Source organism: Bidens hawaiensis, unplaced genomic scaffold, assembly GCF_021521415.1.
Source record: "Bidens hawaiensis isolate Kalapana, Puna unplaced genomic scaffold, B.hawaiensis_p1.1 tig00000237_1, whole genome shotgun sequence".
Classification (NCBI taxonomy): Eukaryota; Viridiplantae; Streptophyta; class Magnoliopsida; order Asterales; family Asteraceae; genus Bidens; species Bidens hawaiensis.
In genome coordinates this window covers 3,411,996-3,484,084 of record NW_027491021.1, presented here as the reverse complement: position 1 = coordinate 3,484,084, position 72,089 = coordinate 3,411,996, and the positions used below count along the sequence as shown (strand labels likewise).

The window sequence follows — 72,089 nt, the reverse complement described above, 5'->3', positions numbered from 1 at the left end:
CATGGTCTCCTCGACGAAGACCCTCTTTCTCACATATCTCGATTCCTACGAATCTGCGGAACCTTTAAAATCCAGAACTGTTCAGACGATCAGATTAAACTCAAATTGTTTCCTTTCTCTCTAAGGGGCCAAGCCCTAGAATGGAAGAATCTATTTCCTCTGGTTCCATCACCACTTGGGAACAGATGGTTGAACAGTTTCTCCTAAAATATTTTCCGCCCGATAAAACTGTCAAATACCGAGCCAGCATTACCGGATTTCGGACCGATGATGATGAATCGTTACACGCAGCATGGGAAAGATACAAAAGTCTTCTAAGAAGATGTCCACATCATGGACTGAGCGTATGGTTACAAGTACAAACTTTATTTGACGCACAATCCAGTCAAAACAAACAGGCCATCGACCAGATCGCTGGTGGAGACCTGGGATCCAAATCACCTAACGAAGCATTTGAAGTCCTGGAAAAGGCAGCAAAGAAGAGTTTCGCTTACAACCCACCAAGATCTACACCTACCCATAAAGGAATACACCATGTTGATTCCAACCCTCTAGTCACAGCACAGCTTGAAGCCCTTTCTAAAAAATTCGAACAATTTCAAGCCGAGCTATCAAAAACCAGACTCACCTGTGACACCTGTGGAGGGAATCATAAGACGAGTGACTGTAAACAAGTCATCATGTCCATGGACGAAGTCGATTTCATCGCTCGACAGAACAACGCTTTCAACAATAACTACAATCCAGGATTGAGAAATCACCCGAATTTCAGCTGGAAAGACGGAGGTAACACTCAACCTTTACCCGGATTCGAAAAGAGACCGATGAATCAACCCTTCCAGCCTAAACCTCAATTTCAAGATCAGAGTTCTAGTAGCCATCAAAACCCAAGCTACTCTAAGATCGAAGAAATGCTAATCTAACTGATGACCAAAACAAATGAAGCAGAAAAGAAAGCCGACTCAAGAGCTGTTGATATCAGCAGAGTATTATTAAAACATGAAGCCGATCTCAAAAGTCAACAAGCATCACTTCAGAACCTAGAAACTCAAATCGGACAAATTGCCCGACAATTACTCGAAAGACCACCTGGCACTCTTCCAAGCAACACAATCACTAACCCGAATGCAACAGCTAACGCCGTTACACTCAGAAGCGGTACGACCACTGTTGTCTCACCAATTTCAGAACCAGTTATGGAGAAAAAGTCTCCTGATGAAGCACGAGAGAGGCTGACCCCAATAAGCACAGTGCAGCCCAAGGAGCCAGTTCGAACTTATGTTCCACCTATTACATACCCCGGAAGACTGAAGCATGAGCGATTGGAAGCTCAGTATGGGAAGTTTCTAGAACTCTTTAAGCAACTCCATATGTTCAGCTGTCCTCCAAAGCAAGCTACCAACAAAGATGACCAATCCAGGGAGCTTTACTATCCCTTGTCTCATAGGAAATTTGTCTGTTAGCAATGCCTTGGCTGACCTAGGAGCTAGTATTAATTTAATGCCTTATGCGTTTTTTTGCAAAACTAGGGATAGGAGAACCAAAGACCACCCGCATGAGCATTCAATTAGCTGACCGATCTGTTAAATATCCTTGGGGAATTGTTGAAAACATGCTTGTCAAAATTGACAAGTTTGTTTTCCCAGTAGATTTTGTAATTCTAGACATGGAGGAAGACAAATGTACCTCTGATTTTTGGAAGACCCTTTTTAGCCACCGCAAAGGCTATTATTGATGTTTGCACCGGCAAACTCACTCTCAGGGTCAATGACGAGGCAATCACTTTAGACATAGGAAAATCTATGCAATATCCGCAACAGCACGATGACACATTATACTGTGTTGACATCATAGATTCCATCGTAAGTTGCTATATGCGAGATTTCTCAATCAATACTCCCCTAGAAACACAAGTCTTAGACAAAACACTCAACAAACCCATTTTAGAAAACGAAAATCTCAATAATGACTACCACGAAGAATCAGAAATGATATATGAAATCATTGAAAACAATGAAAAATCAAAACCATCAATCGAAGAACCACCAGCCTTAGAGTTAAAAGAACTACCAAAACATCTCGATTACGCCTTTCTAGAAAAAGATTCTCAACTCCCAGTAATTATTTCATTTCACCTTTCTAAAGAAGAGAAAGACGAACTTCTTAAGGTCCTCAAAAACCATTAGAATGCTATCGCATGGAAGATCATGGATATCAAGGGCATCAGTCCCTCCTTTTGTACTCACAAGATTCTCATGGAAGAAGAATACAAACCTGTGGTGCAACATCAGAGACGTCTCAATCCCAACATGCAAGATGTGGTGAAGAAGAAAGTAATCAAAATGCTTGATGCCGGATTAATCTACCAGATCTCGGATTCACCTTGGGTTAGTCCCGTTCAAGTAGTACCCAAGAAGGGAGGAATGACTGTTGTAATGAACGAGAAGGACAAGTTAATACCATTGAGAACCATCACAGGCTGGCGAGTTTGCATTGATTACCGGAAGCTTAATGACGCCACAAGAAAAGATCATTTTTCACTTCCTTTCATAGATCAAATGCTTGAGCGATTATTTGGAAAAATGTTCTACTGTTTTCTTGACGGATTCTCCGGATATTTCCAAATTCCCATTGTTCCTGAGGATCAGGAGAAAACCACTTTTACATGTCCATACGGAACCTTCGCCTACCGAAGAATGCCATTTGGACTATGTAATGCTCCGGACACCTTCCAACGTTGCATGGTGGCCATTTTTCATGAAATGATCGAGCACTCTATGGAAGTCTTCATGGACGACTTCTCAATTTTCGGAGACTCCTTCGATCATTGTCTGAAAAATCTAGACAAAATGTTGACTAGGTGTGAAGAAGTAAATCTAGTGCTCAACTAGGAAAATGCCACTTTATGGTAAAGGAAGGCATTGTTCTCGGTCACAAGATTTCTCAAGACGGACTAGAAGTTGATAGGGCCAAAATAGAAACCATATCCAAACTACCACCGCCAACTTCAGTCAAAGCCATTAGAAGTTTTTTAGGTCACGCAGGTTTCTACCGCCGCTTCATAAAAGACTTTTAAAAAATCTCAAGACCTATGACCAAACTTCTAGAGAAAGACACACCATTAGTCTTCTCTGAAGAATGTGTTAAATCATTCAACACATTAAAAGACAAACTTGTCAACGCACCAATCATGACTACACCCGATTGGACCCTTCCATTCACAATCACGTGCGATGCAAGTGACTTTGCAGTTGGAGACATACTCGGACAACGCAAAGAAAAACACTTTCACCCAATTTACTATGCAAGTAAAAGTCTGAATGATGCACAAGAAAATTACACCACAACAGAAAAAGAGTTACTAGCAGTAGTATTTGCCTTTGAAAAATTTAGATCCTATATAGTTCTTTCCAAAACCATAGTTTACACCGACCATGCCGCAATACGTTACCTCTTCAACAAACAAGATGCCAAACCCAGACTCATCTGATGGATCCTACTACTCCAAGAATTTGACATCGAGGTCAAGGACAAAAAGGGAGCAGTGAATGTCACCGCCGACCACCTTTCGCGCTTAGAATATCCAACTCCTGAAGAACTTCACAAAGAAATTATCAACGATAATTTCCCACATGAAATTCTCATGCGCATTCAAGAAGTCATAGAGGAAAACGACGAAAGTCCTTGGTATGCCGACTTCGAAAATTACCTAGCTTGTAGAATCCTAAGAAAAGGGCTTACCCATCAACAGCGGAAGAAATTCTTCTCCTATCTTAAGTTTTAATTCTGGGAAGATCCATACGTGTTTAGGATAGTGCGAATCAAGTTATTTGTAGGTGCGTAGCAGGCAAGGAGGCCTTAGACATTCTTAAACACTGTCATGAAGGACCAACAGGTGGACACCATGGTACCGCCACTACAGTCAGGAAAGTGTTTAATGCAGGATTTTTCTGGCCCACCATATATAAAGATACACATACTTTGATCCAAGCATGCGATGCTTGTCAAAGAGCCGGGAACATCTCATCAAAAACTGAGATGGCTCAAAAGGGCATTCAAATTTGTGAGATCTTTGATGTATGGGGAATAGATTTCATGGGCCCATTTCCTAACTCATTTGGAAATAAATACATCCTTGTAGCAGTCGATTACGTGTCTAAATGGGTAGAAGCACAAGCTCTTCCCACTAACGACTCTCGAGTAGTTGTAAGATTTATGAAAAGATTATTTTCACGATTCGGCACTCCGAAAGCCCTAATCAGCGACAGAGGTACCCACTTCTGTAACACTCTGATGGACAAAGTCTTACCACGATATGGGGTTCATCACCGACTGACAACACCATATCACCCTCAGACCAGTGGGCAAGTAGAGGTCTCAAATCGAGGAATTAAGAGAATTTTAAAAAGAACTGTAGGAATGAATCTCAAAAATTGGGTAGAAAAGTAAGATGACGCTTTGTTGGCCCTCAGGACGGCTTACAAAACCCCCATAGGAACAACACCCTTCAAACTCGTTTACGGGAAGGCATGTCATCTACTAGTAGAATTAAAACACAAAGCCTACTGGGCCCTCAGAGCAGTAAACTTTGATCTAACATCCACCGACATAAACCGGGAAGATCAAATTCGTGAGCTCGAGGAACAAAGAACATCGGCCTATGAAAATTCATGGTCCTACAAGGAAAAGACTAAACGCCTACACGACGCCCATTTGAAAGGAGACAAAAAATTTCAAACCGGCGACCGTGTACTATTATACAACGCTTGTCTACGTCTTTTTCCAGGAAAATTGAAATCTCGATGGACAGGTTCATACATAGTTGAATCAGTTTTTGACTATGGGACAATTGAAATTTAAAATACGAATGGCCAAAAGTTCAAAGTAAATGAACATCGATTAAAGCCATATATCTATGGTCCATTTGAAGAAATTCTGGAGGTATTAACCCTCCAAATCCCTGAATAGGAAATCAAAGAAAGCAAGGTCTGGCCAAGACCTTCACAAAACTAGGCCTTGTAAATAAGTTAAAAAAAAATTTAAAACCATGGGGGCGTGCTCTCAAAGCACGGTCCCGTGCCTAAAAAGCGGACTGGCATCTTCACTGCAAAAATCTCAGTCAGACTGGTTTGTAACAGAATTGTCAGAACAAAAACACGGGGTCGTGCTTCCAAAAGCATGGGGCCGTGCTCGGCTCACTGGTTGGTTATAAAAGGCACCTTGTGTCATTGCATTCTTTGCACAAACCAAAACCAAAACCAATAACCTCCGAAAATTCAACATGCCAACTGAGATGAGTGAAGCAATCCCCATTTCCCGACATCCGAGAAACGATGCCCGCCATGTTTCCAAAACCGAGCTTCTCTTGAAACTTCAAGAACTCATTAAAGAAATCACCGAAATGAATCTCCTTACTGAGATGCGTCTCGTTCAACTCACCGAATCAGTGGAAAACATGAAAATGGAACTCCGAGACATCAAAGAACAACTCCAGTTTCAAGTTCTCGGTTTCTCGTATTTTCCACCGCCAGGACCATTCGGAGGAAGAGAGCCTTTCGGGGAACTCTAGGAAACTTAAATTTCTGTTTTTATGTGTAAACAAGTGAAATAAGCACAATGTGTTAGGAGTTCGGGCTTAACCCGAATATTTTCTATTCTTAGGAAAACAGGGCTTATCCCGTAATTGTTCTAGGACTTTTATTTTAATGAAAAGTAATTTCTAGATGACCAAACTTCTAAAGTATCATAATAAACGTCATTCTAAGAATTCCAGATCTTGCATCTTGCTGAAAATTACAAAGAAATTCACCGTGACAAAAAGCACGGGCCGTGCTTTCCTAAGCACGAGGCCGTGGTCACCCCAGAATCTTCAGCATGATACGCGCTGACTCCGTACAATTCTCTGACTCAGAAACATTTATTCCTCTAGCAGCACGGGGCCGTGCTTTTGAAAGCATGGTGTCGTGTTCAGCTTTCCAGTCTCTATATAATGCATGCATAAACTCACTATTCCATTCACACCAAACACAACTTACCTAAATGGAAGGAAAAAGGGTTGAATGGAGGCCAGTAAGAAAGGGGAAACAACATGAATCCTCCTCATACCTTGAGGAGGAGGTCTTGAGACTCCAATGCATCATAAGAGATCAAGTTGAGAGCAACATGCAAACCGAAGCTCGAGTAGTCGAGTTAACTAACAAAGTTGACCTGCTTAGGTTCGAGAACTTTCATGTTGTGGATGGCCACCACAAAGATGTGTTCCAAACTTAACTTTTTCAACCGAGAAATCGTTACACTCAACAAAAAGCTTGACAAACTTTTGGAAGCCAAACGAGCACCACCACACATCTAGGACTTGTTCGGAACTGGTGGTCGTTGAAGTTCTGACTTTGTTTCGTGTTGAAGTTGTTCCCGCTAGTACTATGTGTTAGGATCGAGAGTTGTTGTTGTACTTTTCATTTTATCTATGTTTAATTATGTCTTTAGTTTTATGCTTCATGTTTTAATGAAGCTTAGGATTTTTACTTACTGTCTCAAACTAACCAGAAAATAAAACCAGTTAAAAACGAACCAGCTCGACAAATAAATAAAATTTAAACAAATACTGTCTGCACTATGCATCACGGTTCCGTGCCTCTAAAAGCACGGGGCCGTGCTTTTGGTCCCAGAGTTACGAGTTTTAAATTATTAAAATAACCTTTTCCAACCACCAACCCTAACATTCACTATGTTTCTGGATCGAAAACCGCCGACCATCCAATATTTCGCTAATTTCTTCATCAAATTTTCAATTCAAAACCTAAGGTATGTTAATTTAACAATTGCATTGTTCAAATTCACCGTTTTAGGTTTAGTTTAACCCTAAAATCGCTCAAATCGGGTCAAAACCCGAAAAGGATATGGGTTATTTTGCTAGTATAAGATGAATAAATTGTTGAATGTTTGATGGTTAGGGTTTAATTGAAAGGGATAATTCGGTTTTGGGTGTTAGCATAAATACCCGACACACCGTTAAACCTAATTGATACAACCGGTTAGAAACGAGGGTTCGAGTCTGAGTAGAAATTAGTATTAAAAACACGAGCCGTGCCAAAAAAAACACGAATCTTGGTAAACCAAAAGTCAAAAATCAAAGAAAACTGAACCAGAAGCAATAGCACGGGGCTGTGCTTTTGAAAGCACGCCGCCGTGCTTTGCCCTCTGTTCCAGCACATTGATAAAATTTTGTCGAGTTTTGACCAATTTGGGTTTAATTTGCAGATGGCCGAGTATGGGGAAGAGGTTCATGAATTTCTAGTCTTCCCAAACCGCAAAGCAAAGGACAGACGAGCTAATGCAAGATTAACCTATCTTAAAAACAGGTATCCAGAAGCTAACTTCTATGCTTGTGAAGACACTCTGAGACACGTCAACCAATGGAACCGTTATGAGAGCATTGTAAGAGGACCATGGAGATGGGTTATTGGCCAAACAGGGGAAGCGGTGACAGAACTAACAAAGGAATTCTTGGCCTCGTTCAATATAAAAAAGAAAAAATTTGACATGTGGGATGAAGAGGCAATCGAGTTCCGATGTGGGGGAATATGGCGTAAAACTTCTGTCACCCAATTAGGAATTGATCTGGGAATTTATACAACCGAGGAAACTGACTCAGACATCTGGTTCGAGGCTAAAACAGCGTTTACAGATGAAGGTGATGATGATGAAGCTGAAGCAGGTGACACAAGGGCAGAAGCTTGGGAACAGTTGAGTTATTGTACAACAGAGTATAATGCAAGCGTTTCAAAAAGTACAGCACTGCGTGACCCACTCATGAGGTACATCCACCATTTGCTCAGTCACACCGTCACAGCTCGAGGAAGAGTGAAGGGGTTGTCAACCTGAGGGATCTTTGGGCATTATACTGCATGAAAAACGACCTAGCATGCAATATCACGATGCTATTTTGCAAACTCTTCATGACAAATGCAAGTGCCCGAGGAAATACCCTGATTTTCAGTGGTCCGTGGATCCGCAACCTTTATGAGGCCTATGGTGCAGATATAGAAGAAACTCGAAGCCCAGACCCGATAGCTCTCAACCTTTATTACTGTGAAAGCGTGCAAATGATCCAGCAAATCAGCCTGAATGTGTGGAGGTTTTGTGATAAGAGCAACCAGGTTTGGGATCCGGAAGACCAGGAAGATATGATGATACAGGATGTGCACGAGAGAAGGACATCACCACCCAGACAGATCCGCCGCCGAACTTATCGTCAGAGAGGAGGCCCATCTTCATCAGGGGCCGACCCCAGCTTGTCACATGATAGCCGATACTCTTTGGAGGGTATATATGGACTTATCGATCAATTCTCAACTAACACTACCGCCTCATTTAATAGGATCAACGAGCAGATGGCTGCCTCCGATGCACAACGAGCAGCCGAGTATGAAGAAACGAGCTGGTAGATTGAACGATTGGGCTATCGCATGGACAGGCCGTGGGGACCATTTGATCCGGACACGAGTAACTGATGATTGGCAGCACAGGTAGGTTGAGCATGGGCATGGGGTTGGTAGTATCTTATGACATTATTCTGATGTGGGTGTTAAACAATTTACTTTCTGTCGTACTTGTTTGTTTGTTTATGCGTTGGTTTGAATATTTTTATGGTCGTAGGTGCCAAAGACATTATGGTAGGTACTAATTTAGCCCAATAGGGCAAGGGATGGATGATTCCATACCCAATTTTCAGCAGTTTATGCTTGGTTGTTTGTGGTTGTTTGCAGTTTTATATTATACAGGTACAAAAACAGGAAAACGGACGATAAACAGGGGACGCTATGTCGAAATTTCGTTAACCCGTAGGGAAGTAACTTTCCATTTTTACCCATAATACTCAATTAGAATTTTTATATTTTCATAAATCTTGTCACATTGAGGACAATGTGAGATTCAAGTGTGGGGAGGGGAATTACTTGACCAATTATTTGTTCAATTAATTATAAAAATTCTCTAAATCAACAAATATTTTTGGAGCAAACAAATATTATTTTAAACCTAAAGAGAAAACCAAGAAATTTTTTGCAAATAACCAATCATTACAAAAAAAGTGAAAAAGTAAAAAGAAGTTTTGTAATATTGAGAATAAATTTATGCAAAATATGGCGTCAATACCCAATTCCTCCGTTACAGTGAGATAAACTTCATGCCATATAAATATTTTTTCGGAAGCTTTGAGTGAGTCATATGTTTCGTGTGATTTAGAACTTGTCACAATTATTCCATTTCAAGACCGCACGAAGCGTTGTATAAGGAAGAAAGTAATATTGACACAATTCCATCAAACCCATTACCAAATTACAAAACCCAAAAACCTTAACCAAAAACCCTATCATTTTATCCCTCTCACCGGTAAAATACAACACTGTTCTTTTACAGGCAGACCCTAAAGAACTAGAAATGCATTCTTTCGATTTCAATTTCCTTTGCTGCATACACTTCACAAAACCTAGGTTGCCTCCAGAACTTAGGGAGAGAATCTTTCTCTTTAGCAATGAGGTGAGGAAAAAGTGACGCCAAGATGAACAAAGGCCACCATTCTGTGGAATTTTCAAAAATGCAATGAAGAAAAGAGCAAAAAGATATGAACGATGCTTAGGTTGCGAAAACTGGTCCCACGAAGGAAGATGTAGAAAAAGTCAAACTCAGTCTTAGCATGAATATACCGAACTAATGAGGGTGGGGGCTATTAGGCTCAAAGCCAAACGATCCATTAGAGTTGGAAGTTATATTCAGAACAGGATTGAGGAAGAATTGATCCACATCCTCGATAAAACTGGTCTTGACGATCTGACCTTAAAAGAGTCATGAGGTATATATATATATATATATATATATATATAAACTAGGAAAAAAGGAGCTAACCATTAAAGACATCTCAAGACTCCCGACAATCAGTAGAAGTTGTATTTCCCATCCTCATTAACTTAAACCCTTGAACCACCACAAAATACCAAATCTGGAAGCAAAAGCACGGGGCCGTGCCTACCAAACACGGGGCCGTGGACGAGAACACAGAAAAGACAAAGAAGAATTAGCACATGTCACTAAATACCACGGGGTCGTGCCTCTCAACCACGGGGCCGTGGCCACCTTTCAGAAAAGACAAAATAAATCTGGCACATGTCATAAAAATACACGGGGGCGTGCTCACCAACCACAAAGGCCGTGCCTCACACTCCAGATTGCCTATAAATAGTGTCTCATGTTGCACTCATTTGGTGTGCCTTGAAAAGAGTTCTATCCGGTTTTCATTTATAAAAACACACACTAATACTCACATTGAAGATCTAGTGAAGAGTTTGAAGGCTTGGAGGTCATCACCATCAACCATCATCATCAACCATCATTACCATCATTAAGAAGGAAGATTCATCTACAATTGGTTAGATTGTTCCAAGTTTAATCATGTATTTGTTATCATCATTCATCTTAATGTTTATCATCATACTCATAATGAGCTAAACTCCTTTTACCATCTAAAATCTATGAAGAAGCTTTGTTTTACTTGATAATTAATCAAGACATGTGATGTAGTCTAGTAAAGTACATGGTTATATTACAATTATCTTTTGATGAGAAATGTTTCACCATCTTAAATCACTAATTCAAAGTTGGTGGTTGTCAATTATATTGGCAATCGTTCATGATCTATTCATGTTCTTGAAAGATAGAAATACTTTGATACATTATCGAAACATGGATCCTTATATTGTACTTAGAAATTATGAGATATAAGTTATGATGTATTTCTCTAAACCTTGGTAATCCGAAAATGGCTTTGCTTAGAATATCAAATTAGTTAAAGAAATCATATGTTAACGGAATGTGTAATTATAACCTACATAAATCAACCAAGGGGAGGTTGTGTGGTGAACTACAACCACCCGAAGTTGTTAGAATTGGTGTTTGAGAAATCGAAGTCAATCATAATCTTTCTACTTTACAAAACTATTTGCCAACTTTAATTGACATCATTGAGATGGTATGACATTAGGAAAGGGTGAACTTTAAAATGCGCATGCTATCTCCTTAGTGCCAAAGATGCTCACTTAAGGTTTAAGGAGCTATCTATCATATATTGCAATGGCAAGTTTATCATATGTCTAAATATTAATTATCAATGTTAAAATGGAGTGGATTCTTGATCTTAGATGGTAACCTTCGCATAATTGAACAACTCGTTTAGAATTTCTTGTCTTGGTCACCTATATATTATATATAAGTATTTACATTTTATAAAAAGTTCAAAATTAACCCCAAAATGATTAAAACCTCCGATTAAAGCAAAACAACGATTTATTATTAGAAACCTTTGTGTCCACGGATCGATACTTGGTTCTTACCAATACTATTCTACATATACGATAGGTACACTTGCCTATTTTGTGTGTGTTTAGTCTTTGTAGAAATCACTTTTATAAATTTAAAACACTATCTTGAGCAAAAGCAACTCATTCCATCCATTTATATTTTATACCACACGCACGTAGCAACATCAGATCCGAAGAGGCTGGCATCTGAATATTTGTCGTGATGTTTGAAATACTTTGTTTTATGTTACGTTTTTAAAAGACAAGTTATGTATGTTTGTAATGAATGGTTGAATTTTATATTATTCCGTGAAAGTTTTAATTAACTCTGATATTTAGAACTGTGTTTATGAGTAAATCCAACGTCCAAAGTGGGGCACCGGGATCGGGGCCTTACACATCATCCTCTGAAATAGTTTCAAACGCAACAGTGAACCTTCGAGCAGGTGTCACATGCTCCTTAGCAATCGAGGCACTGGCTGGAGTTGCCTCAGTTTTAGCAAACTTCCCGAACTTGACCGGTTCGTGAAGGCCTTTGTAGACGACCTTCGATCTCTTTCTCGATTGTTTCATCAGCCCAAAAGTATTGGGACCCATGGCCTTCAGATCTAGTGTCTCTATAGATTTGACAAGATCAGGATAATGGGAGACAAAGATCATCTGTAGAAACCTTGGGTACATGAGAAACATCTTCTTCTTCTTTTCCCTTCAAGTTGCTCATAATCTCATTGAACACGAACTTAGAGTAATTATGGTTCCAGTTCATGATAGAGCAACCACAACCGCCATCTGAATGTGGCTAATCTCGTATGATCCCCATTTGCGTCCTGTCACACATGTAGAGAACGTGTGAATCAGGAACCTCCAGTATGGATGGAAAAGTTTCTTGATAGCTGGAGGATAGGATCCTTCATAACCCTTCTTGACTGTAACTTCAGTAACGACATCAGTTGAATATTCTATTGGGTAGTCTGGTTGATCGCTGAATAATAGAACTTCACGTATAATAGCCTCTGATATGACGACCGGCTTCTTTTGAACCGCGGAGTCAATAGTAATACCCCCCTGGCACCTCGTTGATTAATAGAGACATTATTCCAAAACTCCGTGATCATCTTCTTGCATATAACAGGAGTTTCTTGTATAGCATGAGAAATCCTGCAGGTGTTGAGCCCCACAATCATGGATTTGAATTCTTTATGCACCAGGGGTGGATCATATAAACATCCATCTATATTATGAGTATCCACAAACTTTAAGGGTGCTTGATCAGCCATTACTGCAACAAACGAGTCAAGTTAATAACACATTCACTTAATTTAACAATAACTTAATGTTGTGAGGACACATATTAAATTTACAAAACATCATGGACCAAAAATCAGATAATATTGGTCATGAATGTAAACTAATATTATTTTAATATTGGATTTCGGTCCCGATGAGAGTTCTGTGTCCACAGTTATCGGTCAAGTTTTGGGTTCTCTGTCTAGATCCACCGAGAACAAGAGTTCTCGGTCATTCAAGGGGAGTTCTCGGTCAAAAAATCAACCAAGAACTATTAGTTTTCTCACACGTTTTCGGTCAAACATTATGAGAAAAACCCTTTGAGTTCCCCATTGAAATCCGGGTCATCTTCTCCAAAATATCAAGATCCACCAAAGAATTAGACCCTGAAACTTCATCCACTTATCATCCATCAAACACATAACTCACAACCATTTCAACTTCTATCCTAATCAACAATCATCATAGGAGTGACATTCAACCCTCAAAATCATTCATAAACAGTTAATGATAGACCGAAAGATGATTTTCGTTTTATCATTGATTTACCTTATGATTAAGAAAGAAGATCACGAGGTTATCTTGCACAATAATATCCGAATAGCTTGAAGCGCAAAGGTTTCCAGCTTAGAGAATATTTGAAATTAGCATTTTGAAAAGTGTAAACCAATAATGCAGAAAAGATCATATATATATTATATATATATATATATATATTTATATATCAAATTATTTGAAACGGTCCGAAAACCCTGATGGGCCGAGAACCCAGATGTAAGCCAGGCCCATGTAATCAAATCCAAGCCAATTGTTTAAGAATCACATGGGTTGAAAACATATCAAAGCCCAATTTGGACTTGATCTATGGTTTAAAAAAACGATTCCTTATAGCATACGTTTCGAATAGAGTAATTACAAGGTAAAAATAAAATAAAACAAAATTTAGTCACACAGTCTTCTTATAATTTTGACAAGCTTTTCGGGATCAGTTTTTCAGTTTCGATAAAAATGCAGCCTACAAGATCCGAATATGGAATGATATTTCTTAAGATGCTTTCACAAAGATTCATGTTCAGCGTTATTATGACATAAAGAAACAGGTTGATAGCAGGTATAATAGACTTAACATGATTTTCATTGCATCCGTGATACGCGTTAGGTTCAGTTTTGACATAAATTTAAGATGTATATCACTCATGGACCTATGATGTCTCCTATCTCTTCTCAAAGCGTATTTGGCTTTCCCCAGATCACCCTAATTTGACTCCAACCCCCTGGTGCTTGATCAAAATTTTTTTATAGCTAAAAAATAAAAGTTTAAGCTTTAAGGTTGAAAATTGAACTTACAAGCCGTCGAGACTTACACTCCTTACATTCAGAGTGTTTAGGACTTATTTGAATGCCCAACCCTTGTAGTTTTAGTTTGACCCTTTAAGCTTTAAAAACGAGATTTTAGCAATGTGTGTGTGTTTGTGTGTGTATATGTATGTATATATGAAACTCAAAACCTTTTTTTTAACATTATATTAATTCACAATATTTTTGGTGATCAAGACATTAACGGGCTCGTGTATGACTGGGTAATTACTTTTCTGTATGTCATTCGGAGAGATGTATATGGAGGCATGCGCATTTCTTCTAAATGACTCCCCACAGTAAGTTTAACATATTTAGTTTATATCACTTCATTTTTTACGCATCATGGAAAGTTACCATGCAAATCAATGACTGTTCTAGAGCCTTTTAAGCTTAATAACTTCACCCGTTAGGCACACAAAATCAATTTTCCTATTATTTTTCAAACGTTGGATCAATTTTCATTTGAAAATATTTTGAAGCTTCTAAAAAGCAGTTAACTGAATAATCATATCACTTCCCAGAGAATTACAAAAGACAATTTAAAACTCAGTCACCCCAATCATTCTCAGTTTTCAGGTAAATGGCTATCCTGTATATCCACAAGTGGGTAACATGACCAAAAACATATATAAATACATGTCCCTCAAACTTTGAACAACCGACATAATTTTAAGCAAAAGAATTTAAAACAAAAACACATCACAATCGCCCCATATGCTTTCAGTCTTTAGGTGAATGGCTATCCTGTATGTCTACACGTAGATGACAGGACCAAACATATATAAGTATATGTCCTTTAAACTTGAGTAACCGACATAACTTTAAGCGAAAGTGACAAATTAATTAAAACTTTTATATTTTTTTAGTAAAACACACACCCACACACTCTTTTATATATTTTTTTAATAAAACACACATACACTCTTTTTTATTTTTATAATTTTTCTCCCCCTAAATTTGTGCAAATTTAGAAATATGTATAAATTAACCTAAAAAAGACTCAATCGTCGAAACGAAGCATTTTAAGAAACCCCACTAGCACATTAAATTTGGTTGTTCCGACCGGTTTTATGAATAAGTTCACCACATTATTATCAGTGTGAACTTGCTCAAAATGAATCAGTTTTCGGTCGTAACAGTCACGAATAAAATGAATTTTAATGTCTATGTGCTTGGTTTTTAATTGTTGAACCAAATTTTTAGCAATGGCAATAGCAGCATCATTATCATAAAAGATTGGAGTGTCAAGAAATTTCAAACTGTAATCCAGCAATTGATGTTGCATCCAAATAACCTGTGAGCAGCAAGCTGACACAACAATATATACAGCCTCGGCAGTGGACGTGGACACCGTTTGTTATTTCTTGCACTGCCATGAAATGAGTCGATCGCCCAAGAATTGACAACTGACAAATGTGGATTTCCTGTCAGTGTCATCTCCACCATAATTTCTATCAGCAAAAGCATACAAATCAAAATCTGAGTTTTTGGGATACCAAAGACCAAGCTTCGGTTGCCCTTTTAGATATCTAAAAATACATTTAAAAACAACTAAATGAGAGAGTTTAGGGTTAGCCTGGGAGCGGGCACATTGGCAGACAGCAAACATGATGTCAGGACGACTGGCGGTATTGATCGATAGAATGTTTGATCTACAAGATTCCCTTCAAGATCAAACGACTGAAGAGGTCTTTCCGCCATAGGAGTTGATGCGCTCTTGGAATCTTGAAATTCGAACTTTGCTAACATGTCTTCAACATAATTTCCTTGATGCAACAAAATTCCCATCGAACTTTGACGCACCTGTAACCCCAGAAACGTTGTCATCTCCACTAGTGAACTCATTTCAAATCTCTTCTTCATTACCTCTTCAAATTCAGAACACAGAGAAGCACTTGTAGATCCGAAGATGATATCATCCACATATATCTGAACTAGATTTAAGTCTTTCCCCATAGTTTTAAGAAACATAGTCTGATCGATGGTTCTTATCTTGTAACCGTGTCCTAGAAGATGAGCAGTCAATGTAGCATACCAAGCCCGAGGCGCTTGATGAAGACCATATAGTGCTTTATCTAACTTGTAGACATGCATTGGATTCTTTGAGTCAACAAACCCCGGTGACTGATCCACATAAATCTCCTCCTTAACTTCTCCATACATAAACGCGGTTTTGACATCCATCTGATAGACCGTGAAACCCATGTAGGAAGCGTATGCCAGAAAAATCAGAATGGCTTCAAGTCTAGCCACGGGAGCATACACTTCAGTATAGTCTAAGCCTACAACCTGACGAAAACCACGAACAACGAGCCGTGCCTTGTTTCGAACGATAACCCCATATCATCTTGCTTGTTGCGGAATACCCATCTTGTGTCTAACGCTTTCTTTCCAACTGGTAGCTCGACCGATCTTCAAACTTTGAGTTTGTCAAACTGATTTAGTTCCTCAAGCATAACATCCACCCAACTTGGTTCTTGAAGTGTCATTTCCACTGTCTTAAGCTCAATCTGAGAGATAAAACAGGAGAACAAACAATTGTTGATGTGTCCGGTCTGACTTCTGGTGAACATGCCTGTTTCAAGAGGACCTATGACGTTGTCAATTAGATGATCTCGCTGAATTCTTGACGGAATTGATTTCCCGGGAACAGAACATGTGGAAGGTAAGTTTGATAGTTCTTCAAGGATTTCAGGGAGAGGATTCTTCCATCCAGATGTCGCTGTATTGTGTGAGTATGAGGTACTGGAAATGTATTCATTAGGAATGACATCTAGAAATAAGGTACTTCCGAAAATTTGACAAATTAGACTCTCCCCCTCAACAATTGGAGTGTTAACTGCAGTTATTGGTGAAGACACAGTTTCCCTAACCTTTTCTTGTTGAATGTCTGACACTAGCTGAGTGGCATCCAATGATTCTGAGGGATCAATACCCAGAATTGGAGATACGTGCGAATCAAAATGTAAGTCTTCTTCCTCATCAATAGAATTTGAAACATCGGTGCCCGAAATCTCTGTATCGACAGCTGGAAACACATTAAAGGGCTAAAAGAGTTCATTATAATCGAACAACCAGTCGGGACCAACACGAGCATTAGTCTAGTTCTCTTCCAACCAACGCACATCATATGATTCTACTATCTGCTTAGTTGACTTGTTGTAGACTCTGTTGGCAGTATGACCAGCATACCCAAAAAAATAACAATCATCAGCTTTGGCCCCAAACTTTGGAGTTGATTCAAGATTCAGCAGAGTACACGGACAACCAAACGCCCGAAAATGTGCAACCGTGGGCTTGTGACCGTAGATAATCTCATATGGAGTATTTATTTGTGACTTGTTGATCAGCACTTGATTTTGATCATAACATGCCGTATTAACAGCCTCAGCCTAGAAGAACAATTATAGCTTTGAATCACACAACATGGTTCTTGCCGCCTCAATAAGAATTTTGTTCCTTCGTTCAACAACACCATTTTGTTGTGATGTCGGAGCTGAACTGTACTGTCGAAGCACCCCCTTTCAACATAGAAATAATTCAATGTAGAATTCTTGAATTCTGTGTCATTGTCACATCGAATACCCTTCAACTTTAAGTTGAGCTGATTCTCCATAAGTAACACAAAGCGTTTAATCAGTTCTGCAGTTTCACTCTTATTTGACAAGAAAAACACCCAAGTAAAACGTGAGTAATCATCATTATAACAAGACAATAAAAGATACGAGAAAGACTCAAAACATGAACGGGACCAAATATGACCATATGCAGCAACTGAAAGACTGATGAAATGGTATTAACCAGTTTTGGCTTATGAGATTTACGATTGTGTTTACCCAAAGCACAAGCCACACATTTTTCAATTGTAACAAAATCTTTGACGTGTAAACCACTCACCAAGTCGTTCTTAGCAAGACGATTTAGATTTTTAATATTTGCATGACCAAGACGATGATGCCACATCATGGCATTATGTTCTGACACTTTTGAAAACAAGCATGTTATTTCATTAGGAACATTTTTGTTCATGTAGTTCACATAAGCATTATCTTTTCTTTGTGATCTAACTAGAAACCAATCTTCTGGTATGATGATACCAGGTTTTAAAATCAGACTCTCTTTATTAGTGAAATGGGTTGAAAAACCTTTATCACAAATCTGCGAGACACTCAGCAGACTGTGCTTCAACTCAGGAACAAAATTAACATTCTCAAATTTTATAACACCATTACTTACAGAACCCATCTGCATAATCTTCCCTTTCTCTCCTCCCGCAAAGGAAACATACCCACCATTAAAGATTTGAATGTCTTGTAGTTGGGAAATGTGTCCTGTCATGTGCCTAGAACAACCACTATCAACATACCAAGGTCTGATGATATTCCTCCATAACTGTTCCTGCACGATGTGCGAGATTAGTTGGACTTTGGTACCCAGTCCATGGTAACACTGGGTAGACCTGATTCATCTACACTTGTCACGGGTTGCCATGACATATCTTCCCGGTTATCTAATATGGGATTCGATGCCTTGTTCACCAGAGACTTAGGCAACCATTCATGTCTACCATTATAATATTTACTGTTATTTGTACGAATGGATGGCTTAGTCTCTGGTTTGCGAGTGGGAAACACAAATGAATTTGTCTTCCTAACTTGTTTTGGTTCAGAAACCGAGTTGGTTTTTGAGACCGAAGCATAGTTTCTACCACTCTTACGAAACATGTTAGGCTTGGTCTGATGAGGACTAAACCTACAAGATTTGTTTTTGTTCCAATCACCGTCGAAGGGATTTTCCTGGTGATACCCGAAGTCTCATCGATAGGTATTACGAGGCATATTCCTTTAATAGAATCCATAATATGGGACATATGGACGGTGTTGACAGTTTCTAGCGATATGACCAGGAGTGCCACAATTAAAACACGTTTGACGTTTTATATGAAATTTATTGTGGTCGACTCCTTGTCTGGACCTGTTGTGTGAGCCAATTCGCTTTGCCTGGTGTTTACCACTCGAAACATTGTTTGGTTTATCACATTTTTTATCATTAAAGCATCCCTCTTTAGCAAACTTGGGCGATGAGTATTTATTAGAATTTTTCGTATTATTAGACTAATTAAAATCACATCACCAGAACTCAAAGTTTTAACGGAATCAACCACACAATTGTCTTTGCTCTTAAAACCAGAGCCCACACAAACATTCGAAATAACATAATTCAAAACATGTAATTTTAAAGAAACATCAAAATTAATGTCTTTATTATTAGAAACACATGAAACATCATCCTTATCAGTCCAATCCTTAACAATTACTTTATCTGCACATAAGGCAAACACATTAGAATCGTTCACTCCTGAAGTGGACACAGTAGCATTTACTGAATCGGAAGCAGCTTTGTCATTTTTAGCTGGTTTACCATACTGCATGCCTTTTACCTCTTTTTCCTGCTCTTTGGTAAAAGGAAGACCTGTATAATTGTCATTGTATGGTGGGGGTACGAGACTGTATCCTATACCCTCACCCTCGTTTTCTTTCCACCATAATTGATTTTCAATCATGGAATTGACCACTGTGCTAGAACCCTCGAATTTTCTAAAATCTAGCTCAGCCCTTTCAAATTTATGAGTTAGATTTGAGATTTCTAACTTAGTGGCTTCCAGTTCAGCAGTTAATTCAGCAATTTTCTGTTTCGCATCAAGGTGGTGACAACATTTTACACTAAAATCTGATTGGAGTTTAAAGGAATCCTTTTTCTATGCTTCTATTTTATCTTTGAAAGCTCTCTCAATTTTCTTGAGATTATAATTTTCGGATTTTACTACTCCCATTTCCCTAAGTAAGTTACTATTATGGGACTTATATAGATCTACTTTATCAATACATGCTTGGGAACATAGTTGAGAACTTACCTCAGATGAGCTGAAATGAGTGAAAGCTATGAAGGCAAATTGAAGCTCCTTAACTTGTTCCTCAGTAGCATTTTCTTCTTCAGCATCTTCAACATGAGCAAAATTTACAGTCTGATTACTTATGTTGAGGCAGCCATCTGATCAGTCCAGGAGAATTGTTGAGCTACCAAACCCCGTTCACCTTCACCCGAACTTGCCCCATTTTCTCCTCTAGCATTCCCCACTGGACCAGTGCTCTTTCTCTGTTTCATGCTTTCGCTGGGTTAGTACATTCACGAGCAAAGTGACCCGACTCATGACAATTGTAGCACCTCAGAGTATCCTTGTTAAATCCCACATTCTGATTTGCTGGCACGGCCATGGCGATTTGCCAAGATATTTCCATTTCTTCTACATCATTAGGATGAATTTGATCTAGCTCAACGGCTACCACTGGTTGAACCAGATCTCCAACAAGAAAAGCATTGTAGCAATTCATGAATCTAGCTAATAAGGCGATGTTTTCCCGAGTCTCCTTTAGAATAAATGGAGTCTGACTAAGAGACTGACTTGAAGATTGTTGGTGCATTTTGTGACCGTCGCTATGCAATTCTGATTAGCAGAAACAAAGTACGAAGTTAGAACAACTTCGCCATAGGCGAAGTTATAACAACTTCGCCGTAGGCGAAGTTGTAACAACTTCTGCCGTAGGCGAAGTTGTAACAACTTCTACCATAGGCGAAGTTAGAACAACTTCGCCTACTGGCCCAAGCCCAAGCCCGCGAAGTTGTTTCGATATATATATACGTGTCTTGTTTAGGTTTGAGGATTCAGAAAATTAGAGTATTGTGTGTCCAGTTTAAGTAGCTAGACAGAAACCGAGAGGGAGAGTCGTGTGGGACGGCCGAGGTAGAGCTCACCTCGGGTCGGCCGTCATTTGTTTTCATGTTTGGTATGTAATGTGTTTCGGTTATTATATAAATGATCTGCATATGTGTTTATCCCATTCGTGTGTTTGTTCGTGTATGTGTTTGTGTGTAATTGTGTTCTTCGTCTTCTACACCATTAAACGAGTCTAGGAGGATTCCGCACTCCTAGACCTCGTGCGGATCTCGTATCAATCGGCGACGCCCCGGGGGGACTTACAAGGGGTATCAGAGCCTTAGGCTCTTATGCTATGGTTCGAGATCTGCGTTTTGGTGTTTCTGGCACGTTTCTGATGCGTTTCTGGCCGAACAGCCGCCGCAGGCGAAGTTATGGGGTTCAGGCGAAGTTGTCGCTTAAATTTTAGGGTTTAGGCGAAGATATAAGGTTAAGCGAAGTTATTCACAACTTCGTCTACCTCACAAGTTCGCTTATCTCAGGCGAAGTTATCTGTCAGGCGAAGTTTTGGACAGGCGAAGTTAAGGAGGAGCGAAGTTGACTTTAGGCGAAGTTAAAAAAAAAAAAAAGAGTGTTTGGAGTTTTCGTCTGTATGGCCAGGTGTACACGATTATTGTGAGACCGAAGACGTTGTTCCGTCAACGAGTGAAACTTGTTATCTCTTGGTCTTACGTGTGAACAAATATGTGTCAACTCTGGATATGGAGTTGAGTTTGTGAATGGGATATTGATTGAAACTGGATATTGACACATATTTGGGTGTTTGTGGGCAATGAAATTGTTGTTGTTCGAGGTTGACCAACTGAAGAAAGTCAAATTGAACTGAAGGTTTTTGTCATTACTGGATTGCGGTCAGAGCATATTATTTATGTTATTTTCAAGGCGTTCGAGAATTGGATCCTGAAACGTGATGCTTATTTATTAAAGTGAAAATTCTGGAACAAGTTGGATTTAATCGGGAATTAAAGTGCTTATGTTCTTGATCGTTATCCCTGGTGATTGAAGATGCTTCGGATTAATTAATGGTCATGTGTGTTAGATTCTGTCAAGGTGGTTTTGTGATGAAATTGATCACTTGATGTTGAGTAGTTGAAGATTAAACCTTATCGTATGCCGACGTGTTGGTGAAGTTGTGGAGGGAGCCCAACTTCACGTGTTGGTGAAGTCAGAAGGACTCACGTGATTGGTTGAGATGATCAATTAGGCACGGGGATGCATGCATTTCAAAGACCTCAATCTATATAGTCGGAGAAGCTTACACTGAAGGGGAGATCGGATATGGAAGACGCTGGGTGATTGGTAGATTTGTGAAGCTACACGACAGTTTCAGACACGGCTGGTTGAAGTGCAAACAGAAGATCATCAGTTAAGAGGGAGTCTGTTGGTACATGTTTTGTAACAGATGATCTTTTGTGTTTGTTAGAATTGAGAGCAACGGTCAAAGGGGAGTCTGTTGGTGCATTTTATGACCGTCGCTATGCAATTCTGATTAGCGGAAACAAAGTACGAAGTTAGAACAACTTCGCCATAGGCGAAGTTATAACAACTTCGCCGTAGGTGAAGTTGTAACAACTTCTGCCGTAGGACGGTCAAAGGGGAGTCTGTTGGTGCATTTTATGACCGTCGCTATGCAATTCTGATTAGCGGAAACAAAGTACGAAGTTAGAACAACTTCGCCATAGGCGAAGTTGTAACAACTTCGCCGTAGGCGAAGTTGTAACAACTTCTGCCGTAGGCGAAGTTGTAACAACTTCTGCCGTAGGCGAAGTTGTAACAACTTCTGCCATAGGCGAAGTTAGAACAACTTCGCCTACTGGCCCAAGCCCAAGCCCGCGAAGTTGTTTCGATATATATATACGTGTCTTGTTTAAGTTTTAGGATTCAGAAAATTAGAGTATTGTGTGTCCAGTTCAAGTAGCTAGAGAGAAACCGAGAGGGAGAGTCGTGTGGGACGGCCCGAGGTAGAGCTCACCTCGGGTCGGCCGTCATTTGTTTTCGTGTTTGGTATGTAATGTGTTTCGGTTATTATATAAATGATCTGCAGATGTGTTTATCCCATTCGTGTGTTTGTTCGTGTATGTGTTTGTGTGTAATTGTGTTCTTCGTCTTCTACACCATTAAACGAGTCTAGGAGGATTCCGCACTCCTAGACCTCGTGCGGATCTCGTATCGATCGGTGATGCCCTGGGGGACTTACAAAGATGCAGCTGGGGGCTGGGACTTAGCAGATGAAGCAGTTGGTTGAGCGGGATGAGAAAAGAACACAGGAGATGGTTGTGGTGGTACTGGTGAGAATTGACCCTGAGAAGACTTGAACATTGAGAAGTTATTTTGAGGCTGATACTGCTGAGTATATTGTCCTTGAGATGCCTTAAACATCGAGAAACTGTCTTGTGAGATAGGTGCATTGTTAGAAGCAGCACTGTAGCCAGCTGCACTATAAGAGTTTGTATGGTTTATAGCACGCTTCTTGTCATCCATGTCACATGCCTTGATGATTGCCATAACTTCTGATAGAGTTAACTTGTTGAGATCGTTCGTCTTCTTCTTGATCAAAACAACATTCATATCCCAGCTTTGAGGCAGGGAATTTATCAGCTTATTGTTTGTTTCAACAGCTGTAAGACTGATATTAGCCGATCTCATCTCGGTCACGAGAGATATGAATCTCTGCAACTGAGTTTCCAATGACTCTCCCAGAATGTGATTAAACATGTTGAACTTCTGTCGTAGGAGATCTTGACGACTAATTTTCATGTCCTCATTTCCTTCATATACTTCAATTAGGGCTTCCCATAGAGCTTTAGCATATTGTAATTCTCTGAATCCTAAAGCAATCTCGGGTGAGAGTGCCATGGTTAGAATGGAAAGCGCCTTGTCGTCCTCTTCGACCTTCTCAAAATCAGTATCATCATATAGTGTAATGGGTTTCACAGCAACCTCTTGAGAGTTTTCACGTTGGTATGTGATAATTTGAGGACCCCTAATAATAGTTCTCCAGATCTTGGCATCCTTCATTTTCACATACTTCTCAAATATGAACTTCCGCTCACTAAACCCCTTATGAGACAACAAACGAGCTATACGAGTAGCAATTCCCATTATGGAGCCCAGTTCTTGATGTAGTGTAGTATTTGTTAATCCAGTAGTTATTTGGTCCATTCTAATGATACAGGTCCAGCAAACAGAATCCAAAAGATGTAATAATTAACCTAAGGCCCAAAACTAATAAGGCCCAAGTAAATCCTGTTGGGTTTCTATGAATATTTTATATTAAGTTAACCATTTAACTAGTCACAATTAAGGCGGAAGCGTGATATTTACAAACTAAACATATCTATCCATATATATATATATATTACAAGTTTATATGATATGTGTTCATGAATAACCTAGTTTATTCATGTCATAAGATTACCAATAATCTATATGATAGAAACCCGAGGCAAGGATCAAGTAATACGGAAAAACTAAACTATCAAAGCTTGTAAAACTTACATTCTTAAACCTTTAAGAGATGTAGTTGATGGTTGAAGAAGATGATGATGTTGATGCTAGACTTTCAAAGGAAAAATCCTCAAACGGAATATACCCCGAGCCTCCAACACACACCGAGCTATGTTAGGGAGCTTGAACACCAAAAACCCGAGACCCGAGCCTCTTCCTTTCTTTGGCCGATTACAAGAAAAAGAAAAGAAAGAGTGGAGTGGTTTTTGTTTACTTGGAAGTGTTTTCCTTATGATCTTGATCTTTTCCTTTTATCATTACTACATCACATCTCCACATGATGTTAGGTATTTTGGAAACTTAATCCTTACCAAAAGCATGACAAGATATTGACCACAAGCATGGGGTGTGGGGCCCACCCAAAACCGGCCCCAAATATATTTAATTTTTTTTTTTTTATTTTTATTTTATAATTTATAAAATATATAAACACCCCATCTTTTATAAACCATTTTATAAAAGAACACTTAGTTAAATAATCATTCCAACAATAATTATTTGAATAAATAAATTAACCAATTAATTTATTTAACACTTTCAAGTAAGAATTCAGAAACCCGATTTTCTGAATGTATCGTGTTCTGTATTTGTCTCATAGATCTTATCTTAACAAATACATAATTGGTGTGTGTCTAACTCGTTATTGGGTATGACCCGACTTGGATCAAACACAACTAGCCACATTAATCTAATTATGTGTCTCGGGCATATGGTTTTCCAACAATCTCCCACTTGCACGTGACTCATAAGAAGTTAATGCTAATGGTGAATACCGCCTAACAACAGGTCACCACCCCTAGTGTGTTTGACTAAGTGCCATTCAATAACATCATCCCCTTCAAGTCCATACTTGATATGATATAGGTAAGTCTTATCATTATATCCCTTTGTTACTAGATGTCCTGTCAAATCGAAGAGACACAGAGTGATCATTCTCTTAATGATTTAACTTAACAGGCCTTAGACATCTAAACTCTCAACACATAAGAGGAACAAATTCCATCTTGACTGCATACATCCTCGTTGACATCTCATATGATATCTGAGCTCTTTCTTACACGTCATCGTGTTACTGAAATAACAAAGAAGAGAGTCAAGATATCAGACTTGATGAAAAACCAGATCCGATATACATCTCAGGTCAAAGGACACAATGATACTCGCCTTTACTCAAGGATTACTTATGATCAGTTGCACTAACTCCATGCAGTGATCCTTGAGAGCGGATCATGTCCAATATTTGTATCCCACAAATATCTATGAACCTTGGTGGCAAACCTATGCCCTATATTCATCACATGAATATCAACCAATCCGGGTTCATAATAGTCTTAACTTCATACTTGCTCCCACAAGTATGATCGACTACGGACGTTTAGAACAACATAAGTCATTCATGGATTAAACATGCAAATATAGAACATAACTCATTGAATAATTAAAACATAATTAATTTTTCATGAGATACCCATTTCATTCGTTCTTATACAAACACTAAATACAGATTAAATCCACTCACTAGAATACCGAAGTCCTAATGCACAAACATGACCCTCATGCTTTGGCCTATGGAGGAGCTTCGTGAGTGGGTCCGCAATATTTTGATCGGTATGAACTTTATGAATACATATCTTTCTCTTTTCAACTTCATCCCTTATGTAGTTGAATCTGCGCTCAATGTGCCTCATTTTCTGATGAGCACGAGGCTCCTTGATCTGTGCAATAGCACCTTCATTGTCACAGAATATCTCTAGGGGCTCCTGAATGGTAGAGATAATCCCTAGATCCATGATGAACTTTTTCATCCATGCAGCCTCTTGGGCTGCCATTGAAGCGGCGATGTACTCAGATTCTGTAGTGGATAACGCGACAACATCCTGCTTCGAACTCTTCCAAGAAACAGCGCCTCCATTCAAAATGAAGACATATCCCGACTGTGACCGAGAATCATCTCGGTCAGTTTGGAAACTCGCATCCACGTAACCCTTTACGACGAGTTCCTCCTCACCAGACCCATATATTAAAAACATATCCTTAGTCCTTCTAAGGTATTTTAATATATTCTTGACAGCCATCCAATGACTGTCACCTGGGTTGTGCTGGTATCTACTCGTTATGCTTAAAGCATACGAGACGTCCGGTCTAGTGCACATCATTGCATACATAATAGATCCTATTGCAGAAGCATAAGGAACATGCTTCATCCTATCCTGCTCTTCCTTAGAGCTAGGACTTTGGGATGAGCTTAACACGGTTCCTCTAGGAATAGGTACCAAACCTTTCTTAGAGTTTTCCATCCTGAACCTTTTCAGGATTTTATCAATGTATGCACTTTGATTGAGTCCGATCAATTTCCTTTGTCTATCCCTGTAGACCTTTATTCCCAAGATATATGTCGCTTCTCCAAGATCCTTAATTGAGAAACGACTACTTAACCACGCTTTAACGCTTTCCATACTTGGTATATCATTTCCAAATAAAAGTATATCATCGACATACAAAATAAGGAACATGACTATACTCCCACTAGCCCATTTATACACACATGCCTCATCACCGTTTTGGACGAAACCAAACGCTTTGATTTCTTCATTGAAACGATGATTCCACATCCGTGATGCTTGTTTCAACCCGTAGATTGATTTCCTTAACTTACATACTTTGTCAGGATTAGATGGATCGACAAAACCTTCAGGCTGAACCATATGGACATCTTCCTCAAGATATCCATTAAGAAAAGCGGTCTTGACATCCATCTGCCATATCTCATAATCAAAATGAGCTGCAATGGCAAATAATATCCTGATCGACTTAAGCATCGCGACCGGCGAGAAGGTTTCATCATAATCAATTCCTTGAGTTTGCGTGAAACCTTTTGCTACAAGTCGTGCTTTGTAAGTATCTAAATTTCCATGCATATCGGTCTTCTTCTTGAAGACCCACTTACATCCAACCAGTTTGGAGTTAAGTGGATGATCAACCAATTCCCAAACTTGGTTATCGTGCATGGATTGCATCTCGGCGCTCATGGCTTCAAGCCACTTGTCACAATCAGGTTGTGACATAGCATCTTTGTAGGAGATCGGTTCATCCGAATCGACCAAGTAGCAATCATCCACGAGAAATCCATATCTCTCGGGAGGTTGACTAATCCTACTAGATCTGCGAGTAACGTGTGTATGATCAACCATTTGACCACTTTCAACATCCTCGTGTTGAAAACTAGTATCGACCAATTGTGTATCATCCAGTGATTCTTGAACCTCTTCAAGTTCCACTCTCTTTTCACTAGGTCCTTCCATAAGGAACTTAGTTTCTAAGAAGTATCCTTTGCGTGAAACAAACACCTTTTGTTCACTGGGATCATAGAATATATATCCTATATCATCCTTTGGGTATCCTATGAAGATACACCTGATGGATCGAGCCTCAAGCTTATTTGGGGTGTCACGTTTAACATAAACTATGCATCCCCATACCCTTAAATATGAAAAGGATTGAACCTTTCCATGCCACACTTCATAGGGTATTCGATCCACCTTTTTGGTCGGGGCCATATTCAAAATACGAGCCGCTGTAAGTAGCGCATATCCCCAAAATGACGGTGGTAGTGAGCTTCGTGCCATCATTGATCGAACCATGTCCAACAGTGTTCGATTTCTCCTCTCGGATACTCCGTTATGCTGAGGAGTACCAGGAGGAGTGAGCTGTGAAATAATTCCACAATCTCTAAGATGACTTTGAAAAGCATCACTTAGGTATTCGCCTCCTCTATCGGAGCGGAGTACCTTGATTGTTCGGTCGAGCTGATTTTGTACTTCATTTTGAAATTCCTTGAACATTTCAAAGGCTTCATGTTTGTGTTTCATTAGATACACATACCCATATCGACTAAAATCGTCGGTAAAGGTAATGAAGTACCTTTCACTATTCCTACTAGTGGGCTTGAGAGGTCCGCATACATCCGTATGTATGATACCTAACAAGTCCTTAGCCCTTTCATTTGTACCTTTAAAAGGTTCTTTGGTCATCTTGCCTTGAATACAAGATTCACACTCATCAAACGAACCTAACTCATTTGTTTTCAAAAGACCATTCTTTTGGAGAGTATTTACACGATTCTTGTTTATGTGTCCAAGACGACAATGCCAAATGTAGGAATCACTCAAATCCTTTTTGAGTCTTTTAGTGGAAGTTTGATATAATGAGCTATTTAAGGTATTGTCATGAACCAATTCATAAATACCGTTGTTTGGTACAGCTTTAAAATAAAAGATACCATTAGATGATACATGCATTTCTGATTTTACAAATTTAAAGTCAAAGTTACATTGTCTAAGAAGGTGCACAGAAATAATGTTCCTAGTCAAACTAGGAGCATACAAAACATTTCTCAAAACAACTTCCAAACCACTTGGAAGCGATAAAGTGAAGTCTCCTCTAGCGACCACGTGCACCCTTGCACCGTTGCCCATGAAAAGACTCACTTCGCCCTTCTTTAAGTCTTCATTCCTTTTGAACCCCTGCAACCAATTGCAAATATGAGTTCCACATCCGGTATCCAATACCCATGTGTTAGAAGAAATAAGATTTAGCTCAATATTAATCATAAAGACATTACCCGAGGTATGCCCCGCATTCCTCTTGTCTCTTAGCTCTTTTAGGTAGACCGGGCAATTGCGTTTCCAATGTCCGGTCTCCCCACAACCAAAACAAGGATCATCCTTATGACCCCCTCGGTTCCACAACCTTTTGTTTCTTTGCCATAACCGGTGATTTGCCCTTACCCTTAAGATGCATAGGAGGACCCTTTCTTTTTGCTACCTTAGCCTTAGGATTGGGTTGAGATCGATTCTTGGATCTACCTTCATTGATCGCAAACACGGGTAAAACCCTTTTACCCATGCTCGCCTCGGCTGTTTTAAGCATTGAGTGAAGTTCTCCAATGTTTTTGTCCCACCCGTTCATGTTATAATTTAACACGAAAGTGTCGAACCTTTTCGACAAAGAGTTAAGGATCAAATCCGTTGCTAACTCTTTTGAGATGGGACAATTGAGCTTGGCGAGGCGATCAATGTAACTTTTCATCTTAAGTACATAAGTTGAAACTGGTTGATTATCATCCATTCTACATGCATGCAAGGCTCGAACCGTTTCGAACCTTTCAACCCTCGATTGCTTAAGGAACATTTCCTTAAGTTGAGTAATCATGTCGTACGCATTATGGTTTTCGAAATCCTTTTGGATTTCGGGAACCATAGTCGCCAACATGAGGCATGACACTTGAATGGAATCTTCCGTGTGTTGGACCCAATTCATATATTCGACCTCACTTCCCTCTTCCGGTTCATTGGGGATAGGTGTTTCCAAAACATGATATAATTTTTCTTGTTTTAGAACAATCCTTAAATTTCGGAACCAATCCGAAAAGTTATTGTGGTTAAGACTGTCTTTAGCGAGAATAGATCGGAGAGATACGTTTTGGACGTTAGGGATTATGTTGTCGTCGACGTGTGCGGCCATCTGCAGAATTTTAATTAAGTTCATTTTAGTGTTTTACATATTTTAATTATTAATACCCTTTTATATATATACCAAATATAATTAATAATTAAAATCTAGAATCCAACGATAAACCCGACTCCGGTTAGGTGACCTTTTTCCCATTGTCGGTTTATCAAGGTAGTTATTCATAACAATTGCAAACCCTTTTGCAACTTCTAGAGTTTATGGGACCGGTTCGAAATCATATTTCGTGTCGGCATGTTTATCCCATCAACACCTATTAGACCCCATGCTTGGGTGACCCTCTTCACATGGTTCTAATTTAAGTCGTCCTACTTGTATCAACTTGTAATATTAACATATAAACGGTTAGGTGACCTTTTTCCCATTTATATGCCAATATTACCTCAACACATTAATTTACTCTACGCGGTTAGGTAACCTTTTTCCCACTAAGAGCTTACTAATATGTTAAGCGTTAATACAAAAGGATGGTGTTTAACTTGTTATCCTTAATTTCAAAAAGGGATTTTTAGTTTTAATAATTCTAGTTATAAAACTTTAAATCATGTTCTAACATGCATTTAGTAACATGATTATTTTGAAACCATTTTCAAAATTCTAATTTATAATAAAACCATTTTATTATGGGCGTGAGACGGCTAGTTTATAAATCCATTTTATTAAACTATGTGTCACGTAATTACCGATAATTATTAGAACCCGTTTTATGCTTTGTTAATTAATTCTAAGTGACGAAGTTGATATCCTAATATCTAACAACCACACAATCAAACAATCAATTAACAAGCATACATAATTATACTAGACACGAGCCACTAATTTAGACCACACTTGTTAGCCGAAACAAGTGTGTGTCTTAGGTCCAATCCTAAGGGACACATGACACATGGATGTTGTAGCTCCCACTCGATCCCGCATCCAAATGCTTCGAGCATCTTCTTCAACCCCGTTGTGATCCATTGGGCTTGAACTTGGGCCTTAGCTTCCATAAGCTTCCATTTGGGCTCATTGGGTGGGCTTAGGTCCATTTGGGCTTGAATCCCTTTAATGGGCTTGTGAGACCCATTATCACCATACCCGGCCCAATAAGGCCCAAACTTCCAATTTTGCAATCTTCTTTAAATTTACATAACAAATGTCCTAATACATTTTTTTCTATAAAATAAAGATATTACAAATAAACTATTTATTACATACCCATATGAATAAATAATTACAAAATTGCCCCTAATTAATTATTACAAACCGAAACTTTGAATAATTAATAACAATCACAACAAAACATCCATTTGGTCTACGGCTCGGTCTAGTTTTAACAAACATAACCCGTTATGTCTTAGGAACCTGTTCCAAAACCCCTTGACCTTATCGGGCCTAGCCCAACCCATTTGGGCTTGACCCAATAACTTGATTATGGGCTTCGGCCCACACGTGCAAAACACATGGGCTTCGGCCCAATGAAAATTCTAATGGGCTTCGGCCCATTTAACCAAAATGGGCTTCGGCCCATTTAACTTTCTTCCCTCCTTTATTTTTCTTCTCGGTTAACCCATTAACCTAAAAAGGTGGACTTCGGCCCAATCACATCCGAATTGGGCTTCGGCCCATGAACTCGGTTTTATATTTTTTTTTTTTTTTTTTTTTGAACAAAGCCAAAAATAATAACAAGATTAAATACAAAAAATCATGCATGTTTATTTTTGTATAAAATCTTTCAAGGGGAAAAATATAAAACCGAAAACCCGAAGCTTAGTTTCCCGTATCCCGGCTCTTGATGCCATTTGTTGGGTTTCTATGAATATTTTATACTAAGTTAACCATTTAACTAGTCACAATTAAGGCGGAAGCGTGATATTTACAAACTAAACATATCTATCCATATATATATATATATTACAAGTTTATATGATATGTGTTCATGAATAACCTAGTTTATTCATGTCATAAGATTACCAATAATCTATATGATAGAAACCCGAGGCAAGGATCAAGTAATACGGAAAAACTAAACTATCAAAGCTTGTAAAACTTACATTCTTAAACCTTTAAGAGATGTAGTTGATGGTTGAAGAAGATGATGATGTTGATGCTAGACTTTCAAAGGAAAAATCCTCAAACGGAATATACCCCGAGCCTCCAACACACACCGAGCTATGTTAGGGAGCTTGAACACCAAAAACCCGAGACCCGAGCCTCTTCCTTTCTTTGGCCGATTACAAGAAAAAGAAAAGAAAGAGTGGAGTGGTTTTTGTTTACTTGGAAGTGTTTTCCTTATGATCTTGATCTTTTCCTTTTATCATTACTACATCACATCTCCACATGATGTTAGGTATTTTGGAAACTTAATCCTTACCAAAAGCATGACAAGATATTGACCACAAGCATGGGGTGTGGGGCCCACCCAAAACCGGCCCCAAATATATTTAATTTTTTTTTTTTTTTTTTTTTTTTTTTATACTTTATAAAATATATAAACACCCCATCTTTTATAAACCATTTTATAAAAGAACACTTAGTTAAATAATCATTCCAACAATAATTATTTGAATAAATAAATTAACCAATTAATTTATTTAACACTTTCAAGTAAGAATTCAGAAACCCGATTTTCTGAATGTATCGTGTTCTGTATTTGTCTCATAGATCTTATCTTAACAAATACATAATTGATGTGTGTCTAACTCGTTATTGGGTATGACCCGACTTGGATCAAACACAACTAGCCACATTAATCTAATTATGTGTCTCGGGCATATGGTTTTCCAACAAATCCAGCCGAGAACTATGATTATTAGCCGAGAACACTGGTTGATCGAGAACAAGTGTTGACCGAGAACAATCATATATAACAGAGAACACCCAATTCTGACCGAGAACTCTTAAAATAACCGAGAACTCTTAAAAATGACCGAGAACAGCCAAATTTTACCAAGAAATCTAGAGTTTAACCGACAACACACAAATCAAGCCGAAAACGATGAAGAATTGTCTAAGAACCCTGAGTCTTTGGCCGAGATCCCTTAAATAACCCCGAAAACAATCTAAAATGCTCGAGAACAAGTTTAACTTATTAAAACTGGCAATCAACTAAATCTCGTGATTTGTGGGATTTAAACTGTTTCCAAACTAACTCAATATTTGACCAAAAATAATACCCTTTTCTTCTCTGATGCATTGTTCATCGGAAAATTTAATACCAAAACCACCAAGATGTTCAATACACCAAAAACCTTGAATCTATGATATCACAACCTAGCCTAGAATAGGTCAATAGGCTCTGATACCAATTGTTAGTCCAAAGAACGGATATTTCAATGTGATATCAACAATCTTGATGTTATTGCGAAATATAACACAAGATGATTCAAGACAAATGATTAAGCAAGTAAAGAACACACGAAATGCTTCAAAACACACGTATATTAACGTCGGGTGCTTAAGCACTTTGTTACACAAACACACGTTCAACAACTCTATTTATGAACGACCAACCCAACCCTAGATACAAAACTTGTATATATAGGGACTATACCTAAGCCCAACAAAAGCCCAAAGCCCACCGAGATCATAGAGATCTCGGTTTACATATTGACCCAAAACCAAATACGAAACATAACTAAAACCAAAGTACAAACAAACTAATATAGACCCAACACTTTCTTTTAAGTAAAAGTATTCTAATATAATTAACATTTTCACATTTTCCTTGTACCATGCCTTTTTGGTAAATGGAGATCAACATAAAGACGATTCAACACATTAAAAAAATTCTACCACTCAACCTAGTAATAATACAAACAAAACAATTCTAACCCAAGTGAAAAAAAAGAAAGAAAGAAACATTTGGGTCTTTCGCTTCCAATTTCATCAAACAACGATAATAAAACCATCAAATCAGTGATGTTATGTTTACCGAAGCAAAATAACTAACATCACAATGATGAGCATCATCTACTCTCATAACCATCGTAAAATCACAAACTGTTGAATCGATGGTAAGACATCAATAGTCAATAGCAATGGTAAGTGCCTTCATACACTACTAGTAAAAAGGCTTTTAATGACACACGTACTATGACACATGATGATTTATGACGTACAAATGTGTGTCATTAGAAAAAGTCATAATTTAGAAGATTAATGACGCCATTTTTTGCATGTCATCGATCCAATGTCATAACTCAAAAAAATAACCAAAAAAGAAGATGGTTGTCATGTATGTATGTCATCATACAATCCTCAAAAAAAAATTAACACCCCGGCCGTCCAATTCCTGTCTCAAAATAGCGCCCAAATTAAAACCACGATGCTAGGTTCATTCTCCACAATTCAGCCGGCCATCTCTTCTTCATCAGTCCCATCTTCACAAGTTAAACACCACGATGCTAGGGTTCAGTGGCTAGGTTTGTTTTCAGCACACTCATTCATAATCGGCTAAGTTTTGCTTATTTGGAGTTGATTGAAGTAAAAAATTTCATTCGATTGAAGGATTATTTGCAGTATTTCATCTATTGTGAGGTATATGCCTTCAATTTTACATCGCTCTACTGCTAATTGTTGGTTTCATAATCGACTATGGTTTCATGGGCTTTTAATATATTATTTGCTTTGTTTTTTTGTTTTCTAAATGCTAGAATCTGAATGCCAATCTCGATTATATGGATTTCTTCTTTTTTTTTAAATTTTCTTGATGATTATTAAAGGACAATAGACTGCTTTGACTAGATTATGGTGTAGGTATGACTTCTAAAAGCGGGTTCGGTGTTATTATGATAGCATTAGATCATTTAATTACAATAGGGCCCTCTTTGTTAAAGCGGTGATTTAATCGGTCAAGAAACTGAAAGCGGGTTTGTTAGAGGTGTTGCAGTTTGCACCATTTCTGGTGTTGTGTTTTTAATTGAAGTTTTTGTATCTTCTATTTTATGGCAATCTGATGAAACTGGGATAATGTCTTCTGTACTTGGTAAGCATTTCTATATTCCAATTCATACAAATTGATAAAAGTGAATGAATGATAATTATATTAAATTATTTAATATTGCTTTTACAACAGATCGATGTTATTGTAAGTTTGTAAGTGAAAGGCTTGTTTGTGAACGGACGGGGCCCGCTATGTTGAGTGCAATACAAAGCCAGGTAAAGTTTGAAATCTTTTATTAAGTGTAGTTTGTTTGTGGGGTCGAATACTCTTAAGCTCGTGGTTTGGGGTTGTTTCATTTGTTTTTAGGTGTCGGGTTTGCGCTTTCTTTGTAGTATTCAAACTAGTTTCTTGATGGTAGAGGGGGGGGGGGGGGGATTTAGCCGTTCAAAAGGAAAGTTTAATTTGTTTGTTGTTTATTATATAGTTGTTATAAATATTTATGGGTTTAGTCAGCACGCTATATGGGTATGTCTAAATTTTTAGTCAGCGCGCGGGGTAAGCTGCTGGATAGCACTCAGGTCAGAACTTGGGCATGTTAGAATGTTTAGATTAAGTTGCAGGTCTGTGTAAAATTTGAAGCAAAAGCAACATCTATATAACCTGTGGAACGGTTACGGGGCTTCGGGTTGGGTGGATTTTGGATTAGAACAGGTACAGGTCGGGCGGGTTACAAGTCTCTTATTTGATAAGTTTCATCCTCAATTTTTTGTTTTTTTTTACTTAGTAATGAAAGCTTAGAATGAATTTGTTACCAAATTAAGGTTACGAGACAGAATAGGTTCGGGTCAGGCGGGATGCGTGTCTTCTATTCGCGTAAGTTTCAGCTTTAATTTTTTGTTTTTCAGTTTAGTAATGAAAATTTAGAATGAATTTCTTACCAAAATACCATTGGGTATTTAAAAATCATTTTTTTGGATTACGGGACAGAACGGTTTTTGGGTCGGGCGGGATACAACTCTCATCCATCTAAGTTTCAATTTTATTCTCTGTAATTACCAAATTACCCTTAGCTATTTAAAATTAATTACAGGATATGGCATACTACCTATCCGCAGTTTGTAAATTCTATGTTTTATTATTTAGTGGATAATATGTGAGACCTAATACCTCACAGTTTGTGATGTTTTTTCAGCAACAAATCAATCGTGGTGACACTCTGTCAGTCTGTCCTGAGATAACCAAAAGTTCCAACCAGGAATCCAAGGGAGGATCCCCCAATCGTTATTGCAGTGGCGTTAATCAAAGTTACACTATTTGGACGTAAGTATACGAATGAAACATATTTAGCCATTGCAATCACTTAGCAATCCTTACCATGTTGTGGTTTCCCACTGCCTTTGTTTAACCTTGATGCGTAATTACATTTGTTTCTATACACATACATAAAATGATTTATAAACAGTCAACCCAAACTATAAGTAAACAACTTAAATGACATGTTATTGCCATGGTCAGATAAGGAAAACGTATTGGAATTGTAGTTGAGATGTAGTTTTAGTTGGGAAAGAGCCATCCAACTAGCTTACTTGCATTGTAGGCTATTAAAGTTTATATATTATTTGGTATCTTGTAGAATGATTTTACATGTTTAGTTGCATTTCTTTTTTATATGCCATAAAACAACCACTTTAATACACTTTAGGTTGTCACTCCTAATCAATTTGAGTTGCATGCTGAAACTGAAAATAAGAGGCCACCTGAGCACATTTAGCTGGATAATGATTCACGAATTGAAAGAAGCCATTTTAAAGACAATAAGTTTTTTCATTTATCAAGATGCCTACATATTAATTTTAATGCAAGGGTGAGTTGTGTATTTTATACATAGTGTTGAACCTGCATGCTATATTGAGTAATATAGAGTATATTTGTAATACATGGCTTTATTTTCGGATCATCCCGTGTATTTGGATCAAATTTTGTAACTCTTTTTTTTAATTTTCTTCTTAGGTTGGGGGTGGCAAAGAGAAATACATTGAGGCGGATTTTGATGCGTTAGGAGAAGAATGGTCGAGTTATGCGGCACAATTTATTTTCCAGTAGTGATGTATAGTATTGAATATTAACCAATATTTTTGTTAACGAGAATATTTGTAATATTTTGACATGAGATGTTTAATTAAGGAATGAAATGAATAGTTTTGCTCTATAATTGTGTCATTAATATAAACATTAGTAATTATAAATATATATATATATATATATATAATTTTTTTAAAAAACTACACGATGACACGCTTAAGTGTTGGTCGTAAAATGGTGTCGTAAATGCGTGTAATATAACGTGTCATGAATGCGTGTCACAAATGTCTGTCATTAACGCGTGTCATTAAACATGACACGCGAGTGCATATCATTTTCTGATTATGACTGGGCTATCAACTACACGCATTTGTGTGTCATCTGTATCACTTAATGAAATGCAATGTGTGTCGTTAAAAGCATTTTTTCTAGTAGTGATATTTCTATGCTACCATTATCAAGCTCCTTCCAAGAACCCGGTGTATGAGTGAATAGCTTCCTCCTCAAGGTGCACACTGACTCGATGAACCAGTTTAGGGGAAGAAAGATACGTGATAACATGCACTTTGAAGGAGACACCTTTGACTCCAAAAACAAGGCTTGTTTGTACCATTTTGCTGAGAAACCTCCATGAAAGTCATTAGGTGCATTCTCGGAATTCAAAATCTAATCTAACCTAATCTAGAAACAAAGTATGAAACTAAGTAACTATTTACAAACTAGCTTACTAAAACAACACATATCATGAAATACAATTGGTTTAAAATTAGTAATTTCAGACTTGCTTATTTTTCTTTAACTACTTGACCTAACTGATATTATGTGTCAAATGAAAACTTGTACTAATTGCAATACTCACCATGAATACTATAACTAATACTCTAAAACACACGGTCTTTTGAAAGTTACATTTACACTCACCTAGAGCATTCACGTCTAATTTTTTAAAATAATAATACACAAAACAAAAGAAGATTTAAAAGGTTACTTTGTATAATCTTTTTCTTAAAACCCTTTAGTTTATAAACAAGTCATTTTAAGGGGAAAAAAACTTTAAATGATATCAATTCTTTTAATATCATAGAAACATCCAAACGATTTACAATAAAGTGGCAGGTAAGCGGGCAACAAGCTGCGTCGCAACCCCATTTTGGATAGCAAACCGAATCCTACTAAAAACAAAGTTTCGATTCTTATGGGCCGATATGTTACCATGCACAACTTTCTGAACCCTATTCGAAAGGTCCATGGCATCCGGAGCTAAGGCCACCAAACGTGTCAAAGGCAAAGGGGATAAACACATGTTGATTCTTCAAACAAGCTCTCTCGTGTTTAGCAACCTTACCTGATGCCGCCTTCAATGCTGACTGGCCTGCTACAAACCCATTGTCCCTAATCCCAACAAGAGGAGACACTCCTGTGAGGTCGACACAAGCATGTTTTCCCCTACCCACCCAAAAATAAGAATATCGGTCGATCGTAATGTCGATTTTCCTTCTTGAGGATCCGTAAGAAAATTTACAGGGGCTTCCTTTTTAGCCGAAATTCCGGCTCATTTAAGAACATCGCATAGAACATCCCTCATCAAATCATGCATGTACTTAAAACCAGACAACTCTTTGCAGTGAATCGCATGCTCACCAAAAGAATCCAAACAAACCTTACGGCAAACCATGCCTGTATTTAAATTAAAAATGATTCATTTTAAAGGGAAATATTTTATATTTTTATTTATCATTTTTTAGCTAATTTCATTTGAATACTACTAGTAAAAATGTTTATTTAATATTTTAATGTTTATTTATTTTTCAAATCAAAGTTTTTAATTACATAAGTTAATTAAGTTTAGATTAAGTTTAGATAAGGCATTGTAACGAACCTAACAGATATGATACAACATGAATGCTTAGTGGTTGACTAATTTATTTTTTGTATACCGTTAATGTAATTTTTGGTATTTGAGCATTTATGTGAGTATTTATTTAGTTTTAGTTGCAGTCCAATCATAAACTTATCTTATAACGAACGGATTTATCAGTCGGAGACGAACTTACATTTTGGATTTAGCACTCACTAAGACTATCCGCTATGGGGCTTGGTGGGGGCGTTTTTTTAGGCGCCGAGGGCGGCAAACACCGTAGTGGGGCGCGGTTGGAGGGTGGGCGCCAACAATCCGATCGTTGCGTTGGCCGACGCAGATGAAAGAATTTGGTAGGCCCCCTCTCAGCAGCTCTCTCCATTTCTCTCATACATACATACATATAACACAGGCGCCCTTAGGGCATTAACCATAGCGAGACATCTTTGGGGTGGGGCTTCGATGCCCTTGATACTTACGTGACGCTGACGTGGCACGGTGGAGGGTTTCGAAGCACCCACCATAGGATGGTCTAATGTCATTCCAATTTGTTATTATTATTATTATTATTATTATTATTATTATCAGGTGCTTCAATTCCGATCAGATGGAACCCCTGATGTCAACACCAGCATCTACTGGTAATCTATTATCATCGAGATTCTTCTTCTTCACTTAATTATATTGGCCAAATATACATTTCATTCACAAAGTTTCCCTCACTATTCCCCCATTGCTTAATAACTCTTGTTATATACCTCTCATGGTTTGATATGTTTGCTCTATGATGGTCACCCCACAACCAGTCCTATCACTTGCTGTTTATGAACCCAACTTAAATATCATCAATGAGATTATGCACCATGGTTTTGTCTATCCCTATGCTTTAACGTCTTTTGGAAAAGGAAACGGTCACATACAAGCAAGGTATACCTTTTTCTTATTTCATATTTGCAAATTGAACTGTTTGTATTTTTGTTATATTAGGTGAAAAGTTTTAGTTCATCTATACGTTTAGATTTATAAATAACTGGTATAGAAACCGATATATATCTTTATGAACATGTCCGGTTTAGTTTTAATCTTAGAAACAAAGGTTATGTAAGATAATAGACATATCATTCCAATGATTATCTTCATTATGAAATGCCAACTGCACATGAAATGAAGTATGATGAATCATGTCATTTCCTTTGTCAAGTCTATTATACAGTCTATTTCTTATTCTTCCCAAAGGCGAGACCGAGTCAAGTTTGACAAAAATGTGTCCTGAATATTGATACAAAATAATCATAGAAAAACCTTCATATTAATGTTTTAATTTGTATTTAAATAAGGTTTAGTATTTTGGCTCATCATGATTCATGACTTATATGTGATCTATGTTGATGGGAGTACCTGATTCTTGATCTAATTGGTAGGAGTCTTGTCTACTTTTGCTTTAAGCTGATAGATTCAAGAGTAGGGGCAAACATTTTAAAGTCTATTTAAAGGTTGTTTGGTTCAGGTCAGATTGATGATAACAGAAATCAAGATACATGTTTTTTAGTCAAGATAATATGTAAAATAGAGCATGGACGTGAACCAAGAGGGATGGCCCCCATTAGCCATATCTATGTTCTGTTGACCTTAACCATTTAAGGATGATACGAAATGTTTAACCGTCCCATCTCGAGCGGTAGATGTCTTAAGGGGTGTGTTGTGTTGATGCTTCCTAAGTGGACCTCTTTGTTCTGACCACTCTATATTATTTTATTTGAGATTTTTTATATTAACACATTTTTCCGTAATGTAGTTAAGAGGGGAACATAACTCAAGTTTAGCGATGCAGTTGAGGACAATGATACAAGGCATAGTTACTTGCCACTCTTCTACCGGGTTGTGGAGGACATGATACGAGGCATAGTTGCTATGTATTATCTCATAATTTCGTTTAGTAGGTTTTATTTAGATTATGTTCTGATTTCAAGATAATGTTTTAGTTTTCCGCCGGTTCATCATCATGTTTAGTTTGTAGGGGGTTTTAAATGAACCTCTTTATGCCCTGTCTATACTTTTTTTAAATGAGTTTATTTGATAATAACCTACTTGTTATATAATGTGGTCAAAGAAGACCATAACTCAAGTTGATATGTTTTGTTTTGCTTAAGAACATGGTTTTAATTTAACTGTATAGATAAATTATCACCAGCGTTATGTTTCTCTCTTTCTGGTTCCCGCCAATTCACAACACACCATCATTTCCCTTCTGTCTGTTGGCAGCAGTTAGTTGTACTCCACGCCGGGTCTGTTTCTCAATCCGCAACCGATATTTAATTCCTGTGATTAATTGATGGGAAAGTCTGTTCATAAGGTTAAACACACCACGTGTTTGATGAAAAGCCTCAAAAGGTATACTTTTTTGCGTTGGTTTACAATATTATATTAGTTGTGTTTGGTATTGACCCTGCATAATAATGGGCTTCAGAGTAAGCTAGTCTTTGGGAGATATAAAGAAAAAGACAAAAGTTATCATTTTTCTATGTGTATATGTGGGTGTGTGTCATTGTACACATATTTGTTTAGACATTGACCCAAGACTTCAAGAAAAGACAAATGAAGTGGGTGTGTTTGGACATTGACCAACCACTATTTCATCCAACAAAGCTGGTCACTTTATGAACTAAAGCATGGAAGATGTTGAACCATCATTCATAAGTATGCCACTGACTTTGTCTCACCTTTCACTTGTAACCATGAATCAAAACTTTCTTCTCTTTAATAAGTTTTCTGCATTGGCACACCTCGGTTTCTTGGTTCTTGTATTCATCACTTATCTCTGCAAACAAGTCAGTTCCAAAGGTCCTAAACAGATGCCCAATAATGGGGTATTGTTTTACAAACAGACCCTGTTGTCTTGTGTGGTCCTTGTGGTTCTTAACCTTGTTATGTGTTTCTTGAACCTTTTTTATTGGTATAGAAATGGTTGGGTTAAAGAAAACATTATTAGCTTTTCGGGTACCGTTCTTAGAACTCTTGTTTGGTTATTTATTTCGGTTTACTTGCACAACCAGGTGTCTAAATCAACAGAATCTAAGTATCCGTTTACATTAAGGATTTGGTGGTTTTTTTCTTTCTTAGTCTTTTGTTTTCGTCTAGTGTTAGCTCCTCAATTCTTGGTGTTAGATGCTTCATCTGCTATAGTCGGTTTATTCCTTTGTTATATGGGGTTCGTAGTTAAGAATGAAGGTGGTACCATAAGTCATTCTTATCATAAATCGTTGCTGGATGGCGGTGATTCCATACGTGGGAACGAAACTATAACCATGTAAACCAACAATATCTTTTGTCTTCTTACTTTCTCTTGGATTCATCCGTTGATTTCTTTAGGATATAAGAAACAGTTCGATCTTGAGGATGCCCCACAACTTGACAGTTCAAATAATGCTAAAACATCCTTTTCGGTTTTGAGAAATAAACTAGAATTGGATAAGAGTAAAGGCAGCCACATAAATACTTTTAGTCTTGTCAAGGCTATGGTATCGATAACATTGAAAGACATAATAATTACGGGTCTCCTTTCTTTTGTGTTCACTTTAGCTTCATATGTGGGGCCATTCCTCATAGACACATTCGTTAAGTATCTAAATGGACATCGAGAGTCGAATGAAGGCTTGCTTCTAGTTTCTGCATTCTTTGTTGCTAAGATTGCAGAGTGCTTGGCGCAACGACACTGTGATTTTAAGCTGCAACAGGCTGGAATTAAAGTCGTAGCTGCTCTTGTCTCAATGATCTACCGAAAAGGTTTGACCCTTTCATCTCAGTCAAAACAGGGACACTCCAACGGTGAGATTATTAATTTCATGGCTGTTGATGCTGAAAGAGTCGGTGATTTCAGCAAGTACATGCACAGAACTTGGCTGGTTATTGTGCAAGTTGGTCTGGCACTAACAATATTGCATAAAAATCTCGGTATTTCTTCATTATCTACCTTTGTAGCAACAATTGTCGTCATGCTATCCAATCTACCATTAGGACGTTTACAGGAAAAATATCAAGAAAAACTGATGAAATGTAAAGATAAAAGAATGAAATCAACTTCTGAAATTTTGAAGAATATGAGGATTCTCAAGCTTTACGGATGGGAGATGAAGTTCTTGTCTAGGATTGATGATATCAGGAACAATGAGGCACACTGGTTGTATAAATATGCATTTAATGTGGCCATGACTAGTTGTGCATTCTGGGTTGCACCCACATGTGTGGCTATAGCCACATTTGGTACGTGTATGCTTGCTGGCATCCCACTTGACTAAGGGAAGGTATTGTCTTCGCTTGCTACAATTATGAATCTACAAGACACAGTGTATAATCTTCCGGATACAATATCTATGATAGTACAGGCTAAGGTCTCACTTGATCGTATTGCATCATTTCTTAGTTTATCTGAATTAGATCCTGGTCTGGTAGAAATAGTCCCGAGAGGTAGTTGTGACACGTCAGTTGAGATTGTTGATGGAAATTTTTCATGGGATGTGGCATCTTGTAATCCGAAATTGGTTGACGTAAATTTCAGAGTTTTTGATGGCATGAAGGTTGCGGTTTGTGGTCCTGTTGGCTCAGGAAAGTCAAGCTTACTGTCTTGTATACTCGGAGAAGTGCCTAAATAATCAGGAAAAGTCAAAGTTGCCGGAACGAAGGCTTATGTTGGTCAATCACCATGGATACAGAGTGGGACGATAGAACAGAATATCTTGTTTGGTAAGGAGATGGACATAGGACGTTACGAGAAGGTTATAGAAGCATGTGATTTGAAGAACGATCTTGAAGTTCTATCTTTTGGTGACCAAACAGTTATAGGGGAGAGGGGAATCAATTTGAGTGGTGGTCAGAAACAGAGAATACAGATAGCACGTGCTTTGTATCAAGATGCCGATATTTATCTGTTTGATGATCCGTTTAGTGCTGTTGATGCTATTACAGGAAACCATCTTTTCAATGTGAGTTGACCACTAATAAATTCTCAAATTTTCATTTATAAAGTTTAACTTGTTAAAGTAATTTATGAACAGGAATGTATGATGGATTTCTTGGAATCTAAAACAGTGATTTATGTCACGCATCAGGTAGAGTTTTATATGCAGCAGATCTCATCCCGGTAAGCTTTTTAAAGTATTCTTCATAGGCTTGTAAACGAACGGTTGATGTTCGTGTTTGTTCGTTTAACTTTAACTGAACAAACGGTCGAACACGAACAACCAAACGAACAGGCTTTTCTTGTTTGTTCGTTCGTTAAGAAAATGAACTTGTTCATGTTCGTTTATGTTGTCCGTTAACATTATAAATGAACAGGTCTCGAACGTAAACGAACGAACATAACTAACTACGTTGGGCCTAAAAGGTTATTAAATCTAGCTACGGTGTAATGGGCCGAAAAAATTTTTAAATGAATATATTAACGAACAAATGAAATTAAACAAACGTAAACAAATGAACTATACGAACGGACAGAAACAAATATAACTGAACAAAACTTGTGTTCATGTTTTTCCGTTTAAATAAAGATACATAATCGAACTTCCTGCTGAACATTTCACACACTGTTCACTGAACGTTCGGTTTGTTTACATGTCTTGAAGGATGGAAGAGTAACACGGACTGGAAAATATGATGATATTATGAATAACGGAAGTGACTTTTTAGAACTTGTTGGTGCACACAAAGAAGCTTTGTTAGAAATCGATTCTGTAGTACATGGTTTAGGAACTTTTGAAAAAGAATATCCAAGACGAGACTGTTGAGGGTCAAAAGAGTAATTTAGTTCACGTGGAGGGGAAGAAAAAGGCAGCTTGTAGTAGAAGAAGAAAGAGAAAGCGGTAAAGTTGGCTCTTCAGCCTACTGGAAATACCTTACAACTGCTTATGGATGGAGACTTACTCCTTTGGTATTATTATCACTAATTATGTTTGAGTTATCTCAAATCTCGAGCGATTACTGGTTAGCTTGGGCATCGCCTACTGCATCTGAAAGTAATGAGGCATGTGTTGATGGCTTTGACTTCATTATTATTTATGTGGCTTTTGGAATTGGATGCTCTATTTGTATTCTTGCAAGAACAATGTTAATCATGAAAGCTGGCTATGAAACAGCCAACCGGCTTTTCTACAAAATGAATTTTTGCATTTTTCGTGCCTTTCTTTGATGCCAACCCATCTGGTCGAATTCTAAACAGAGTAAGTGAATACATCCTTTCATTGTATTTTTGCTTGATTAAACAACCTTATTTTAAGAATCTGTTTGCAGGTATCTACAGACCAAACTGCACTTGACTTGAAAGTACCGTATGCTATTGGCTCATTTGCCTATGTGGTTATACAACTTTTAGGCAGTATTTTAGTTATGTCACTAGGTGCATGGCCCATGTTCCTCGTTTTCCTTCCCGTGGTTGGAATTTGCATCTGGTTACAAGTAATAGTACTTACAGTAAAAACCATTCGGTTTAATAAAAGTATTAGTATTTTGATTCTTAATATCTGTTTAACACATGTTTATTCTAATTGAAGCAATATTACATACCTTCAGCACGAGAACTAGCACGACTGGTTGGAGTATGCAAAGCACCAGTCATTCAGCACTTTTCTGAAACAATATCTGGATCAACAACTATTAGAAGCTTTGATCAGAAACACAGGTTCCAAGATACATGCTTGAAACTGATTGACGATTATTCCAGACCAAGGTTTCATGTTGCTGGTGCATTGGTTTGGTTCGGGTTACGCTTGGATATGCTATCCTCTTTTCTTTTTTCCTTCCTTCTGATATATCTAGTCTTTGTTCGTGATGGAATCATTGATCCAAGTAAGTCAGTTTTACCACTCATAACCTGTTGGTTTTCTATTTCCTGTATTGTGTAGAACTTACTATCAGATTAACGTATTCTTAATCGTATAATTCAGAAAGTTCAACAACAACAGGCCATAAACTAATGAACCATTAATGGTACTAACACCCGCCATCCTGTTGCAGGTATTGCAGGCTTAGCGGTAACGTATGGACTGACCTTGAACATCCGTCTGTTTTGGGCTATACTAAAACTTTGCAAACTGGAAATACAATTTATCTCGGTTGAAAGAATATTTCAATATAGTTGTATCCCTAGTGAGCCTCCTCTTGTTCTAGACTCGAATAGACCTCATCACTTCTGGCCTTCACAAGGAAAAGTCGATATTCACCGTCTACAGGTAATATATTACTCTTCTTTTTCTTTTTAAAACAAAGTTTTTGTGCAAGTGAAATTAGACTCTTCAAAAAGTTTTGAATAACGGTGAATAGGTTCGATATGCACCGCACATGCCATTTGTGTTGAGAGGTATCACATGCACTTTCCATGGAGGTACAAAGACTGGGATTGTGGGAAGAACCGGAAGTGGTAAATCTACTCTTATTCAAACACTCTTTCGTCTCGTAGAACCGACTAGTGGGGAAATATTGATGGATGGGGTCAACATTTCATCAATTGGACTCCATGATTTACGCTCTAGATTAAGCATAATTCCCCAAGATCCCACTATGTTTAATGGAACCGTTAGAAGCAACATGGACCCACTAGAAGACTATACAGATGATCAGATTTGGGAGGTGCATCAGATAAGTTTTAATCTGCTTATTCATATGTATGGCATTAGTAACATTTAGTTTGTGACTTCAGGCTCTTGATAAATGCCAGATTGGAGATGAGGTTAGAAATAAGGAAGGCCAGCTTGATGCATCAGGTTCTTGATTGCTCAACCATTTTAGCGCATAATTTTTATTATAGTTTGCATAAAAATGTTAACTTTTGACAACCCATGTTTGTAAAATTTCTATAGTTACTGAAAGCGGAGAGAATTGGAGCGTGGGTCAACGACAGCTGATCTGTCTTGGGCGTGTGCTACTGAAGAAAAGCAAGATTCTGGTTCTTGACGAGGCCACTGCATCAGTTGACACATCAACCGATAACATGATTGAGAAAACACTTAGGCAACACTTTTCAGAGTCTACTGTCATTGCAATAGCACATCGAATCACCTCTGTGGTGAAAAGTGACATGGTTTTAGTTTTAAACAACGGTTCGTGTGAGCTAAACCTGTCAATTCATAACACTATCTTTTGTTAATATAAACATTGTGTTTCCTTTGATATGTAGGTCTTGTTGAAGAATATGATTCTCCTACAACATTGCTTGAAGATAAATCATCTTCCTTTTCCCAGCTGGTTGCAGAGTACGGTATGAGGTCGAATTCTAGTTATATAACTAACCACCATCGATAATCGACTATTGCCAAATTGCAACATTGTGATCAAATAGAAAGGAAAATGTACATTTGATTTGATACATAATTCAATAAAGATGTTTCGATGTCGCTCAAATGAATTCTCATCTTTGATTTGATTTTTTCTTCATGCTTCGTAGTTTGATACTGTGTTTTTCGTGACATAATGTTAGATTGTTATTAACCTTTATTGCAGACTTGCTTGCAAAGAAATAATTAAAAAACCGAATCAACTCACATATGCGCTGTCTGGCTCGAGTTGACTTCGAGCTCAGTATCACTCATAACAAAGTTTATTAGTCGAGTTAGCTCAATCCTTAAAAATCTAGCTGCAGTTATACACAGAAGTTGGTTTTCCTCTTGTTGACCACTTATAGTTGTTATACCAAGGAACGAAGATCAAAGAGAACCTACTCACTAACATTCATATGATATAAGAGCTAACTATAAAACTTGTAGCATCAAGGTTTAATTATTGGACAATGAGCACCCAAAGTCACAAACCATCATATAATATATACAAGGTAGTCATATTCTATCAAACCATAAAAGATTCATAAAACTTTCACCAATTCTTTTTGGGATGTTTAATGATATCCAATTGGAGCTGGTGAATCTTTAAGCTCAAGTCCTTGATAATGTATATCCTGCAACATATTACAATCCCATACATCAACTACTATTCAACATATAAACACAAGAAACCAACAATAAGCTAACACTTACCGAAGCAAAGTGATTAACATCGCGATGATGCGCCTCGTCCGCTCTCACAACCATGACAACATCACGAAGCGTCGAATCAGGCGGAAGCCTCCAATAATCAATCGCAATAGCGGGCGCCTTCACATTTTCAATATTACCGTTATCAAGCTCCTTCAAGAACTCATTGTACGAGTGGATTGCTTCTTCCTCAAGGTACCCAGTGATCCGGTGGGCTAGTTTAGGTGAAGCAAGGTATGCAACAAAGTAGGCATTGAAGAAGATGCCTTGGACCGCAAACACAAGGGCCCGTTCGTACCATTTTGGCTTAGCAACCTCCATGAAAGTCATTAGGTGCATTCTTTCGTTTTCGGCTTCTTCTAACAATGCTTTGATCCACCCACCACTTGGCTCGAACCGCCTGAGTGATTTGCAGTGCAGAAGCATTCCTCCCACCATTCCGGGAACTGCAGCCACGGTTTCAAGCATCATTGCTCGACACCCGTAACGCCTCTGTTGTAATCGAATCAAATTTCAACAAAATTCACATTAGGGATGTTGAATCTTGTTAAAATATTATATAGAGTGTTCTGGAAAACATTTACTAGTAGGGGTGTTCTTCAAGTTGGTTTTCAGTTTATTCGGGTTATTCAAATTTGAAAACTGATATTGAACCAATTCGAATAAACTGAATTAACAAAAAAGTTACCCAAAATTATGAAAAAAAAATCAATATTTTATATTATATTAGTGTGAAAGTTCAAAATTTATATAAAAAAATGTATTCATTGTACCTACTCGGTTATTCGAATTTGAAAATTAAAATTTGAGTCAATTCGAATAAGCTTATTTGAATTCGAAGTCTACTCAGAATAAACCAAATTAACAAAAAAAAGTTAAAAATTACAAAAAGTAAAGAATAAATATAAAAATTAATATAATCACAAAGTGTTTAAAATTATGTTTTTTAAGTGAACATATATACATAATTCAAATTCGGGTTAGTCAAGTCGGGTCGAAATTCCCAATTTCCATATCCAATTTATAATTCATATTTGAAGTTCGAAATAGAATCCAAAGTGAATACCCAATATTCAATTATGGTTGGTTTCAAATTTCGGGTTTTTAGTTCCAAATCTGATTCGAATAATTAACACCCCTAAACCCAAGATAACTAAACCTGAAAGAAGATATCAGTAGGCAATCGGAGCGATTTAACAGTCCAGTACGCAAACTTATCCAAAAATGTTTTCGGAACATGATGTTTCTTCAAATCAATCGACAGATCCGCTTGATACGCCTCCCAAGGCTGCCATCAAAATTCAAAATCATCAAACCAGCAAAACATAACATAAAAGTTTAAAAGCCAACCCGAAACCAGTTATTAACCGGTACAGTAGAAACCAGTTAGTAACTATAAACTAAAAATAACCATAGGTTTGTAACCTGTTATGACTTTTGAAACAGAACACAGGTTTCTGGTCCATAAGTCATAACATGATACAAACCCACGCATTATTTTCCATTATGTTTAAGACAATAACCGACGATGTTAAGAAACTAAACCGTACCCTGAAACAATTCCACTTCCACTCAGTTCCATCTTCCTTGGTAACTCTAGATGATGGCACGCCCCAATAACTCGCCACCTCTTTACCCTTCGAACCACCACCACCACCGCCACCCACCGTCTCTTTCTTTTGATCTTTCTGTTCCTTAGAATTCTCCCCCAACGTCATTGTACTCGCATTGCAAGTACCAAACGATGTTGCGTCACGTCCAACAAGTCCAAAGCTGCTAGTAATTCTCATTGCACCCGTTACGGGTGTGTTTCCGGTGAGTGATCGGATAACAATGGTTGCTCTACGACTCATCATCTTAGTAGATTATTACAGCTGCAACTAGAAATCTGGATATTGGTGTGACTATATATTTTGTGTGTTATGTTATTTCTTGAAGAAAATATTATGGATTTTTGGCTCGTTTTATGCCATACAAAAATGTGGCGGTGGAACCACATATTTTACGTGTTATTTATTTTAAGTAATGATATTAAAAGGAAACTTATTATAAAAAAAATATCTTACGACCGAATTTGTGTAATACAATTCATAAATACTTTAGAAGAACATGCATTAGAATGGAAAAGATTCACTAGATTTGTTGAAAATATACGTATTTTTTTATATATATTTAAAATATTAAGTTATCACGTATTAAGGTAGACAAATTAATTTTGATAAACTGATAAAGTAACATTTAACTTTCAATACAAAATTTTTATACGTCTTATTTAGGAAATGCAAAAGTAATAAGTTATATTTTAAATATATTTTGCAAATTTATGATTTTTTATAAGTCTATTATAATAAAACTTGATTTGAATTACTTTTATTATTATTATTATTATTATTATTATTATTATTATTATTATTATTATTAATCAAATAATAACGAATATCTGACGACTGATGACAATGTTGGAGCATTGTCAAATAAGTTAGTAATTAAAAGATGCAAATGGGTTGTCAATTGGGTACTTGTTTAAGACACGATAAGACCTATTAATCAAAAAGTACGATATATGAATTTTTTATTTTCTTAAATAATTGAAATTAGTATGCTAGACTCCACCATTTCCCTTATTGGTGCACAAAATTTATAACAGTCATATAGTCATGACATATAAAGTAGTTAAACGAGTCATATTTATATTTGATATTTGTGTTACGTGCGTCGCTTTTTACTTGTTAAACCTGATAAGACACGAATTACCAGCCAAGGATACAATGCAACTTGAAAAGGTTTTCTTGGGCTCCAAGGCCCAAGGGTGTTGATGACGAGTAACCACCACGTTTTTGGTAAAGTTTTCTGTCTATTTTATTAAATTAATAAAAATGTCAACCACAACAATTTGATAAATCATAATCCCGAATCCCTCTCAAAATCTCTTCACCTCTTATACATTAATAAATAAATGAAACACTAACATGTGTGACATATAACATCAATAATGAGTTAATACTATTGCGTGTCATATTATTCTAATTTAAGCATTATCAAAAAGTTTAAGGTTGATTAAAGCTATACACATTGTTTTCAGAACAATTGCCATTGATAATTTGATATCGAGTCCATTTTCGCCGGATATGTTATTCATGCCCGGAAACTACATATCATCTGTATGGTGGTTGTTTTGCTACCACAAAGATTTGGAGACTTGTGGCAGGTTGGCTTGGAGTGGAGATTTTTTAGGGATTCGAAAAAAAGTGATGATGGAATTGCTAGACGCCATTCTCGAATTAAAAGAAAAAATTGATTTGAGAATGTTTGTTTCGCAATGTGATGGGCTATTTAGAGATTCAGGAATATGTTGCTCTATCAGCCGAAAGAGATTCGAAGTGGAGAAGTTTCCGATATAGTCGTTAGGTTTACAAATTGATTCCAATTTTCAAATGGCATGAACCAAATCATTTGGACATCAAGTCGACTAACTTTCTTTGGTTTATCGGTTTGCTTGTTTTAAACGATTATGAATACCCCTAATAAAGACTTACACATTAATCAACTCAAATTCGGTGTTTAGGAGGAGTAGTTTCTCATGAGTTGACCTGTCTTAAAGATGCATGTTTACATCATCAGTTTTCTTTACCGACTAATATATAGTGTGTTTAATTTGTACAATTAGTTTGAATTTCATTTCTTAAATATAATTTGTTGAAATTGGAGTCTGACTTTCATTCATAAAATGTTTTTAGTTGAGAAATTAGTTGGAATTGGAATTAACTCAGTCACTTATGTTACTATGAAATGAAGTATTTGAATATTAATTTCATTAAATTGAATACATGGTACAAAGATACATATAGCAACGAATACACATTTACAGACTAAATTAAAGGGATAAACTTGGAGACTATAAAAACCCTTGACTAGAATGATCCTCTAGAATATTCTAACTATTTTGAATTTAAACAAATTAATGTACTGGAATATTATTTGATTGTCATATTGTTAATACGCCCCCGCAAGATGGAGGATCCATCGGAAACTCCAATCTTGTACCGTAGTTTAAAAAAGGGAGCTCGAGACAACAGTTTTGTAAGCGCATCTGCCAATTGATCTATTGAGTTTAAGTGATGCACCCTTAAGAATTCCGGTTGTGACTTTTTCTCGAACAAAGTGGTAATCCAAAGCAACATGTTTCATGCGCGAGTGACAGACTGGATTTGAACACAAGTATGTCGCACCTGTGTTGTCACAATAGAGTCTAGGAGCAGCGGACGTGGAAATATTAAGTTCTTTGAGTGAGTTTTCAACCCAAGCTAACTCGGTAGCCGCATTTGCAAAAGCTTTATATTCTGCTTCAGTTGATGATCGTGAGACAGACTTTTGACGAGCAGATTTCCACGAGATAATATTATTACCAAGATAGAGGATGCAACCTGTGGTAGACCGACCAGCCGTGAGATGCCTCCCCAATCAGAATCAGAAAACGCAGTAAGCTCTAGGGGGGATTTCTTATTCAGAAACAACCCATGATAAACGGTACCTTTGAGATAACGAAGTAATCGTTTGAGAGCTTGCCAATGGATCTGATATGGTTGATGCATCAATTGTGAGAGTCGGTTAACAGCAAAATAGATATCCGGTCTTATGAAAGCAAGATATTGAAGCGAACCCACAAGTTTACGATAAGGAGTAGGATCAACCTTTGGTGACCCATCATTAAGAGTTAGAACTTGGGAGGAGCAAAGAGGAGTAAGAACTGGTTTAGCCCCATCCATGTGATGTGTTGTCAGTAAGTCATGTAAATGCCTGTGTTGGAATAGAAATAAACCATTTTTGGTTGGTATTATTTCCACTCCAAGAAAATGACTAGGATAATCCAAATCCTTAACCAAGAACTGTGAAGCAAGACTGTGAACAAACTGGTCAATAAACTCTTGGTTGTTACCGGTTAAAATTATGTCATCTACGTAAACCATGAAGTAACAAGTGACGCCATCTCGATTGTGTATAAATAATGACACATCTGCAAGAGACTTGGTGAAATTGGATTCAACTAAAAAGGATGTTAGCGCCATATACCAAGCTCGCGGTGCCTGTTTAAGACCATAAATGGATCTTTTTAGTTTACACACATGAGTGGGAAGTTGTGGATGAACATAGCCAGGAGGTTGCACCATGTAGACCTCCTCTTGTAAAGTACCATGCAAGAACGCATTATTAACGTCGAGTTAACGTAGAGACCATCCCCGATACAAGGCAATTGAAAGGATTGTACGTATAGTGTAACATCCTAAAATTTTAATGATGAATAAAGGAAGTTATGTTTAGTGATTTCGCGTAATTAATTAATATCGGGTAAGGAGCGGGTCATGGACTTGGATTAATTAAGATGGGTTAAATGAGAATGGGATCTAAGGGATATAAATATCCCCTAAACCCAAAATATCTTCATTTCCATCTTATCCTTTCACACTTCCAAAACACACACATACCACACTAACTTCGCCGGCCGGCCGAGCCAATGGAAGAATCGGGCAGGTCCGAGAGAGAGCGATTAGTGTGCTAGCAAGTAAACGAGATCCAAACAAGCCCAAAAAGGTATGATTCTTGATCTTTGAAGTTTAAAGATCCAAGCTCTTTAGCGTAGATATGACCGAAAATGGTCGGGAAGCGTAGTGGGTGATGTTGAACCATAACAAGGGTGTTAAAATCGCCCAAAAAGCTGGTTAGAAACCAAACAGCGGCTGATCTGGGCAACTTCGCCTGTAACTGGGCAACTTTGCCTTCAAAGCGATGAACTTCGCCTGCAAGCCAAGTTCGCCTGATGAACTTCGCCTGCAAGCTAAGTTCGCCTGATGGCAACTTCGCTGTAAAGCTAAGTTCGCCTAACTGGTAACTTCGCCTGAGGTCAAGTTCGCCTGCTGACAACTTCGCCTGAAGCAAAGTTCGCCTGATGGCAACTTCGCCTAAAGCCAAGTTCGCCTAAATGGTAACTTCGCCTAAAGCCAAGTTCGCCTAAATGGTAACTTCGCCTAAAGCCAAGTTCGTTTAGAAAATAAATTAAAAATCTAATGAAAAATGTGTTAAGACAGTTAATGGAAATAAAATTTTTGTGCTGATGAATCTCCTATAGTAGCAAGGATTTCGTTGTTTGTGCTGATGCCTTGCATCAAGGGTTAGGTTGCGTGCTGATGCAACGAGGGAAGGTGATAGCTTACGCGTCAAGACAGTTGAAGGTCCATGAGAGTACTTATCCGACGCATGATTTGGAGTTAGCAGCTGTAGTGCATGCTCTTAAGATACGGAGGCATTATCTATACGGTACTAAGTGTACTATCTATACAGATCATAAGAGTTTAAAGTACTTCTTCGAGCAGAAAGAATTGAACATGAGGCAGAGAAGATGGTTAGAATTGGTAAAGGATTACGACTGTGAGATAAAGTATTACCCCGGTAAAGCTAACGTGGTCGCTGATGCGCTAAGTCGTAAGAAGGAGGAAGTCCTTGCAACAGTGAAGTCATACAAGTTGATCATGAACCCGAGTCTTTTTGAAGAAATCATCAAGGTGCAGTCAGAGGTGTTAGTAGATGAAGGGTTAGTAAAGAAAGAAAGGATTTATGGCCAGCAAGATGAGTTGATGGAAAACACTCATGGAGTTAAAACTAGGTTCGACCGTATGTGGATCCCACGCCATGGTGATCTCAGAAGTCGAATCTTAGATGAAGCTCATAAGTCAAGGTACTCAATCCATCCTGGAACTACAAAGATGTACCAAGACTTGAAAAGAGATTACTGGTGGCCAGGAATGAAGAATGATGTAGTAGATTATGTCAGTAAGTGCTTAACTTGCTTACAAGTCAAAGCCGAGCACCAAAAGCCTTATGGGAAGATGCAACCGCTAGAGATACCTGAGTGGAAATGGGAACACATCACCATGGACTTCATAACTAAGCAACCTCGTACAGCTAAGCAACATGATACCATCTGGGTGATTGTGGACCGCTTGACCAAGAGTGCTCACTTTCTGCCCATACGAGAGGCCATCTCGTCAGAAACGTTAGCAAGCTTGTTCATCAAAGAAGTTGTAACCAAGCATGGAGTACCGTTATCGATCGTGTCTGATAGAGATACACGGTTTACTTCGAGGTTCTGGAAGAAATTCCATGACGCTATGGGGACGAGGTTGAACATCGGTACGGCGTATCATCCTCAAACTGATGGACAGTCTGAAAGGACGATCCAAACTCTTGAGGATATGCTACGTGCTTGTGTTTTAGATTTTGGTGGAAGTTGGGATGATCATCTGCATCTGGCAGAGTTCTCCTATAACAACAGTTACCATTCAAGTATCGGTATGCCACCGTTTGAGATGCTTTACGGTAGACGATGTAGAACCCCGGTGTGTTGGGGTGAGATTGGTCAGAAAGAAATGGGAAGCCTAGAAGTGGTTCAAGAAACGTCTTCAAAGTTCTATCAGATCAAAGCAAGATTGAAAGCCGCGCAAGACAGACAAAAGTCTTATGCAGATAAGCGGCGACGACCAATTGAGTTTAACGTTGGTGACAATGTGATGCTTAAGGTCTCGCCTTGGAAAGGAATTATCTGTTTTAGGAAAAGAGGAAAGTTGAGTCCGAGGTACATTGGACCGTTCAAGATTGTAAATCGTGTGGGTGAAGTAGCTTATAAACTGGATTTACCCGATGAGTTAGAAGGAATTCATTCAACCTTCCATGTTTCTCATCTGAGGAAGTGTCTAGCTGATGACACGTCTCACGTGCCATTAATGGACATCGAGGTTGATGAACAATTGAACTACATCGAGCAACCGATAGAGATCGTTGATCGTAAGGAGAAGCAGCTTCGTCACAAGACTATACCTTTGGTAAAAGTGATATGGAAACACCGCAAGGGATCAGATGCTACTTGGGAAGCCGAGGATGAGATTCGCAAGTTTTACCCTAGTTTGTTTATGTAATAGTTAGGTTTCGGGGACGAAACCTCTTTAAGGAGGGGAGACTTGTAACATCCTAAAATTTTAATGATGAATAAAGGAAGTTATGTTTAGTGATTTCGCGTAATTAATTAATATCGGGTAAGGAGCGGGTCATGGACTTGGATTAATTAAGATGGGTTAAATGAGAATGGGATCTAAGGGATATAAATATCCCCTAAACCCAAAATATCTTCATTTCCATCTTATCCTTTCACACTTCCAAAACACACACATACCACACTAACTTCGCCGGCCGGCCGAGCCAAGGGAAGAATCGGGCAGGTCCGAGAGAGAGCGATTAGTGTGCTAGCAAGTAAACGAGATCCAAACAAGCCCAAAAAGGTATGATTCTCGATCTTTGAAGTTTAAAGATCCAAGCTCTTTAGCGTAGATATGACCGAAAATGGTCGGGAAGCGTAGTGGGTGATGTTGAACCATAACAAGGGTGTTAAAATCGCCCAAAAAGCTGGTTAGAAACCAAACAGCGGCTGATCTGGGCAACTTCGCCTGTAACTGGGCAACTTCGCCTTCAAAGCGATGAACTTCGCCTGCAAGCCAAGTTCGCCTGATGAACTTCGCCTGCAAGCTAAGTTCGCCTGATGGCAACTTCGCTGTAAAGCTAAGTTCGCCTAACTGGTAACTTCGCCTGAGGTCAAGTTCGCCTGCTGACAACTTCGCCTGAAGCAAAGTTCGCCTGATGGCAACTTCGCCTAAAGCCAAGTTCGCCTAAATGGTAACTTCGCCTAAAGCCAAGTTCGCCTAAATGGTAACTTCGCCTAAAGCCAAGTTCGTTTAGAAAATAAATTAAAAATCTAATGAAAAATGTGTTAAGACAGTTAATGGAAATAAAATTTTTCCAAGCTGACCTGGCAGCTCGACCCCAGCCAGGGGCTCTGCCCCTTGGACCCTGCTAGGAGCTGCCGCCCCTAGACCTCGCTGCCAGGGGCGCTGCCCCCGAACCCCCGTTCGTTGTGGGTCATATAAAGATAGAAATACATTATGAGAAGTGATAGTTAATTGATACGTATACTTGTTATACAGTCAGCCGTGCACAACTGAAGAAAGGGATTACGATTAACGGTGAACGTAACCGTGTTCAGGTGAGTTTCTAGCCCCATTTATGTGTTATGTTTTCGGGGCTGTGTGCATACTCAATATGTTTGTTAATACGCTTATCCTAAGAGATAAGTGTATGCTTATGTGGATAATGTGAAATGTATGAATGATTGCTTGATGATACATGAACGATCTTCGGATATTGCACGTACTGTCAGGTTGTAACGCTATGTATAAGGTAAGTATGTTATGTTTGTTTATGTGTATGAACGTGATAGAGATAATAAAAGAAAGAAATGATAATGTATGGTTGTATGGTTACGGAAAGGGTACCGAGCCCTAATAATACTCGAGGTATGATGTATGGTTGTATGGTAACGAAGAGGGAATCGAACCCTACTAATATTCGAGAACTAGGGAACCGAACCCTACTAATATTCGAGGAAAGAGGGTACCGAGCCCTAATAATACTCGAGGAAAGAGGGTACCGAGCCCTAATAATACTCGAGGAAAGAGGGTACCGAGCCCTAATAATACTCGAGGAAAGAGGGTACCGAGCCCTAACAATACTCGAGGAATGTAGGGCGTAATGCTCTTTATAACGTAAGATATGAAAGTAAGAAAGTATGAAAGTAAGAAAGTATGAAAGTATGAAAGTATAAAAGTATGAATGAAAGGATATAATTTTATGTGTATGGTATGATTATGTGATTAACTAGAACTCACTCAGCGTAGCTGACTTTTAGTATGCACGCAGGTGAGTAGGATGAGGCAGCTCGCTTGAGGAGACACGTGGCACTGAACAAGAGTCTGGCATCTGAAGACTTATGATGTTTTAATTTTAATGTTTTAATGTGAAAGACAAAAGATGTTTTGAGACAAGTTATGAAATATTGTAATGTTTTATGAAAGTTTTATATTCCGCGTAAATGTTTTAATTAACTCTGATATTTAGAACTGTGTTTATGAGTAAATCCAACATGAAAGTAGGGCTACCGGTAACGGGGCCTTACATATAGTAATTGGTTTGGTGACCGGACTAAATGTGTCGAAATAGTCCTTGCCATATTCTTGAAGAAAGCCTTTCGCAATGAGTCGTGCCTTGTATTTGGCGATTGTGCCATCAGGATTGCGTTTGATGCGGAAAACCCATTTGCACCCAATGGGTTTACATGAGTGTGGTGCAACAAGTTCTCACGTTTGATTTTGAAGAAAAGCATTATACTCGTCATCCATAGCTTTGCGCTATAGTGGGTCTTTAGATGCTTGAAGATAGGTGTTTGGTTCAAGAGCATGTGGGATAGGATGTACCGTGGTTGAATTAACAAAATGGGAATTGTAATATTTAGAGTTTGGTTTTCGATGTCTAGGTGGTAAGGTTGAAGTTTGAGTGTGAGATGAAGTGGGAGTTTGTGAATCTGTGGAAGGAATGGATGAGCTAGAGGAAGGAGTGGTGGGGTCAGGGTTGGTAGAGGATGATACTGGGGATGTGCTTTGGATTGATGGAGTGGGGTAGGGTATGGAAGGTTCTTGAGTGGTAGAGTTGTGGGTGAATCTGATGGTATGGAAATATGACGGTGGGAATAAGAGATTGCATGGGATGGTGACATGGAAGGTGAATGTGCTTGAGTAGGTGTGAAAGTTGGTGAAGGTGATGCATGAGTAGGTGGGGATTGGGTGGGAAGTTGTGATACATGAGCATGTGGTAGAAAATCATCAACTGTTGGACATGGTGATATAGTGGACGATGTTTTCTTGGATGGGAATTGATCTTCAACGAAGGTAACATGTCTAGAGTGGTAAAGTCTATGTGTTTGAGGGTCAAGACATTTTATAAGCGGATTTGAAGGTGGAGTAGCCTAAAAAAATGCATGGTTTGGAGTGGGGTTGTAGTTTAGACATGACATAAGGTTTAAGCCACGGGTAACATAAACACCCAAATTTTTTTAATTTTTTGTAGTTTGGTGAAGTACGATATAGCATTTGATTAGGTGTTTTGGAATTAAGGATTGGTGTAGGTAGACGGTTTATAAGATAGACTGCCGTTTGGAATGCATGAGACCAAAAGTTAAGCGGTAAGCCAGCGTAGTGTAGTAAGGAAAGACCGGTTTCGACAATGTGCCGGTGGTGGCGCTCGGCAATCTTGTTTTGTTCGGGGGTGTGAGGTGGAGTGGTATAGTGGGAAATTCCCATTGATTGAAGAAAAGGGACGAGCCCGATGTATTCACCACCAATGTCGGTGAAGATAGAAATAATAGGTGTTTGAAAAAATTTCCCCACGAGTATCTTGAATTGTGGAAAAAGTTTTGACGCATCGGATTTGTATTTAATAGGATAAAGCCACACATATTTAGAATAGTAATCCACAAACACAACATAATACTTGAAACCATCAACAGATTGTTGAACCGGTCCCATACATCGGAATAAAGAAGTTTAACGGTTTAGTTGCAACAAACGAATTTTGTCCAAATGGCGACTTTTGACATTTATTAATGTCACACCCTCAAAATCCACTAACGGAGTTTTACCTTCAGAGAGTGTGAACTAATAGGATCGGAATCATTAGTTATATCAAACACCACAATAAAAGTTTTAAAAACAACCAAGACATCAAGTCTTAAGTATAAAGTGTGAAAGCGTAAATTGTAAAGCATAAAGTTGCGTCACACAAGGACGACTTAAAAACACAGTTTTCATAATAAAACTCAAAAGAAGTGTAAAGCATAATAGTTCAATGAATGCATGTCCTATACCGCTCGCCCGCCTTAGCTACCTGAGATAAACATACTAAAAGTGTCAACACAGGGTTGGTGAGTTCACAGGTTTATATAAATAAAGTGTTGCGTTTTAGCCTTACCAGATAGTGTTAAGTCAATTATATATCAATAGGTAGCTAACCTATTAAACATATATTACTAAGTGTTTGACACCGAAGCTGACTGTTTATGCGATTTCCTTGCCACCATGTCAACCACGACCATGGTAAATGTTTTAGCCAAAATTACACACCCACTCGACCTACAGTCGAGTTTAGAGTCGGGTGGGGTTTGTCAAACCCAGTAGTACTACTCAAAGGTGACTCGCTATTATCCAAATATTAACCGGTTCGATGTTCAGAAGGACTTTAGTTGGTTTTTTTGCCACTTAGCCTTACAAGTGATATATAAAAGTAACAAAATCTACATCGTTGGAGTATGTTATCTCCCCCTAATAAAAGCGTTAAAAAGAGTAAAAGGGGCCGTGAAACTCACTGTTTGCGAAGATAACAAAAAGATCCGAGAAAAGTGTGCGTCACAGAAAATCCTCACTAGTGCTCTAAAAACCAAACGAGATTTTCTAAGTATTTGAACTACGAGTGAGTCCTTAGACTCGACACATAAAACTTATGCATGAGATGTGTTCTTGTTACTTTGTGAAACAGGTGTGACTCGACAAACACGTTGGTGATTAGTTATGTGTGTGAACAAATATTAAGTATTAAGTGTTACCAATGCAAATACCTAGTAAACTATCTCCCACAAGGGCAAATAAGTTAAACACATAGTAAACATCAATCAACAATACACTTTTCATGTTAACTTAAACAATTCAGCAGCTAATTTATCGAGCAGATTTTAACCCGACAAAATCACTATATTTAATAGATCATAACAAGTCAATAAAATCCCCCAAAATCATCACAGAAGAACACATGAGTTAGGTTTCTAAAAATATTTTTATTATATTTTTATCACATATGGTATTCTCACAATGATTAAAACAATACAGAAAACACACAGCAGTCATTATTATGCGCAACAGAACGTTATTTATTATTCCCGTTACATGGATAATCCAATTAATGCAAGACCAATTGGGTCAGGTTTCTAACTCAAATTATTAACTTCCAGAAGTGGAACCAATACATTTGGTCTTGTAGTATATTAGATATACTAATTACAAAACAGTCTACAAGCAGGCTTCCCGAATCAGACTTGCAAAACAGATTTGTAAATGAATAAAAACTAACTTTCACACGTCTAAAAATTACAAACTCAGATTCTTTAGAAACTAGACTCAACCTACTACATCATAGAGTCAATAATAACTTCCAAACACAACATTAACATTGAGTTACAATCATTTAAACACGAATTTAAGAATCTGTCCAGCACCAGTTTTCACCAAGATTCAACAAACTAATAACCTATGAGCTATAAATCATGCATACAACCCTCTAGATACATAATCCACCAACCATGCATCTCAATTTCACTTTAAATGCACATTTAGTGTTTTACTTCAAAATTCAATTTCAAGAAACATGTGATTAACAATCAATAACAATACAACTAGTTATCAATTCACTAGTATTCATCAACAAACATACAAATAAACCCTAATTCATCTTAAATCATCACTTTCAAGATTTAGGGTTTTGATTAACATGTTCAATAGCATAATTAAATCCATAGAATGACTAAAGGGGATGATAATTACCTATCTATCACCTTGAATCCTCTAACCAAACTTGAAAAACACTTTGTATGTGTGTGTGTGTGTGGTTTATGGTCGCCAAGAGGGAGAGAGGGAGAAAGGCCGATAGCAAGGGGGGGGGGGATTCAAGTTGGGTAATAATTTGTTTATATAATTAATCATGTTACACTTAACCCCCTAATCTTCTAGTTAATCAATTTCTAGCATAAAATAGTTTATTTTCTTCATGAACTAACGTTATGCATGTAAACACCAAGTAGCACATAAACGTACACATAATTATCAATACTTTATGATATTTATTGTCTGTTCACCAACGGTTTGAGTCGACTCGTGTGTGTTTCGGTGAAACTCCAAAAGACTACTTGTGTATTAATTGTTACACGCCATTTAAACCCTAATTAAATGTAGTGAGATATTCGTTATCTGGAATGACATAGTTCGTGTGATCTTGAGTTTGAAATAACGGAGTTTGGATTAACGAAGTTAACCTGAAATTGGAGAGTGTCACATCATTCCCATGTTGAAAGAATTTTCGTCCCGAAAATTTGTGTCATGTCGAGGTGGCTGTTTGGAAAAGGCAAAAATTTTCAGTTTCTCACAATTAATAGCACACGATTGACAATGCAAAGTAGACAATGAATTAAAACGAAGACCGAGGTCTTTACAAAGAAGTTTAAAAATATGAAAACACGGATGTCCAAGTCGATGATGCGATTGGCTTGGTGAGACGGATGTAGTAGCATTGATTTGGGGAAGCGAGGTCAACCAATTGAGGCAGTAGACATCATTGATGTTCTCCCCTCGCAGGATTGAGCCCCTGTTTTGAGATCCTTCACAAAAAAATGAAAAGGAAAAAATTCAACCGAAACTTGATTAGTCCGACATAACTTAGCAATTGAAATTTAATTGTTACGCATATTGGGAACACATAAAATATCAGGTAAGTGTAATGGTTGTGATTTGGTGGAAATGTTTGTGGAACCAACGTAAAATATAGAAAGATTCATACCATTTCCCAAATACGATTTCATCGGACCACCGTATTCAGAAACAGATGTGAGGGTAGCGGGACATGAGGTGAGGTTATGAGAGGCACCACTGTCCATCATCCACCTTTGAAGAGTTGGAGCAGTGGCGTTAGCAACGGGAGTAGAAGAGTTGTTGTGAAAGGAGATTTGATTGTCTTGCAAGAACTTAGCAAGCTTCTGGCAGTCACGCGTGTTATGACCAGGAATATTGCAGAAATTGCAAAACTGGTTGTTGCGAGTGCTGGATGAAGCCGACATGTTTCAATTAGACCGATATGGCTTTTGGGATTGATTCCAGTTGTTGCGAATTTGTGGCTCGGCTCTAAATGAAGACCGACCTTGCTGACGCTGGGTTGCATTGGCGGTGGCAAGAAGAATGGTACCAGACTCAACTTCTTTTAGAGATCTTTCAAAGTCCACGAGTTTGTCAAACAACTCTAGATAGAAGATTGTTTGTTCTTGTACCTTGAGAGCAGCGGTGATTGTGTTATATTCTTCACCAAGTTGGTTGATAATATGAACCAGTAGATCTTCTTCATGAGTCGGGCTTTGAACAAGAGCCAATTCATCAGCAATGGACCGCATCTCAGTCAATAATTCAGAGATGGGCCAAGTCCCTTTGAGGTTCTTTGCGAGTTTGGACTTTAAAGAGATGATTATGGAGCGTGACTTGCTTGCAAAGCTAGATGTTAGGCGCTCCCAAGCCTCGGCGGCAGTGGACGCAGATGCGATGATTGGCTGGATTTCATCAGAACAGGATCCGAGGAGGGCACTGAAGATAACCTGATCTTGACGAAACCGGGTTGTATATTGTAGGTTCCCTGGACGGATCACACGAGATATCCCGATATACACAGGTGCGGAATCCCTGTGTAGATCGTTACGGACATAGAACACAAACACACGAACACACGAACACGATACGAACAAACTCACGTTATATTAATAACTCAACACGTGATATAATCACAGTTACAGACTCTCGATCTCACGTCACTTGACTCACTGATTTACACGTACATAAACTACTTCTAAAACGATAAGCCGTAACCTATATAAATACACGACAACTTCGCCTCAGGCGAAGTTGTCCATAACTTCGCTTGTTCAACAAGTTCGCCTAGGCGAACTTGTCAACAACTTCGCTTGGTTAACAAGTTCGCCTAAGCGAACTTGTCAACAACTTCGCTTTAAACAAACAAATACATAAACAATATTACAGACTCGATTACAGACTTTAGACATATGAACTACTGACATTTATGCACCAACAGACTCCCCCTTGGCAGTAGCTTCATATCTTGATCTTTCAGCTCTTGTCTCGTAATCCTGTATCTTCACGCGTGCACTCCTTCTCTAACACACACCGACACAACTCGTTGATACTTTCTTGCTTCGTCCTTCCAAGCTGGAATATAAAAGATTTTCTTCTCGTTAAGCACCTTCAGATCAGCTCGCGATAAGTTAACAAGATGCATCGGATCGTAAACTCTAAGAATCTCTTGTTCATCCTCATCTTCCATGACTGCCTCCGCTGTCTCACAATCAACGAACCACCACTTTAGGTCTTTGAGCACATCCTTGGGCATAAGCTTCATCGGTACTTCTTTAAGGCACCGGATTGGTTTATACTTCATAACCATCCAAGGCTTTCCATCAGCTCTCAAACCTCTATCCTTGTCTTCAACAAGTTTCCCTTTCTGTGGTTTCAACAGCTCAAACTTCTTTTCCTTTATGCTCTCTTTCCATACGATTTTCCCTATGACTCTAGCCATATTATCGTCACTTCGATTGATCAACCCCAATCTGGCTAAGTCTTTAACCTCACACTCAGGCAGTGTGTTTAACGATCTCAACATTCTTCTAAGGTACTGAACTCCATCATATCGTTTAATCACGAAGAGCCGCAACTGCTCATCATAAATCCAGCATATAATCCCTTTCTTTGCTTCAGCATAGCCCTTGATATTGTAACTCTTTTTGAACATGGTAGGGACTGCCGGTTTCTTCGTTTTGACGAACCATTGAGCGTATCCTTCCTTCCACCTCGGCTGCTCTTCCCATTCAGTATCTTCAACTGCCGTCTGATCACCCATATCAGCCTTCTCAAACTCTGGAATGTCATGTTCGACATTTTCCTCTACTATCTCTCCTTCCTCAATCTCATTCTCAATCTCAATCTGCTCACCGATCTTCTCAATCACATCACTCGGCAGCACATCCTCATTAAATAACACATCGTCACTGAACATATCATCGTCAAGTTCCCTCAACGCATCAATCACGTCATCATCAACTAACACCACATCATCACCACCAGAACGACCAGCCGCTTCGGCAGACTCCCCCTCAGCTGTGGAAGTACCAAGAGCTTGAGAAGTTCTTGGCAGCTCACCACCTGCATCTTTCGATGCATTGGGATCATCGTCTTGGTCATTTCTTCTTTTCGTCCTTAGCTCGTCGCCCTTACAGCTCATCTCCCCCTGAGATGCCAAGAACTCCTTCAAGGCATCGATAATTTTTCCATGCTCAACCAGGAGGGATGACTGTAGTTGATTTGCTTCTACTAGGCATTGAATAGTCTTCAATTGCTCTGCCACGATCCGCTCTAGTGAAGCTATTCTCTCTGAGTCTGACATAGGCGTAGGCGAGACATCAGAAGCAGGCGTAACCGCAGGTGGTACCATACCTGATAACCCTGCAGTAGTGACGACCGTTGACTCTACAAATCGTGCAGCTACCACCGACTGAGTAAGCGTTGGAGGTGGTAGAGACACAATCTCCGGAGTCGTCGTCTGGATGGTAGTGGTAGATGGAATGCCAGCAGATGATGTAGCCACCACGGGAACATCCGCAGCGCTTGTACTTGTAACCTGTACAGAAGTAGGAACGATAGACATACCAGACAGTGCAGCCGGAGCGAAATGTACCATCCTTGAAGTCTCTCCAGCTCCCATACCTGCACCTGTCCTTTCCCGTCTTGAACGTCGTATCAGCTTATGTATATCTTCTTCCTCTTCTGACTCATCATCATCCTCCGTTCTCTTTCTCTTCCCAACCGTTCTCTCTCGAGACACCATCAACCGTCTCCCCTCATTCATGATCTAATCCAAATCTGAGTCAGCCATCGAAGTTGCTGCTCTAGTAACACTCACACCAGAACCTTGTGCAGCAGAGACCTGCACCTCTTCATGTGTAACAACTTGATCCATATCGAAATAACCTTGACCTCCAAAGACAGCATCAAGATCTATATCCTCTGCAGCCGACACAACAGGCACAGCAGGTGCAGCTTGAGTTGCTCTTGCCTGTCGCGGTTGAGGATCTCTGAACTCGTCCCCACCAGCAGGAACATACTCTGGGTTGATTAAAAACCCAAACAGTGGAGTATGCCTTGGACGACGTTTCGCACTCGAAGTGCGGCATTGAGCAAAGATACGTTTGCTCACAGATTCCACGTATCTGATCGGTCGTCTCTGAGGTAGATTCGGAGCCACATGGTTCAATATCATCTGGATGAAACGTGGATACATAATGAACCGCTCCCGAGCCATCGCCCTTCTTTGTCTGTCAATCTCGTAAAAGACCATCTGACTAAAACTATAGCGTTTATTGTAAGTCAGTGCAGTCATTGCGGACTGCATGGTCGCACCCATACCGTCAGTGCCCGCCTTCCTTCCTGACATGCAAACTATCATGACGTGCATAAGGAAGCGCCACTGACCAAGTAGAAAACCCTTCCGTCTCTGTGAATCGCCTAATGGACCAGAATAGCCCATTCGGAGAAACGCTCCATCACGAAACGGAGCCACAAACTCAGTTGGGTCATCCCTCGTCTCTTCTCCAAACCGTAACGCCACCCGAATCTGTTCAGAATTGAACTGAACCTGTTGATTGTTCACAGTCGCTCGCATGACCGGGGGCTCAACACGACAGTCGTATTCTACCGTCTGCCAAAAGTCTTCGATATTTGGTAAGGATATCGGTAGAGTGTTCGTGATAGCATGAAAAATCATCGAGCGTATGAGGAAAGTAATAATCTCGCGGTAATCCTCAACGCCGCTCGCTTCCGGGTCAAGGGTGATGTACATATTGTGACCCAGGAAAAATTGACGTTGGTTATCACCATCGTCTCCTCCTGCACCTCCAGCACCAGCTACTGCAGCCATATCTGCAACAAACGAACCAAGTTAGATAAACGTTAATGAATAACACAAGTTCGCTGGTTACCATGAGCGAAGTTGTGATAAACTCTGTATAGGCGAAGTTAAAGATGAGGCGAAGTTGGGAACAACTTCGCTTCAGCTTTAAGTTCGTCTAATTAATATTAAGTAAAAATGATCTAGGCGAAGTTAATGTTAACTTCGCCTCATCACAACATCGCCTCAGGCGAATTTAAGTTTCAGGCGAAGTTACGGATAACTTCGCCTCAGGCGAACTTAAGCTTCAGGCGAAGTTACGGATAACTTCGCCTAAACCCTAACTTCGCCTGAATCTGAATCGGCGACAGTGAGGATTATGGAACAACGTGCAGTTGATGTTTTCGTGATTAAGGAATCCGGAAAACATGAATGAACATGGAATATATGATAAATCGACATCTCGAACCTTGAACTTAATGAAATCTGGGAAAAATAACTCGGAATCGAAATAAACAACAAGTTCGCCGGAAAATCTGTAAGTTCGCCGGATAAGTTCGCTGTTTTTTTGAAAAGTGATGAACAGTTATGACTGATGAACATCCTTATATAGGGTCTGGGTTATACAGGCGAAGTTACGGATAACTTCGCCTATGAACAGTTATGACTGATGAACATCCTTATATAGGGTCTGGGTTATACAGGCGAAGTTACGGATAACTTCGCCTAGGCGAAGTTATTCACAACTTCGCCTGTTTAACAACATCGCCTATATTTACAAAATCAAACCTTATAATTTGAACATTTTTCAATTAACTCTTTAAAACTTCCCTTTAAGAAATAAATGACATGATCAATTCTAAGTAACCAGTTAAAAAATCATAAAACTATCTAAGTACAAAAACTTAAAAAAATTTAAAGTATAAGGGATCAAATTTCAGTCTAGTTAGGGACTACCACGTTTTTAGAAAAGATCCGAACAGGAATCATACTAATTACGTGACTGTCGCATAGATCCGTGTTTAGCTGTATTATGACATATAGAGACAGGTTGTAAGCAGGTATAACTTAAAGTGGTTTTCATCGTTTCTGTGATACGAGTTAGGTTCGATTAAGTCTCAAAATTTAAGTGGGCAACAACTCAGAGATTTTGATGCCTCCTATCTATTCTCAAAGCGTATTTGGCTTTCCCCAAGTCACCCCGAATTGACCTCGACCCATAGTGTCTGATTAAGTTGTAAGTATGCTTAATCTGCTTCCCGTTCTTCTCTCTTACTCAATGATTGTGAAGTCTTGATTTTGTCATCACTAATATGTTTCAATAACTCCAAAAAATATTTTTTTTTTTCGAATAAACATAGACTTCAAAGTAGAAATTAACTGCAAGTCCCGAATCTGGATCACTGCAGTATCTTGAGACGCTATCTTCACGGGAATCAGAACACACATGGGCTCGTATATGACTGGGTAATCGCTTTTCTGCCTATCATTCGGAAAGATATATATGAAGACATGCAAAACTCTTAAGGAGTTTCCACGTAAAATCAAGTAGATTTAGTTTGTATCACGTCTACTTTTACGCACCATAAAAAGTTACCATGACATACAATGACTGTCCTAAAGCCTTTTAAGCCTAATAACTTCACTAGTTAAGCACACAGAATTAGTATATCTATCATTTTCCAAGGTTGGATCAATTTCCTGTTAAACATAGCTAACGAACTTCTTACGAAGTAACAGACTTGAAAAATAATTTCATTTCCCATTTCTTTCAAAATTTCAACATTAATCGCCCCGACCAATACAAAGTCTTCAGGTAAACGGCTATCCCGAAGATCCAATGGATCAGCTGGACCGACCACATACTAGTATGTGTCCTTCTAACTAAGTATGATCGACTAATTTTAAGCGAAAGAATGAAAAACTCATCATAAACCGCCCCGGTCACTATCAGTAATCTGGTTAATGGCTATCCTCAAAATCTACAAGTAGAAAATGATGACCAAAACATATCCGAAGACAAGTCCTTCAAACTGATGTAACCGACATATTTTTAAGCGATTAGTGACGTTTTTTTTTTTTTTTTTAAATATCACAAGAAAAGCATGGTTACTCGGGATTGATCATCCCATTTAGTTCAATAAGGTTTTGAAATCTAGATTTGTCAAACGCTTTAGTATATAAATCATAGAAATTATCAAGCGTATCCACCTTTTCAAGCACAATCAATTTCTTCTCAGCACAATCCCGTATAAAATGATGACGTATGTCAATATGTTTAGTTTTACTATGTTTCACGGGATTGTTAGTTACTGAGATAGCAGCTGTGTTATCAATGCAAATAGGAGTAAGTAAGAAATTCAGACCATAGTCGCGCAACTGTTGTTGAATCCAAAGAACCTGAGAGCAGCAGTTGGATGCTGCCATGTATTCTGCCTCACAGGTTGAAATTGCGACTGAAGTCTGCTTCTTGCATTGCCATGACACCAATCTGCCACCAAGAAACTGACATCCTCCAGTTGTTGACTTCCGACTCTGATTGCACCCTCCATAATCAGAATCTGTGTAAGCGACTAGCTCCAAGTCTCCTCCTCTCGGGTACCACAACCCCAGCTTCGGCTTGCCCTTGAGATACCGCAGTATCCTCTTTGCACCTTTCAAGTGAGATTCTTTTGGATTTGCCTGAAAACGTGCACAAAGACAAACAGCAAACATTATATCAGGCCTAGATGCAGTTAAGTACATTAAAGAACCTATTATTGCCCGATATTGAGTTGGGTCCACATCTGCATCACCGTCTACTTCAGCACCCAATTTGTGATTGACGCAGATTGGAGTATCATATGGAGAACTGTCCTCCATCTTGAAGCGCTTGAGCACATCATGATCATACTTCGTCTGATGAATGAACATCCCGTCCTTCTTCTGATCAACCTGCAAACCTAGAAAGAAAGTTAGTTCACCCATAGCACTCATTTCAAACCTTTTCTTCATGACGGCTTCAAACTCCTGACACATGGAGACTTTTGACGCAGCAAATATAATGTCATCCACGTAGACTTGTACCAGCAGGAAGTCGCTTCCATCTCTTTTAAAGAACAACGTGCTATCAATTTTCCCTCTTTCAAAACCATTCTCGAGCAAGTAATCCGATAAAGTTGAATACCAGGCACGAGGTGCCTGATGTAATCCATACAACGCCTTGCTCAACCTGTACACGTGATCTGGAAAGTCTGGGTCTGGAAAGCCCGGAGGTTGCTCAACATACACAACCTCATCAACTTTCCCATTCAAAAACGCACTCTTCACATCTAGCTGAAACACCTTCATCTTTTCATAAGCAGCAAACGCTAAAAACAATCTTATAGCTTCCAACCTGGCGACAGGAGCGAACACTTCGTTATAATCAATCCCCTCTTGTTGATTAAAACCTTTAACAACTAGCCTCGCCTTGTTTCTTATAATAATCCCCTTATCATCTCTCTTGCACTTAAACACCCATTTTGTGCCTATCGCATGCACATTCTTTGGTTTTTCAACCAAAGTCCAAACTTCCATCTTCTCGAATTGAGCCAACTCTTCTTGCATGGCTTCGACCCACGAGCTGTCCTTTAAAGCCATTTGATAATTCTTCGGTTCAATCTGGCTTATAAAGCAGGTGTACAGGCATTCATTGATTATTCCTGTCTCCTTAATGCTTGTATAAACACAGGTGTGTTCATTCAAGCTACTTCTCGTTTGTACACCGGAGGACACATCACCAATCACATTATCCAAAGGGTGATCTTTATGAATTCTCGTGGTCGGAACAGAACCGACATGCAAATTATCTTCCAAATTAGAAGAGATCTCGCCAATGGTTGTTTCTGGCTGAGAGTGAAATGGATTGAAAAATTCTTCTTCAGTCGAGGCAGCAGGGGTACCGATAGTGTTTGATGAGGAAGGTTGACATTTCTCAATCAGCTGTCTTTGCAATAGATTTTCTTCCTCATCAAGTATCATCTTCGTCGCAACTCTTTCTTCTTCTTCAGAAATTTCCAACTCCGGTATGTTAAAAGACTTAAAAAGCTTAACATAGTCGAAAAGCTCAGCAGGTCCATTGCTTGGTTTTGGCGGTTGGTAACTTGTGATGTCGGTGTTACACACCACCTCCACCTTGCAGGTCGAAGTATTGAAGACACGTCTGTTGGGAGTACCAACAACATACCCGACTAAGATTCCTTCATCGGCTACTTCGCCAAATTTAGAATTTGTCTTCAAGATCGAACAAGGGGACCCGAATGGTTCAAGACCACTCAAGTTGGGCTTCCTTCCATGCATAAGCTCGTAACACGTTTTACCAAGTCTCTTAACAGTTAACACTCTATTCAGAACGTAGCAGGCTGTAGCAACCGCTTCAGCCCAGAACATCACAGGAAGCTTCGAATCTGCCAGCATAGTTCTGGCTCCTTCAATTAAAGTTCGGTTCTTCCTTTCAGCCACTCCATTCTGTTGCGGAGTATACGGAGCGCTGTATTGGTGTTCAATTCCTTTCTGAAGACAGAAGATCTCCATCTCAAAATTCTTGAACTCCGTTCCATTGTCACTCCTGATGAACTTAACTGTTTTACCCATGACGTTCTCAACTTTGGTAATCAAATTCTTCACCATTTGAGCCGTCTCATCTTTCGATTTCAGAAAATATACTCACGAATATCGCGAGTAGTCATCAGTGATCACCAAGCAGTAAGTAGCACCTCCTAGACTTTTTGCATTCACGGGACCGAAGAGATCCATGTGAAGCAGTTCTAGAGTACTGGCAATAGAGTTGACCTTCTTGGTGAGATGGGATTTCTTGTGTTGTTTTCCCTTCTTGCATGCTATACATTTGTCTTCAAAGTTAAAACTTTTTAAGGGAACGCCCATCACAAGTCCATTCCTGACAATGTGGTTCATCTTCCGAAGATGAATGTGCCCCATCCTCCTGTGCCACAGTTCGGATTCCGATTCGCTTGCTTTCGTCATTAAACATGATTCTTCCGAGGCCATTTCAGTAGACCTCATATCCATCACATAAGTATTTGTATCACGTGGAGCTTTCATCACTATCCACTCGTCTGGTATCTGAAAACCAGGCTTCAACACGATCGCCTCATTCTTAGTGAAATGAACAGTGTACTCCTTATCACAAATCTTCGACACACTCAGCAGATTGTGCTTCAACTCTTCTACAAAGTTCACATTCTCAAGAGTCATTTTTCCATTGGACACCGTTCCTCTTCCAGTAATTCTGCCTCCACTTTCACCGGCAAAGCTAACTCTCGCTCCTTGAACAGGTTTTAAGTCGTGCAACAAGTATTTGTTACCCGTCATGTGCCGGGAACAGCCGCTATCTACAATCCAAAGACTGTGGGCAGCCCTGTTCAACTGTTCCTGCACAATAAAGCAAAGGATTAGAATCTAGGGACCCAAGACCAATTGGTCTTGGATCTATACATCCCGTACTTCTGCTTTCCAAAGTTAGCATCTGGATAATTCCTGTCAGTCCTATTAGGAAATCTCCTTGGAAATTGAGTGTGAGGCCTTTCAAACCTATGTGTATTGAAAGTATTATATCTTGCGGTTTGGTTATTAGCATTGTTAAACTGAGGTTTGTTTCTGTGAAAACCTGAATTAGTTACATTTTGGAACTTTGAAGGGTTTTCATTTTTAGCAGTATTAAAATTACCATTAGGCTTATGCTCAGTTTTAATAGGCCTCACACCTCTGAATTTCGGTGTCAGAGGGCAAT

The 72,089-nt window shown here is 38.6% G+C and overlaps 1 protein-coding gene and 1 pseudogene across 2 annotated transcripts; one reads left to right on the top strand and one right to left on the bottom strand.

Annotated features, from left to right (window-relative positions):
* The first annotated feature begins 41,187 nt into the window (after nt 1-41,187).
* LOC143615175 (ABC transporter C family member 3-like) lies at nt 41,188-46,895 on the top strand (annotated as a pseudogene). The gene is made up of 10 exons (XR_013150428.1): nt 41,188-43,594; nt 43,667-43,730; nt 44,196-44,406; nt 44,439-44,827; nt 44,898-45,062; nt 45,158-45,452; nt 45,621-45,835; nt 45,927-46,232; nt 46,303-46,366; nt 46,463-46,895. The product of XR_013150428.1 is annotated as an ABC transporter C family member 3-like (transcript).
* Nucleotides 46,896-47,437: 542 nt separating this feature from the next.
* Nucleotides 47,438-49,523, bottom strand: LOC143604140 (ubiquinol oxidase 2, mitochondrial-like). Its single transcript, XM_077080734.1, has 4 exons — nt 49,180-49,523; nt 48,789-48,917; nt 47,633-48,121; nt 47,438-47,553 (listed from the first exon to the last, which is right to left on the bottom strand). The coding sequence occupies exons 1-4, from the start codon at nt 49,483-49,485 to the stop codon at nt 47,494-47,496; spliced, it is 984 nt and encodes a 327-aa protein (XP_076936849.1). The 5' UTR covers nt 49,486-49,523; the 3' UTR covers nt 47,438-47,493.
* Between the last annotated feature and the right edge of the window lie 22,566 nt (nt 49,524-72,089).

What these genes read in the sequence shown, in the direction of transcription:
- LOC143604140 (XM_077080734.1), bottom strand. Translation starts at nt 49,485, where the DNA reads ATGATGAGTCGTAGAGCAACCATTGTTATCCGATCACTCACCGGAAAC. An exon ending in CTACTGATATCTTCTTTCAG is followed by an intron (nt 48,122 to 48,788) that starts GTTTAGTTATCT and finishes CGATTACAACAG; the next exon opens with AGGCGTTACGGGTGTCGAGC. An exon ending in ATGTTAATCACTTTGCTTCG is followed by an intron (nt 47,554 to 47,632) that starts GTAAGTGTTAGC and finishes AATATGTTGCAG; the next exon opens with GATATACATTATCAAGGACT.